This window comes from Notechis scutatus, chromosome 2 (genome assembly GCF_049901735.1).
Source record: "Notechis scutatus isolate UNSWTSFEM ecotype Mainland chromosome 2, rNotScu1.2, whole genome shotgun sequence".
Taxonomy (NCBI): Eukaryota; Metazoa; Chordata; class Lepidosauria; order Squamata; family Elapidae; genus Notechis; species Notechis scutatus.
This window is the reverse complement of record NC_142010.1, coordinates 70,611,546-70,683,634: the sequence shown is the minus strand read 5'-3', so window position 1 is coordinate 70,683,634 and position 72,089 is coordinate 70,611,546. Positions and strand designations below refer to the sequence as shown.

Genomic DNA, 72,089 nt, shown 5'->3' with positions numbered 1-72,089 from the left:
CCAAACGTCCTGCACGGTGTTGGGCTGTAAGCACAACCCCCACCTGTGGACGTTGAGCCCTCATACCACCCTCATGGAGTCTGTTTCTGACAGTTTGAGCAGCCAGATGCACATTTGTGGCCCGCTGGAGGTCATTTTGCAGGGCTCTGACAGTGCTCCTCCTGTCCCTCCTTGCACAAAGGCGGAGGTAGCTGTCCTGATGCTGGGTTGTTCCCCTCCTACGGCCTCCTCCACGTCTCCTGATGTACTGGCCTGTCTCCTGGTAGCGCCTCCATGCTCTGGACACTACGCTGACAGACACAGCAAACCTTCTTGCTGCAGCTCGCATTGATGTGCCATCCTGGATGAGCTGCACTACCTGAGCCACTTGTGTGGGTTGTAGACTCCGTCTCATGCTACCACTAGAGTGAAAGCACCGCCAGCATTCAAAAGTGACCAAACCATCAGCCAGAAAGCATAGGAACTGAGAAGTGGTCTGTGGTCACCACCTGCAGAACCACTCCTTTATTGGGGATGTCTTGCTAACTGCCTATGCTTTCCACCTGTTGTCTATTCCATTTGTACAACAGCATGTGAAATTGATTGTCAATCAGTGTTGCTACCTAAGTGGACAGTTTGATTTCACAGAAGTGTGATTGACTTGGAGTTACATTGTGTTGTTTAAGTGTTCCCTTTATTTTTTTGAGTGTATATATTCCACTTAAGAAGTATATAGACAGTATTAAAATTGTGTATTAAATATAACAGATATTTAGAAACAAGTGAATAATTTATAAGAACTAAGTCTTTAAGAAAAAGGGCTTATTGCTGATTAATTGCTGATTAAGTGCTTATTTGATTTTTCTACTATTATTGCTTATGAATTTCTGATTGCTAGAACAGATCAGAAGATAGAATTTATTTGGTAGAATTGAAAGTTAATTGTAAAGCTAAGCTAGAAAGTCAGGACTTATTCTTGATTATTTCAAATACATGCAATTTAATTCAAGGGATATAGCAGAAAAAGAGTGAAATAAGAGAATAGAACCAGAGTATAGTAGTAAGTGAGAAGTAGTGCTTAAACATATCTGTGAATGGTAGATTGGAAGGATCTTTTGAGAGCATTGAGAATGACAACAACTACGAAAGTTGGAAAAAAGATGACAACAAGTACACCCTCGCCAGCAGGACAAAGATCCTTGGACACAATGTTGGGGACAGAAAAATTAACACCTACTCCAACATTACAAGCAGTACAGTCGTACCTTGCTATGATACAAGAAATGATGATAAGAACACAAGAACTTACAGCCAGAAACCATGAGGAATTGAAAAGCGAAATGAATAACGATATAGCAGAAGTGAAATCAGATATTCATAAATTGGATGATAAATTTGGAACAATCCAAGAGACAGTAGTGAGAAATGAACAGAAATTGACAACTATGGAACTTAGAATGGAGAATGTAGAAAAGAAACTTAAAGAAACCGAACAAAACTGGAAAGTCCTCTATTGTGAACTCCAAGAGACAGTGGTTCATCTAGAGCTAGAAAAAGTGGTGTACTTCCTCAGATTCCAGAACATGGTTGAGGATAGGAAAGTAGATCTACGCCCTCTTATGGCAGAGTTAATTACGGAAGCCCTCCAGAAAAATAAGATGGAGATAATGAATGATTTGATGAGGTCTACCATGTGCAAACAAATTATGCACATAGACATAAGTTACCAAGTGAAGTCCACATACGCTTTGCAAAGAAAACCACTAGAGATCTGCTGTATGGACGAACAAGGGATGAGCCACTGATATACAAAGGCCATGAAGTGGTGATCTTAAAACAGATACCAAGGAGGGTGAGAGAACAGAGGAGGAACTATCAATTCCTTTTAACACAACTGATCAAAAACAATATATCATTCAGATGGCTAACACCAGAGGGATTACTGATATCGTGGCAGGAGAAGAAATTTAAAATTAACTCTCTTGACAAGGCACGCGAGTTCTATGGACAGTACTTGAGAATGGAGAAAGAATAAGAAATCAAGGGAGAAACAGAGAGTAGATGTCAAGAGGAGATAACATCGGAGGGTAAGGAAACAGAAAGGGAAAGAAGAGAACAGAAGAACAGGGAAGAGGAAGAAAACAACCAACCACGGAGAGAATTGAGAACAAGAGTCGTAGAATACCAACAATGGACAGAAGGACAACCCTACTATTTCTTAACATAAATGGATTAAACTTGCTACCTAAAAGGAAGCAAACATTCACGAAACTCATAAAGCAAAATGTAGACATCACATGTTTACAAGAAGTACATATTTTGAAACAACATGGATACTTATTAGAAGTCCCCAAATTGGGTAAATTACATCTGGCTCTGACAAACCAAAAGAAGAGAGTTGTTGCGGTGTACATCAAGAACTGGTTAAACTCAAAATTATTATATAATGATGGTGGTGGTAAGATACTTCTTATAGAGAAAACAATAGAACAAAAAAGATACTATTGGCAGTAATTTATGCTCCAAACACCAACCAAAAGGAATTTTATTGCAAACTCCATAATAAAATCATAGAGACCGAATTAGCCAAAATATGCATTGTTGGGCACTACAATGCGGTGTCAAGTATAGAAAAGGATTACAAAAGTAGTAAAAATAATAAAGAGAACACTCCCAATGACATTTGATAAATTACCTCAAGAAATTAATTTAAAAGTTGCATGGAGGGTGTCATGTCTCCAGGGCATGCTGGAGCTGTGACACCATGCATTGTGCCATGTCAGGCTATGCTATCGAGGGGGGAAGTGCTGTTAACCACCCAACCTGGGGCTTCGACTGTTCGACGGAGATAACGAGCCTTGCTGACATCACACGCTGAGCTGTTACAGCCTGCGGGCGGTTGTAGACAAAGTGGTTAGGATACTGCCTGTTGAACTAACGATCTCGAGAGGGGTGGAGGGTCACTTAATAGGCGTAAATACAATGATGGAATATGATATTTGTACAAGTATAGTAAATAGGGGTAAATAATTAATGGATAAAAGCACAGTGTATAGGGTGTTACATGGTGATTGGATTTGAGGCAGTAGCGCTCACTAGATGGATAAACTCATTAAGTTGTTAACCGGCGTATAAATACAGCTCTGGCTGCGTGGTGTGCCCGAGCTGACTTTAATTCCTTATGGTTACTCGTTGCCTGAATCCAGAGCATTGTATGGACGAATAAAGACTCATTTGATCATTACCTTGAGACCTTTGTTTCCCTTCCTGTCTGGAGTTCAGTGAAGCAGCTGAGAGAGTGAATTAAATATATCCAAAAGTCAATTTACAGTACTTTCTTTTCCAACCCACACAAATCTTGGTCCAGGATTGACATGATATGGACGGACACAGAACTACTTGAAAAAATAGAAACGGCGGAAATATTGCGTAATACTTGGGCCAACTACAATCCAATTAAATTGGTTTGGAGAGGAAAGAAAAAGATAGGTAGAAGGACGTTTAATAAGAGTTTATTGAGAGATAAAGAATATACCCAAATGATACACAAGGAATTGAAGATATTTTTGGAAATTAACATGAATGAACATACCAACAATCCAAAACCTATGGGATACAACAAAGGCCTACTTTAGGGGTGTGACAATAGCATTTGCAGCACACACACAAAAAAAAAAAGACAGAAAAAACCAACAGATTGCGAGACAAGAGAAAGTGGAAAGCTTGGAAGCCAAACTGCAAAAAGATCCTTGCAATGAACTAATTAAAAAATAATTAAACTTGACCAAACACGAAATAAATTTAAGTCTCCAAGAAGGCCAGGAAATTGAAATTAGCTAAACAATATTATTTTGAGAATGCGAATAAGCCGTGGAGATGGCTCTCGCATAAACTAAAGAAAGAGCAGGAGAGAAAAAACTATAGCCCTACAGGATGATAACGGAATATTGTGTTCACAAATAGACCAAAAGAAAATAATAGTCCAAAACTTTTTTGCCAATCTATATAAAAAAAGAAATCTCAGATGAGAACATAGCACAATATTTTGAGGGCAAAGACATACCCATGATAACGGAAACTGCCCAGGAGATGTTGAACCGAATAACCCTAAGAGAAGTAAAAGAGGCAATTGGAAGACAAAAAAACTAATAAAACTCCGGGACCAGATGGAATTCCAGCAGAATTCTATAAGGAATTCCAAGGTATAATAGAGGACTTACTGGTGGAGCTATACGACGAGGTCTTAAATTGAGCCAAAATACCCCAAACATGGACAGAAGCCCTGATAACCCTGATTCCTAAAGAACAAATGGACCCCCATCAAATAAAAAACTACAGACCTATCTCACTCCTGAACGTAGATTACAAAATTTTAGCAGTAATAATGTCTAAAGACTAAAAAAATATTAAATGATATTATTCGTCCAGACCAGAATGTTTTTCTCCCAAATAGATATATAAAAAAATAAATAAGGATAATAATGGATGTCCTAGAGTATTACAAGACCAACTCTAATAAACAGATGGCATTAATGTTCTTGGACACCAAAAGGCGTTCGATAATTAAAATTGGCAATTCTTGATGGAGCAATTAACTAGGGTGAAATTTGGCAAAAAATTTAATGACTAATTAAAACAATATATTCTACACAAAACACAAAAGTAATTAATGGAGAAACCACAAACAACATAAAAATAAGCAAAGGAGTGAGACAGGGATGTCCGCTTGCCCCATTACTATATATTTTATCAGCGGAGGTATTGTTGACCCAGATAAGGAAAAACCAAAATATTCAAGGATTGACTATTAAACAGGAAACACACACATTGCAAGCATTTGCTGATGACATGGTCTTCATAATGGAAGATTCAAAAGAGTCAAGCAAAAATTTAATGCAAGAGAGAAGCATTCAGTAAAGTAGCAGGACTTAAAATCAATAAAGAAAAGACTAAGATAATAACTAAAAATTGTACCAAAAGGCAAAACGAGGAACTGACAAAGGAATTAGTGATTCAGACAACAAAAAGAGTAAAACATCTGGGAATTAGGCTCATAGCGAAATGCTCCACAATAAAGGTTGATAACTATGACAAATTGATACATCAGATACAGAAAGATTTAGACAGATAGGTAAATTTACAATTTTTTTGGATGGGAAAGATAACGACCATCAAAACAAATGTATTACCAAAATTATTGTATCTCTTTCAAACCGTGCCAGTCAAATTAGGGGAAAAATTTTTTTGAATAAAAGAATTGCCAAATTTATGGACTTCCAGTTTCAGCTTCTTTGGTGACAGACTGAAATCTGCAATCGTGCGTGGTTTTGATACGTGCTCGCTGCTGGAATGCCCCGAGCTGGCTGGTTTCGGGGCTAAGCCACCCCATAGAGGTGGTGAAGAGGGGGGAGACCACCAGCAGAGTCGAGGAGAGCTGTATCTCTCCTCCCCAGCTGGCCATTACTCCCTTTCCCGAAGGCGGTTGCAGCGGTGGTCAGAAATGGCCACCTCAAAGAAGAACTTGACCAGAAAAGAATGCGCAGGAGGAAGATAAGAAGAGAAAGTTTTGGTTGACCGGGTCAAACTGAAAAAGCAACAACAAAAGGTACCCTGGAATTTGAACTATAAAGAATAACATTGCTCCCAAAGAAGATTTTGAAGCAGTGAATGAGAGAGGGAAGGGAAAAGATTTGTGTTTTTTTCCTTTCCTTCCCCATATTAACAACTAAGAGATTTAAGTAAGAAACTGACAAAAATCCACTTTGACCTTAATAGGCATTTAACCTGAAAATAAAATGTCAAAGGGATAATAAAGACTTCTGGATTTTCAAAAACTTTTAAAAGAAGGAGAGAAAAGGAAAAAACAAAAGGGTGGGATCTGGAAAAATGGAGACCACCTGGAAGTAAAAGGTATGAACAGTGAAACTCTAACAAGATTCCTAAAAGATACATTCCAACTGAAACTTTGTAATATGATAATAGAACCCCAGAAAGAGAAAGCGGGAAAAAGAAGCAAGAAGAAACAGCTTGGATTGTTTGGATTGCTTGGTGATTTTTGGATTTTAGGTTATTGGATCTAAAGAACTAAAATCAATAGGGTGGTTGTTTAAAAGTTTTTAAAATGGTATCACTCTTGGAAGAATTGAAAATGGAACTTAAAAAACAGAAAGAAAATGCACAAGGAAGAGGGTCTTTTGGCTTCGTATTTCAATTTTTAGAAATGGAGATCCTGCCTTCCAGTTTGAGTTCCTTCGGCGACAGACAGAAATCCGCGATCGTGTGCAGTTTCGGTCTGGGCTTGCCGCTGGAGCGCCCCTAGCCAGCTGGTTTCGGGGCTGAGCCACCCCATAGAGGTGGTAAAGAGGGGGGAGACTGCCAGCAGGGTTGAGGAGAGCCGCATATCTCCTCCTCAGCTGGCCATTACTCCCTTTCCCGAAGGCGGTTGCAGCGGTGGTCAAAAATGGCCACCTCAAAGAAGAACTCGACCGGAAAAGAATGTGCAGGAGGAAGATAAGAAGTGAAAGTTTTGGCTGACCGGGTTAAATTGCAAAAGCAACAACTAAGGTACCCTGGAATTTAAATTTACAAAAAAATAACATCGCTCCCAAAGAAGAGTCAGAAGCAGTGAAGGAAAGTAAAAAGGGAAAGGTTTGGTTTTTTTTTTTTTCTTCTCTCCCTTTCCCTATACTGACAACTAAGAGACTTAAATAAGAAATCGGAAAAATCCGCTTTGACATCAACAGGCAATTAAGCTGAAAATAAAACAAAATGTCAAAGGGATAATAAAGATTTCTGGACACTAAAAAATTTTTTCATAAGCAGGAAGGGAGAGAAAAAGAATAAAAGGGCAGGATCTGGAAAGAGGGAGGAGACTGCCTGGAATTAAAAAGAATCTACAGTAAAACTTCAACAAGACTTCTAAAAGATACATTATAACTGAAACTTTGTAACTAAACAGTAGAACCCCAGGAATAGAAAGTAAAAAAAAGAGCAAAAAGCTTGCGTGTATTTGGATTACTTGGTGATCTTTGGATTCTTGGTTATTGCATTTGAATGACTAAAATTAATCGGGTGGTTGTTTAAAAATTTATACAATGGCACTACTTCTGGATGAATTGAAAATGGAACTTAAAAAGTATGAAGAAGATGCACAAGAAGGGAGAGGTTCTTTTGGCTTCATTTTTCAATTCTTAGAAATGGAGATTTGGAACTATGAGAAACAACAAGAAACGTCTGCAAAACAAGAAGGCTGGGACAAAGAAGAAGCCATCTTTAATGAACAAGTAATTCTATGTGGGGAAGAAAAAGGAAAGGGGGGAAAGAGAATGGAGAATTAGTGAAATGTTTGTTAATAAAATAAGTGAAATAAAATAAATGAGAAAATTGAATTTGGAAGGGACGGGAACATTTTAATTAGTTAATGTTTTATAAAATATAAGTGAAGGGGGGGGATTGATTATGGAAAGCTTATAATTGTTCCCATAGAAGTATGATATTTAATTGAAAAGTAATGTTAAAGAAGTTAAGATTTTAATGAATATTAACATTAATGATAGAATTGAATTAGAATGGAATGTGTTGTTTTAATTACATATATTTATAATTTTTTCTTTTTTTAAGAATATAGTGTGTATTTTAAGAATGTACCAAGCAGAATCCGAATGGAAGTTATGTATTATATTGAATGTTATAACTTTAGGGTATATATTGAAGCCTAAATAAGAGTTAAATGGATAAACTTAAAAGATATAAAGGCGTCATACTCCAATCAGTAACTACAGGAGAAACTTTGTTTAATGAGAAAAGATAATAGATAATTGAAACAGGACAGACAAAAAATATAAATATAATGATTTGAATTGAGACGAGATAATTAAAATAAAATTGAGAAAATTAAAAGAGCAGAGAAGCTATGCAGAAAATGTGAAACAGTAATAAGATATGGAATAGAACATAAAAATGAGCATGAAATTGAATTTGTGTCTGTACGAAGAAATGTAACACGGGATTACGCAACTTTCAAAAAAAGAAGTTTTATTTGTATTTATTTTTTTTGTGAAAACTCAAATAAAATTTACAAAAACAGAGAAAGAAATGGAGATCCTGAACTATGAGAAACAACAAGAAATGCCTGTAGAATAAGAAGGGCGGGACAAAGAAGAAGCCATCTTCAATTACCAAGTAATTCTATGTGGGGGGAAAAAAGGAAAGGGGGGAAAGAGAGTGAAAAATTTAAGATCTGAGAAAACAAAAAAAAATAGTTTGAAAAGTAATTATAATATTAGGAAAAAATAGAAGAGAGAATTACAGAAGAGAGAATTAGAATTAGAGAGACAAGGGGTCAAAGGGGGGAGGGAGAAGAAGAGTGGGAAGAGGGAAAGGAAAAGAAGTTATAAAGGACAGAAACAGGATATAGAGAAACAGGGAAAATGTACAAGGATTAAAGGTATAAGCCTATTTAGAAGACATAGAGATAATGGGTGAAAATTTAATTGAAAGAGGGATTCTGCAAGAGTACATAAGATAGTATTGTTATATTAGAAATAGAAATGAACTTAGAAAATATGAAACAAGTGTGATTAAAATGATAGATAAAATACTCATTGTAATGTAATGGAATGTTTGTTAATAAATAAATGAAATAAAGAATGAGAGAATGAAATTAGGAAAGGATGGGAACATTTTAATTATAATTAATGAGTTATAAAAAATTAAGTGAAGAGAAATAGGAAAGAAATATGAAAAAATTATGGAAATATTATAAGTGTTCCTAAGGAAGTATGATATCCTATTGAAAAGAAATGTTAAAGATGTTAAAGATTATAACTAACATTAATGATAGAGCTGAATTGGAACAGAATAAGTATTTTATTTATTATTGTTATATATATACTTTCTCTTTAAGAACTTAGTGTGTATTTTAAGAATATACCAAGCAGAATTCGACTGGAAGTTATGTGTTATATTGAATGTTACAATTGTAAAGGCATAAATTGAAGTTTAAATAAGAGTTGAATGGACAAAAATTAAAAGATACAAAGGTGTCATACTCCAATCAGTAACTATAGAGGAAAATTTTGTTTAATGAGAAAAGAAAATATGAAATTGAAACAAGACAGACAAAAGTATAAATATAATGATTAGAAAGATATTGAAACTTAGAAAAAGATATATATAATTGAATTTAGAAAGGAATGAGACAATTAAAAGCAAGGTTGAGAAAACTAAGGGAAGGGAAATATTATTAGAAAATGTTAAAATAGTAATAAGATATGGAATAGAACACAAAGGTAAATATGGAATTGAGTTTGTGTCTATATGGAGAAGTGATAACCCGGGACCATTCTATTCTCAAAAAAAGATATTTTATTTGTGTTATGTTTTGTGAAAACCTAAATAAAATGTTTACAAAAAAAAGAATTGCCAAATTTATTTGGCAAAAGAAAAAAGCCATAGTAAAATACAAATTAATGCAGGATAGTAGAAGTAAGGGAGGATTGACTCTCCCAGACTTTGAGTTATACTATCAGGCTGCAGCGAGTACTTGGATTAAAGATTGGATTAACCTGGAGGATAAAAGAATATTGATGATAGAAGGCTTTGATTTACAGCTTGGCTGGCACGCGTTTCTCTGGGATGGAAAAAATAGAAGTCATAACTACAGTATTTCCAAAGACACTGGATAAGAGACGCTCTGCTACATGTATGGGAAAGAATTAAAAGGAACCATTATGTGAAAATACCTCTCTGGCTATCTCCAATGGAGGCGCTAATATATCCCAATGTTATGGATTTAAATAAAACAATAAAATATAAAGAACTTATAACAGACGAAGGTGACCTGAAAACACAGTCACAATTAAAAACACAAGGAATTGAAATAGGGTGGTGGCCGTACGTTCAAATTCAAACAAAACATAAAAAAGACAAGGTACAATTTGGATTTTATAACACACTTCAGGAATTAGATAAAATATTACAAGGAGATGAAAAAAGATGATTACTAAAATGTACAATTGCTTATTGGAATTCAAAAGGGAAGAGGAAATGGTTAAGGAGAATATGATAACATGGGCCAAAAATTGTGGCCACAGTATTGAATTAGAACAATGGGAACGAATATGGTAAACTAATTATAAACTAATGTTATCAGTCTCATATAAAGAAAATATTTACAAAATGTTTTATCACTGGCACTTGCCACCAGCGAGACTAGCTAAAATGTTCCCCAACCTGTCACCCAAATGCTAGAAGTGCAATCATAGCCAGGAAACATATTTTCACATGTGGTGGATGTGTCCCCAAGCACGAAAGTTCTGGCTTAAGATCCAGGCATGGCTAGAAGAATTGACAAAACAAAAGATTAAGTTTAACCCAGAGACCTTATTGGGAATGTCAGACCTGACATGGGACAAGAAGCATCAGCATTTAATATTACACATCATTACAGCAGCAAGGATAGCGTTTGCTCAAAACTGGAAATCGACAACGGTACCCACAGATTTGGCAGTAATCAATAAAATTCACCAATGCGCAGAAATGATTAGATTAACCTGATATTAAAAAACAAGGAAGAAGACTTCTTTACAATATGGAATATATGGTACAAATGGTTGAGTAAAAAGGAAGTAAAGATATTTACTGAAAATGATTAAAGTAATAGAAAAAAGGATGAATGTGTATATAGACATGTATATATATAAAGTAATGTAAATAAATAACTATTGTAACTTAATACACATAAGTAAGGATTTAGCAAATAAGTTATATGTTATTTTAAGTAAATGAACTTAATTGACACTAATAGATATGCATACTGCTACAACACTGCAAAATGTGAGAACATGTTTCTCTTTTTAATTTTTTTTTAAACTGAATAAAAATATATTTTAAAAAAAGAAGCTAAACTAGGAACAGTGAAACTTGAGTTCTACTCTTACCTTAGTCAGGAAAACCAGCTGGGTGATTTTAGTCAAGTCACATCCTTTTTGGGTCAACAACCCAGAATTAAGTCCACCCTGAAGGCATATAACATTTCTACTATTCTCAAATAAACTAATAGGGTCCAGAACTTCAGCATAGAATATGGGAAGCAAATGCAGACAAATATACCAATATTGCAAATCAATTTGGAACTGCTTTTTTTGTCATCTTAAACTCCAGAATGCTATGCTTTCAATTTGCTACAAGTGCCATGCTGTACTGAGCTATCTGACTAATTAAAAGACAGCCTTTAATTTTTTTTTTAGAAATGAAACAACCCTTCAAAAAAGTATCAACCAATTTGTTAGCAAAAAAAAAATACTTAGGAATCCCAGAAATCTCTTTGCTGGTTTACTTATTCATGACATCCTTGATTAACATTTCAAAAACAAATACTTGAAAGCTTCAATATTGCCTCATTCATTGCCAAAGCAAAGAAGAAACCTTTACTCTGAAATTAATATTTCATGCTTTGAAAAAGCCTGTATTTACTTGTATTCACCTTGAAAACTAATTGGAGGTGGGAAGTGACAAAAGCAGCACAGTGCCATCACAATGGATGCACATACAAAAAGAATGGAGGTAGTGTCATGAACCCTGCTATTGCCATTTTGATGAGTCTTTGATCATGCCAATGCCTCCGCACCTTTCACAACCTGCATATTCAGGGACAAGATTGCATTCACATTTTTTTTCCTACACAGAATGTATGTCTTGTCCTATATACAGTTTTTGATTCATAAAATGTTTTAAGATCTCCCTACTCATGCCGAAATTCTTTCAAGGTGACTGCATACAAGGAACCAAGGTGAAATCTTTTGTTTCCTCATACTTTCAGTGCTAGACTTAAGTTTATGCATTGTTGTATAAATTGGTATAGATTGAAGGTTATACTTTTGAATTTAGGCATTCTATGTAACTAGGATTCTCTTTCTTGGGAGCAAAAGTCTAGTACAAACAAAGACAGGCTAAAAAATCTGTTGATCTTGCTGTAGATGAACAAACTGTTCATTGTATTTCCAAGTAGATATGGTATACTAGCTGAATATTCTCTAAGATACTAATCTTTCATTCCTTACTCCTGTCAGGAACCATAAAGTTGCTTTTGAAGATTATTTAGAATCTGTTCCCAATCCAGAACACAGCAATCAATCTCACCAATGCTGGTCAAAAAGCATTTTCAGTTTGATATAATTATTCTCTTTTAGTGTACTGCATCTTGCTGTCAAATATATCCCCAAGTACTTGATCTTATTCGTGACCTGAATTTTCAATAGATCTGCCAGTTCTTCCTTTTGTCTTGATAACATATTCTTTGTCAAGATCTTTGTCTTATCTTTATTTATTTTCAAGCCAGCCACCTTTCCATATGTCTCTATCTTTTCTATCAATTTTGATGCTGTTTCCAGTGGGTCTTTTAAAATGAAAACCAGATCATCTGTGAATGCTTGCAACTTAAATTCTTCCTTTTTAATTTTCATCCCTTTTATATTCTTTTCATCTCTAATATTTCTATTTAGCACTTCCAAGGTTAACACAAACAACAGAGGTGATAGTGGGCACCCTTGTCTTGTTCCTTTTCTTATATCGATAGAGTCTGTCAGTTCTCCCTCTATCATTACCTTTGCCGTTTGCTTATGTTTGCTTATGATATATAGCTTCTATTGCCTGAATAAATTTTTTAGCAAAGCCCATCTGTTCCAGCAGTAATAACATGAATCACCAATTCACATTATCAAATGCCTTCTGTGCATCTAGAAATATCAAAGCCATTTGTTTTTCAGGGTGTGCCTCATAGTATTCCAAAGTGTCCAAGATTACTCTCATATTATCTTTAATTTGTCTCTTTGGCAGAAATCCATTTTGATCAGGATGGATAAAGCAAAATGGGAAATTTACAACTCATTAATAGGGAGAATATCAACAATCAAGATGAATCTATTACCCAGAATTTTATATTTGTTCCAAACAATTCCAATTAGGCTTGGAAAAGATTACTTTGAAGATTTAAATAAAATTGTGTTGAAATATATATGGCAAGGTAAGAAAGTGAGAATAAAGTTAAAACTTTTGCAAGATGCTAGAATAAGAGGAGGATTTGGTTTGCCTAATTGTACTACCAAGCTACAAATTTGATGTGGGTTAAGGAATGGATAACATTAAGAAATACTAGATTGTTGACATTAGAAGGACATCTGTTGTTGGGGTGGCATGCTTTTTTATGGTATAAAGGAACTAAAACACGGGGGGACTTTAGAAGACATTGTATATGGGAGTCTCTGTGGTTAAACTGGGAGAAGATTAAAAGACAATGTTATTTGAAAATTCCAGTCTGGTTATCGACTATGAAGCATTTTCTTATCCTATAATATACAAAAAGGAACAAACAGTTAGATATGGTGAAATATTGAATGAAAAGGGTGAACTTAAATCTATGCAAAAATTAGAGGAACAAGGTATAAAGATGAATTGGTTTTCATATGCGCAAATACATTCAAGGTATGATAAAGATTCTAAAACAGAAGGTTTCTATGATGAACTGACTGACTTAGATAAGATTTTGACAGGTACTGATGAAAAGGTGATTAAAAAATTGTATGGATATTTATTAGAAATTAAATTAGAAGAACAAGTTAAAGAAACTATGATTGCTTGGGGGAAGAATTTTGGATATGGGATTGATCTAGAGAAATGGCAAAAACTGTGGTCTCAAAATTATAAAATGACAATGTTAACAGGATATAAAGAAAATTTGTATAAGATGTTTTACAGGTGGCATTTCCCCCCGACAAGAATAGCAAGAATGTTCAAGAATAAATCCAAAAAATGTTGGAAATGTCATCAGACACCTGGCTCAGGTGGACATGTGCGGATGCTAAAAAATATTGGACTAAAACCCACACGTGGTTGGAAAAAATGACAAAAAAGCATATAGATTTGAAACTAGAGATATTTTTATTGGGAATTTTACCTGAAATATATAGTAAAGACTTGAAATATCTGATTGTAAATGTATTAACAGCAGCTAGGATTGTATTTGCCAAAAACTGGAAAAATGAGAAAACACCATCACAGGAGGAAATCATTAAGAAAATATTGGAATGTGCTGAAATGAGTAGATTGACATTTGAAATCAGAGAACAAGATGATAAACAATTTTATAAAATTTGGGATCTATTCTATCAATGGTTAGACAATAAAATATAGTAATGAAATATGTAGATTCTTAAATAATAAATATATAAAGATGTATTCTTTTCTTATATCTACAAAATGATTTTAGGATAGATTTGGGATGATAATATGAACTGTTATAAAACAAATTAAGTAAAATATGATTATTTTGTAAAATATGAATGAATAAAAGTATAGTCAAATGATTAATAATATTAATGTATTTAATATTTGATTGAAAGTACGAGAGTATATACAATGTAATTGTAATTGAAGACTACGAAATGGAAGCACAAAACAATTTGTAAACCAACCGGCACACTGTATGTATATATATGGAAGATGGCTTGATGTTTTTATGTTTTGTTTGTTCATGTTTGTTTTAAAAACCAATAAAAATAAAAATAAAAAGCATTTTCATATCTGTTCTTATGAAGCAAAATTTTATATGTCTAGATGACTAACAACAAATGTTAATCACCTGAAGAAAAATCTTTTATATCATGATTTTCCTGTCATTGTAGGGAAGCACTATTCTCCAAACCTAAAATAGGCTTAATGTAATCCCAAGTCTCAAAGAAAACCAAACCAAATTTCCTCCCCAAGACACCCAGGAAAATACAAGGCATTCTTGATCTTATTAGGACATGGCCACATTCATCTTTAAAGTTCTAAACAAGATTTTACTTCTGGATCTCATTCATTCAACATGTTGATGCCTTCTTCTGCAAAGTCCTCTCAATTCTTCTATTACCCCTATTCTTTGGAGTGTTGTATGTAAATCATCTCTACCTACTTTCATACCACCTTGGACAATTAAAGTGACAGCAATTCATATGAACGTATCCTTTTGTTCATAATTATATTTACACCTCTCTCTCTTTCTCCCTCTCTGTTGTGTGATAGTTCCATTATAATAAAAAATACATAATACGTGTAAGATAAACATATCCATATAATAAACACAAAATGAAATCTGAGAGCTGCATTCTTTTTGTTCATCTTCACTGAGAGATTTCTTTTCTAACTTCTCTGAGCAGCGCTCGCTTCTTGAAAGGAAAAAGGGAGGTCCTAAACTGAAACTCAGAAGTCTCACGTGCCAGACTCCGATGGCCCCCTCTTCTTGTCTTGGTGTTTTCACAATCCAGCTGTTGCAGCCTAATGCTTCAGAAAGAGCTTCCAGTTCGTGAGGGCCCGGGCTGCCTGGCTCTGGTTGTCGGGACGGTCTCTTAGGAGTGAGGTAGAGTTGCCGACGGTTCTTTTCCTTTCTTTGGGTGTGCGGGTGACCAATGGAGCTGCCACAGCTAATAAGCCATTCCTGAAGGGAAGGGAGCCCTCCGATTCAGGAAAGGGCAGGGAAAGTGCTGGAGCATCTCCATCCTACATGCTGGTGTTCTGCAGGTGAATTTGCTCCCTCCGTGTAGATCCCGAGGGGTGTCCAGATAGCCTTGAGGAGAGAGACTCAATGTGCGCCTGTTTCTGGTTGAGTTTAACGTACCAGCCTGGCTCGGGTGACGGGATCTGCCTTGTAAGCTTCTACGCCACGGAGTGCGCGTTCCGCTTGCAAAGAAAATGGAACAAAAACGTAGTGCGGGTTAGGTTTAAAGAGAATTGCTACTACTTTTCCTTATGCTGTTGTTCCCTGCATACGCAGACTAATAAAGAGAAGTAGATTTCTATAAAACCACCACGTTGTAATAAATAGCTCAGCAGTGATAATTTACCGAAGAGACAATAGGGTTCAATTGAGAAAATTCTCTACTGTGCCATTCATTGTATTGGAGGTTTGAAATCAGATTCCAGTGGTTATTTAGGCAAGAGGTGTTTGGTTATTTGCATATTGCCCCCAACAATCTGAATCCTCATTTTACCAACTTTGGAAGGATGGAAGGCTGAGTCAACCTTGAGCCCCATGAGGATCGAACTCCAGGTTGTGGGCAGAGTATAATGTATAATTTTTAGATGCTCAAAAATGAATCACAATAACAGCTGTGATTTGTACCTAAAGCAAAGAAAGGGAAGAGTTGAAAATAAACTCCAAAATCATATTTTCAAATACATTCATTTAAAAAAAATCTGAGTTCTGAAAGCTATTTTTTTCTGGGACAACCAAAAGACTGTCTTTATAACTCTTATCCTTCTGAAATTGCAACATTTAAATACTTTCTTGGAAGTAAGCTTCAATGAACTCACTTCATTCTGAGTAGGCCTTTATATCAAGGCCTGCAGGTTGGATGCAGCCCACGGGGTGTTTAAATCTGGCCTACGGGGCCGGCCTGGAAATATCAAAGGACTGGCCCACAGTGCTTCTGGTGGCTAAAACGGGCTGTGTACACATACACACACACGCGCGTGCCTTGTTTTCACCTGCCATGGACTCTTGCAGCACTCTGCCGGCTGAAAACGGTTCAAAAACAGGCCAAAAAACAGGCTGGAGAAGAGGCCAAAAAACACTCCGAAAAAGGGCTGAAAAACAGCCCCAAAACAGGCCAAAAAACAGCCCGAAAACCAAAAATGGACAGCAGAGTGCTGCAGGAGGCATTTGTCCAGCCTTCCCACCGCACCCTCCTCCCCTCCACTGGCCCATGGAGGAGAACTAGAATGCTGATCCGGCCTTCGAAGAAATCCAGTTTGACACCCCTAGGACTGCATTACCAAACTAGTTCTCTTTTGAAATTTGTTAAGTATAATGAACAGATCTTCAGGCCGTATTTTGATTCATAGATGGAAGGGACTGAAATCAATAAGCCACTAAATCTCTAATGATAATCCAAATTTTCATCTGTGTCTAGTCAGATGTGCTTCTTGAAATCTGGAAGCATTTTTTGCTATTCACCTTGTAACTTAAATCAGAGCAAACTACGTGGAATGATACATACTTCAGTGTGAAGTTCTCCACACATCTCATCATACAATAGTTACTGTACAAAGAGTGGGTTGCATTAAAACAGAAAGCAGAGATTTGTAATGCAACACTGTAATTTTTATTATACTGAATGTCATGGAAGATAATTATGTCTACTAAAATGTGACATATATGCTTTGCAACTTGCCTTCCCCCCCCCCCATCCGCCAAATCCTCCAGCAAATACACCCATGCCTATGAAAACATCCAATTCCACTCCAGGGTGTCTACCTTGGCCCGATTGTGATTAGACATGGCAGTTTTATGCCAGAGTTTTACTCCCATTTATGTTTATTTCCAACGGTTTAGTTCAATTTCAATGGATTTTTAACTTTGGTGTTGAAGAAGACCCCTGAGGATACCATGGATAGCTAAGAAAGCAAACGAACAGATTAAGGCAACAAATCAACCCAGAGTTCCCACTTAAGCACAAATGACCAGCCTCAATTTTTCATACTTTGGGTATAGGAGGCAAAGACTTAGATCTCTGGAAGTCTCTAAACGCTGGGAAAAGTGGTAGAAAAGATAAGAGGACGAGCGTCGGCAAGGTGGATGGACCTGATAGCAGCAGCGGTGGGTGCACTGTTAGAAGACATGAAGACCAAGTCCGGGATAGATCATCTAGGAGAAAATCTATGTAGTCGTTATCATCTGATGGCACGTACTCCATCCAACCTCATTACATTCAGAATCCCTTAAACGGAGCATGCTCTCCTAAAGCCACCCGGGCTTGGTTCCGAGATCTTGCCATATTCCGAGTTGGCTCCTCCGCCCTTACTGGAGCGACGGCACCATTAAATTGCGCGCCTGCTTTCTTGGTAAAGGAGGCTAGAATGTGAAGCGCTTGGAAACCCCGGCGGGGATCAGAGGGTTCTGCCTGCCCTCGTAAAGAGGCGATTGCCAGATTTGCAGGTCCGAAAGGCTTTGGCGGGAACATGGCTGCCCGGGGCAGCGTTGGGGACTGAACAGGAGAGCCGCAAACGCCGCGCTCCCCAGGAGAGGGCGGCCCTCTTCCACTCGGCGGCTCCCGCCACGGCGCAGCCAGGCACTTTGTCTCGCTGCCCCCGGAGCGCATGCGCTCTTCCCCGCTAGGGTAGGGGGCGGAGGAGGCTGCTTGAGCCTGGCGGTTTGTTGGCAAAGCTGGAAGCGCGCAACGCAGGAGCTCGCGGGGACCCCGGGCGCCCGTTAATGGGGAAGGAGAGCCCGCTTGGGGTCGTCTGTGTGGCCCTCAGCGGGTAGACAGCCGCGGCGGCGATGCTGCCCTGGAGGCGCGATCGGTTGCAGCCACGCCAGCGCAGGCCAGGCATGGTGCCGTAGCGGCTGTTGGAGGAACTGCGCCGAGGCGGAGGAGGAAGGAAGGCGGGCGCGGACGGGCAAAGCAAGCAGGGACCCCCTTCTCCAGCCCCGCTTGGGGTGAAGATTAATCGCACGGGCAGCAGGTGAGACATCCGTACGAACCTGCCGGGTTCGGAGGATCCTTTTTTTTGGAGCCGCGTCCCCCTCGCCTCTCTCGCGGGAGATTCTTTCCTACGGCCCGTTGCCTCTTTTCTCTCTCTCCCTCTCTCTTCTGTATCCTTCCCTGCTTTTGCTCCATCTCGGCGTTATCCTTCTTACACCCTCGTCTCTCCCGTCCCCCCGTAATCCGGCTGCCTGCCAAGTTGGTTGACTTTTCCCGCTCCCCGGCCCGCAGATCGCAAGCCCCCTTCCCCCCCGTGCAGCCAGGGCCTTCTCCGCCCTCTCCCCGCCAAAGTCCCGGCTTGACCATTAAAATCGGGGGTCTGTAACAGGCCCCGGGGAAAAAAAAAACCTTTATTGCTCTTGGACTGTTGCAACGCCCCCAATTCCGCCCCTCCCTCGCTTAATGACGGGAGGAAAGCCTTTGAACGTTTGTCTCCCACCCTCCCCAAGGAGCGCCGATCGGTGTCGGGAACCCCCGTCGGTCCTTTTCCTGCTAGGCCGGCGTCGTCGACTGCCTTCGATTGGCAGCTCGCTGGGCTAGGGTTACTCGAGTTCAAACGCAGCGGAGCTTTTAGACCGGGACCCGAGACGGGGGTGTGGGGGGTGTCGTTCTGCAACCTATTGGTAAATGTTGGGAGTTTGCATTTGGCGTCCCAGGCAGAGAATAGGGAAACCCTCCTCGATTTTGCTGGGAAGTGAGGAGGGGGAGACCCTGGTAGGGGAGGGGCTGGGAAGACTTCGGTTTCTAAGGAACAGATTGGATTCGTCTGATGCCAGCCATCCACTGGGTGAATTTGGGGGGTGGGAGGTGTTTGGGGGTGTTTGGCCCTGGTTGTGATTTTTATTATGCATCACTTATGGCACCTCCGCTTCCCTCCTTAAAAGAGTTTTGGTCTGATCCCTGTCTGGTTTTGCCCAGAGCAAGAGATAAATGATAAAACCCCTAGCTCTGAAATCTGAAAGTTGGTGAAGGAAATAAAAGCCATATCCAAGGCTCCAGATCACGGGACGAGGATAAAACACAGTTGGGGTTTTAAGTAAATTCCCTTCCTTTTAAAACTTTCCCATTATGTGCAGAAAATCTACAAGGAAGTGGAGAAGGAGTACAATTATTTTAGAAAGCGAATGCTTATGGGGAAAAAATGCTTTGCTGCTTTGACCGCCCAAGCGTTGGCCTGGTGTGTCCTGCGGAAATTTTGTTCTGCCTTCTTGTCCTCAGTCTTTTTTTTTTTTTTTAGAAAATTTTATTGATTTTTAAAAACAAACATAAATAAAACATAAAAACATCTTTTTTGAAAGCAGCTTGATTACATCTCTCCGTACAGACACAAATTCAAGTTCATGCTCATTTTTATATACCATTCCATATCTTATTACCATTCTACATTTTCTATATAGCTTCTCCCCTCTTTTAACTTTCTTAATTTTATTTTATTTATTTCATCTCAATTCAGATCATTATACTTATATTCTTTGTCTGTCCTGTTTCAGCATCTATTATCTTTTCTCATTAAACAAAATTTCTCCTGTAATCACCGATTGGAGTATGACGCCTTTATATCTTTCCCCTAAAATTATAACACTTAATATAATACACAACTTCCGTTCGGATTCTGCTTGGTACATTCTAAGACTACACACTGTATTTTAAAAAAAGAAAGAATTATTAATATATAATATAATTAAAACAACAATCCATACCAATTCAATTCTGTCGTTAATATTAATATTCATTTAAATCTTAAACATTTTACACATTACTTTTCAAATAGGTATCATACTTCTAAGGGAACACTTATAAACTTTCCAAAGTTACTTCCCCCCCACTTCACTTATATTTTATAAAACATTGAGTAATTAAAATGTTCCCATTCCTTCCTAATTCAATTCTCTCATTTATTTCATTTCATTTATTTTGTTCACAAAAGTTTCACTGAATTACACTGACTATTTTATCCCACTTTTTAATCTTCTTGTCCTCTGTCTTAAGGGCCTCTGCTATGTTGCCCAATATTGCAGAGGGAAAGATCAAGGATGCCAAAGATTCGTCCAAAGGGGGAAGTTGAAGTGACTCAGTAAGGAGAGGAGCCATATTGAAAAACAAATTATCATTAGCCCCCCGGTGTGGGGAAGGATCCTGGCTGCACCCATTGTCTCTGAACTATGTCCAGAAATATCTTGGGACAAGGAATCTCCTGTTGGAGAACTGTGGGTTCAGAAAAAACCCTGCTGTTGCACCCCTGAGTATCAGGTGAGGCAGTGGGAATAGTGGGCAGAGGATCAATTTGGGCAGTGGTCCTAACCTTGTGGAGGAGAGATTTAAACAGCCCTACACTGAACAGACCTGTTAACGGGGGTGGATCAGGTGATATGTCCTCATCTTCTGAGAACCCCTTCTCTCCCTGAACTTCCTCCTCCATCCCAGATACCCTGCTTCTGATGGAGTGGGCCAGAGAAGTGTCCCTCTGATATCTAGGGAATCCCATGGAGGCCAGGTATTGCACTGGCTGAGATGGCTGAGGATCAGATCTTGGGGAAGATGAAAGGCTCCTCCCCTTCAGGGTGGAGGCTACCTTGTGAGAAATGGCCTGAGCAATAAGGGCCTTAAAGTCCTCTGATAATTCTGGGCCCAATCTATTTGCTGAGTGCATCCCCGCTGCAGTTGGAGTAAAAGTGGCTTCAGGTATTCCAGCCCTGTCCCTGACTTGTAAATCTGCAGGGCTAGGAATCATGCAATCAAAAGGAAATCTTTGGGTTTGGATTTCTCAGCAGATGAGATAAATCCTTTCTCCCTATCTCCCTCTGGTGACCCAGCCCCGGAAGCTGCAGGCAACTCCTGTGTTAATGGCTGCTGTGGGAGGGAAGTGCCCAGCTCTGGCTGGGGGGAGGGGGAATACCTCTCCTGGTCTGCTTGCTTCTGAACCCTGGAGATTTGCTCTTCCAATGCTTTTTGCCTTCTTTCTTCTGCTCTTGTGGGCTTTCTGGACTAAAGAGCCTTTGCCTTTATCTTGTTAGCAGCCTCTTTACTTGCAGATCTGGCCTTCCTGGGACTCTGCTTGGATCGTTTTGCACTTGTGGGCTCCATGCTGCCTTGCTAGGAGGAGAGCTCTCTCGATCCTCCAATCCTCTTGCCCAGGTGGGAATTCAAGTCCTAGAAGCCTTCCCTGGGCTGTGGCAGTGGCAGCCCTACCAGTCTGCTGGATAGCCTGCACAACTTGCCACGTGGGCAAAATGGCCGCTGCTGGCCCCGAAAATCAGCTGTAAGCACAAAAGCGAAAGCGGCTGCTCCGGAGCTACCTGGTCAAGCCTGGATGCGTAACGGTGCTGGTGGCGATCATGGCTTCAGCGCGCCTCCCAGGCAAGGGAGTTCATTTTGGGGCTCCCCTTGACTCCTGGGCTGTTAGCCCTTCAATTGGTAGTTCAGGGAGCCATGAAAAAATGGAGCAGACAGAAGATCCAATTGCTGCCTATTAGTGACGTTTTGTTTCTTTTTAGGGAGTTTGCAAACCTTTGGGAGAATCCACACTTTAAACTGCTGCTTTCTGCTGAAATTGGAGCCAACCTTTGCCACGTGTCTATAGGGCCAAGACTGAGCCATGACTGGGGCTAGTGGGCTTCCTACCCCAACAGGAAGAGGTGTGGCAGAGATTGATGACTCAGTCTCTGGGCAGAAAGGCAGAATCAACCCATACGTGTGGATTATCCCAAAGGCATACTGGAGAATAGATTAGCTCCAACCCTTTTGATATTCCAAAAGGTAACAGATAATCAGAGTTAGAAGGGACCTTGTACGTCATATAGTCCAACCCCCTGCCCAAGCGGGAGACCCTATGCCATTTCTGACAAATGGCAGTCCAATTTTTTTCTTGAAAGTCTCAAGTGATGGCGCTCCCACAACTTCCGAGGGTCAAGCTGTTCCATTGGTTGATTGTTCTCACTGTCAGAAAGTTTCTCCTTTTTTCTAGGTTAAATCTCTTGTTTAGTTTCCATTCATTATTCCTTGTCTGGCCTACAGGTGCTTTAGAAAATAGCTTGACCCCTTCCTCCCTGTGGCAGTCCCTCAGATATTGGAAGACCTCTATCATGTCTCCCCTGGTCCTTCTCTTTACTAGACTAGCCAAGCCCAGTTCCTGCAACGTTCATTGTATGTTTTAGCCTCCAGTCCCCTAATCATCCTGGTTGCTCTTCTCTGTATTTTTTCTAGAGTCTCAACATCTTTTTTATAATGTGGTGAACAAAACTGGATGCAGTACTCTAGGTGTGGTCTTACTAAGGCTTTATAGAGTGGTATTCGTACTTCCCTTGATCTGGATTGTATCCCACTTTAATACAATTTAGGATTGCATTAGCTTTTTTGGCTGCTGCTGCAAACTGCTGGCTCATATTTAGCTGGTTGGTTGTCCACTAAGATTCCAAGATCCCTCTCACAGTTACTGCTATTGAGCCTGGTTTCACGCAGTCTATGTGTGTACTTTTGGTTTTTCTTGCCTAAGTGTAGGACTTTACTTTTCTCTACATTGAATTTCATTTTGTTAGATATGGCCCAGTGTTCTAGTCTGTCAAGATCCATCTGGATCTTGAGCCTATCTTCTTGGGTGTTAGCTATTTCTGCCAGCTTAGTATCATCTGCAAATTTGATAAGTTCCCCTTCTATTCCCTCATCTAAGTTGTTAATGAAGATATTGAAGAGTACTGGGCCTATGATGGAACCTTGTGGCACCCCACTGCTTACTTCCCTCCATGTAGACTTAGACCCATTAAGGACTACTCGTTGAGTACGGTTTGTCAACCAGTTGCGAGTCCATCTAGTGGTGATGCTATCTATTCCATTTTTTCCTAGCTTACTAAGTAATAGGTTGTGGTCTACTTTGTCGAATGCCTTGCTGAAATCTAACTATATTATGTCTACAGTATTTTGCTGGTCTACTAATTTAGTCACTGTGTTGAAGAATGAAATGAGATTGGTTTGGCATGATCTGTTTTTAACAAACCCATGCTGACTGCTAGTTATTACTTTACTTGTTTCTAGGTGTTGGCAGATCTGTTTTTTTATTATCTTTTCCAGTATCTTCCCAGGTATTGATGTTAGGCTGATTGCTCTATAGTTTCCTGGGTCTGTTTTTTTTCCCCCTTTTTGAAGATGGGAACCACATCAGCTCTTTTCCAGTCCTCTGGTAGTTCCCCGGTGCTCCAGCATTTTTGAAAGATATGGTGCAATGGTTCTGAGATGATCTCTGCCAGTTCCTTTAAAACTCTGGGATGCAACTTCCAGGTTGAGCCCTCCTCGCTGACGGACCGTAGATTGTGACTATCCGCAGCTATGGTCCGTGCTCTTTCATTGGAGAGCCCAGATCATTGCGATTAGGGGCTGAAGCTGCCTTGGAGGGGCGGTGGAGTAACGGGAAGCTGCCAGCCAGGTTGAGGGGAGCCGCATCTCCCCTACTGGGCTTGGTCTTTTTCCCCCCCGAAGACGACTGAAGCGGTGGTCAAAAATGGCCACCCCGAAGAGGAGGACTCAGCTGGATTAAGATTTGTGCAGGGGTGAGGAAAGAGGTGGATAACATCTGAGCCAGGACAATTGGGCGAAACAACTAAACAAAAAGGATTAAGGTAACATTGAACTCTTAAGAAAATAAAATAAAAAAAATCCCATATTTCATAATATTGTTTATCTTCTTGCTCTCTGATTTCTAGTGTCACTTTACTCATTTCAGCACATTCCATTATTTTCTTAATCACGTCCTCTTCTATCGGAATTATTTCACTTTTCCAATTTTTAGCAAATACAATTCTAGCCGCTGTTAAAACATTTATAATCAAATACGTCAATTCTCTACTGTATCTTTCAGGTAAGATACCCAATAAAAATATTTCTGGTTTCAAGTCTATATGTTGTTTTGTCATTTTTCCAGCCACATATGAATTTTAGTCCAGTATCTTTTGGCCTTCGCACACTTCCACCACATATGATAATATGATCCAGGTAACTGATGACACTTTCAACATTTCTCCAATTTGTTCTTAAACATTCTTGCTATTCTTACCGGGGGGTAGATGCTACCTGTAAAACATCTTATACAAATTCTCTTTATATGCTGTTGACATTGTCATTTTATAATTTTGAGACCATAATATTTGCCATTTTTCTAAGTCTATCCCATATCTAAAATTTTCCCCCAAGCAATCATTTAACTTGTTCTTCTAATTTAACCTCTAGTAAATATCCATATAAATTTTTAATCACCTTTTCATCAGTAACTGTCAAAATTTCATCTAATTCAGTTAATTTATCATAAAAACCTTCTGTTTTAAAATCTTTATCATATCTAGAATGTATTTGCATATATGAATACCAATTCATTTTTATTTCGTGGTCCTGTAGTTCTTGCATAGATTTGAGTTCACCCTCTTTATTCAATATTTCACCATATCTGACTGTTCCATTTTATAAACAACTGGATATGCAAATGCTTCAATAGTTGACCACCAGATTGGTATTTTCATGTAATGTTGTTTTCTTATTTTCTCCCATGTTGATAATAAAGCATCTCGAATATAGTATCTCCTAAAATACCCATGTGTTTTACTCTCCTTATACCATAAAAAGCATGCCATCCCAATAGTAAATCATGACCTTCTAGTGTTAATAATCTAGTATTCCTTAAAGCTATCCATTCTTTCACCCACATCAATGTTGTTGCTTGGTAATATAGTTCCCAATTGGGTAAACCAAAACCTCCTCTTGATCTAGCATCTTGTAACAATTTTAATTTAATTCTTGCCTTCTTTCCCTGCCATATTTACTTCAGTATTACTTTATTTAAATCTTCAAAGTATTCTTTCCCAAGTTTAATTGGAATTGTCTAAAACAAATATAAAATCCTTGGCAATATATTCATCTTGATTGTAGATATTCTCCCTAATAAAGATAGTTGCAAATTTTCCCATTTTGCCAAATCTGTCACAATCTGTTTGAGTTTATAATAATTATCCTCTTTAAGTGTTCCACATCTAACTTATTTGTATTCCTAAATATTTAACTTTGTTTGTGATCTGAATGTTCAATCTCTCCGCCAATTCTTTCTTACACTTTTCAACCATATTCTTAGTCAAAATCTTGATTTTATCTTTTATTTTCAAACCTTCCACCTGACCTAATTCCTCAATCTTTTCTATTAATTTAGGCGCTGTTTTTAATGGTTCCTCATATAAAGACCAGATCATCTGCAAATGCTTGCAACTTGTATTCTTCCTTTTTTATTTTCGTTCCCTTTATTTCATTATCTTCTCTAATATTTCTATTTAATACTTCCAAAGTCAAAACAAACAACAGAGGAGACAGTGAGCATCCTTGCCTAGTTCCTTTTTTAATATTGATACTCTTTGCTAAATCTCCATTTATTATTACTCTCGCTGATTGCTTATGGTATATTGCTTCAATAGTTTTGATGAATTTTCCAACAAACCCCATCTGCTCCATTTGTAATGTCATGAACTGCCAATTTACATTATCAAAGGCTTTTTGCGTGTCTAAAAATATCAAAGCCATTTGTTTATCTGAATGTGCTTCATAATATTCCAAAGTATCCAAGATTACTCTCCTATTGTCTTTAATTTATCTCTTTGGCAGAAATCCATTTTGATCAGCACGTATAAAATTATTCAAATATCTCATAAGTCTAATAAGATAAGGAGATTTCTATAAAACCGCCATGTTGTGATAAATAGCTCACCAGTGATAATTTATCGAAATGACAATAGGGTTCAATTGAGAAAATTCTCTACTGTGCCGTTCATTGTATTGGAGGTTTGAAATAGATAAAAGTAGATGCTTTGCTTAGAATAGGGTTCTCTCTTATAAATTGTTGAATCTTCATTTGCTTGAATCAGATTCCAGTGGTTATTTAGGCAAGGGGTGTTTGGTTTGTCGGTGAGATACATTATTGATTGTTAAAGAATTCTTAAACAGAGTAAATTTTGTGTATGGTGTGTGTGTGTGTGTGTGTGTGTATACACAGTGCATATATATAAAATGCAATGTATTCAGATATCTAAAAAAGATAGCTTTTTTAGAGATGTGAATGCATTGTATGTTTATATATATGCACTGTGTATATCCATTATGTACATATAAAAAACAGCACCATACATAAAATTTATTCTCAGTTTAAAATACATTAAGGATAGTTTCCTCAGCTGTTATTTTCTCTGACCCTTTCCCACCTCTGATTTCTAAATACCTCTCTATAATGCATACTAGGAGTCTGTTTTTTTGAAGTCATTAGAACAATATTGTGTAAAAGAGAATATAGAAGTTTGGAAGATGTTACAAAAATAATGTCCTGGATTTGTTACAGTGCAAATCAGATACGTGTGTATCGAGAGGTAAATCCCTTTAAGTGTGTTGAGAATGACACTCAAGATTAAGTATTTGGGTTGTTTTTCCTATTATCTCTAAAATAGGTTAGATATCTGGGATTGTCTAACCATTTTTTTTTATTTCTTTTGATTTTTCATAGGATTGTTTTAACATATGTTACAAATATGGCTGTCTCTCTCATTATAAAATGGGGTGGGCAAGAATTTTTAATAACCACCTTGTCAGAAGAGGACACAGTGTTGGATCTCAAGCAATCACTCAAAGGACTTACAGGAGTGCTACCAGAACGCCAAAAACTTCTGGGACTTAAAATAAAAGGTAATCTTCGCCTTGTCTTTCTTCATTAAGTAAGGTAGCTGTGATAGTTCCTGGCTGTTTAAATGTTAAAGCACTTCTTAAAAAATAATATAGCATAGACCCTAATCTAAGGTTTATCTCTCACACCTTGTACAAGAAGCAGACTGATGCTTGTGCACTAAACATGAATATGCACATATTTGTCCATCCTCTTTAACAGAACATTCCAGTGATGTATTAATGCATAGAGAGCTGTTCAACTAATTTTTTGTATGTGCTGTGTGTGTGTGTTTGTGTATATGATATACATGTATATATGATACATATATGTCTCCATTTGTTTTCAAGGGAACTTTCTAATGCAGACATATTCATTTATGAAAAAAATTGGAATACATTTATGAAAAAAAATGGAATACATGTAACATGTTAAAAGACTAGAAACAACAATGTATCCAATAAATTAAAGAGAAAACCTTATCTCTAGGACTATAGCTTTAGGCATATTTGTTTATGAAGATCTTTGTTCATATCCACTTGGTATTTTCCAGTAGTATATTGGCTGTATGGATTAAAATGATTTATTTATATATTTGTTTGTTAGAGAGTCATCCCTTTTTTACTTCATGAACAGTGTACATTACATACTTTTCTTAATGTATTTTCCACAATCCTCTGAAGCAGATTGGACTGCCAGACATTGACTAGCTCATCATTACTCAATGAGTTTTCATGGTTAAATTTGAACCTGGATTTCTGTGATTCTTGTCAAGCACTTAATAGAACAACTCAAATACTTATTCAGAGTTTTATTTATACTTGGAATCCTAATAAACTTTCTGGATTATTAAATTGACAAATTATATAAAGAGCTGTGGTCTTCCTGCCTCTTGTGTAACAGAGAACCAAAAAAAAAGTTGTCCAAAGAATCATAGATATAGAAGCTTAAAATGAAATAGCCATATTTAATAAGACTGGTACCCTGAAATGGCTGAGCAAATATAAGCGCACATTCCAAATGGACAACTACCATATATAAAATCACAATTGCCAAAATATCTCAGGGAAACATTTACCTGAGCAAGATTTGAACAGCTTGATACAATGGTTAGTTCTGGGAGATTCCATTCTATCCCATACAATGAACAAACATGTATCTGTGGAGCTGAAAAGGTAGAAGATCTGACTAATATATTATTCAATTGCTGTTTGTATAAGGGGGCAAGAGATAAGTACCTTGATCATATATTAAATGTGTGGCCCAGTAGGAGGCCTGTATTAAAACAACATACTTCATGTGTGGCCGGAATCTGAAAACTACATTTAATACAGCACATTTTTTAAGTAAAATGGTCCGACTGAGATTGGCATATATGGGCCTGATTGGGATAGATTGCAGGGGTGATACAGAAATATAATTTTATGTCATTTTATTCTATTTTATATATTTATGTATTGAATTATTGTATTTTATTCTATAATTTTACCCTACTCTCATTTTAAATTGTTTGCTTGGAATTTTACTGGTAATATGTGTTTGAACCTGTACATTGATGTTGCCTATAGGCTAATCAATATATATATTGATTACACACACACACACACACACATATATATACATACATATACATACACACACACACGAAATGATTGTACTAGTTGTGATTGTATTAGTTTTAATATCATTACATAAAGGACTAAAGTACAAGTTAACACAGATTTCAGCTACCTAGGAAAAACAAGTCGAAACTACTCAGGATGTAAGCCCCAGCAATTTTTCAGATTGGCTTATTTTCTTATAAGTTCTTATTTGAAAAGAAAGATAAATATTTGTCTGAATGAAACAAAGTAAATATCAAGCTGTGCTAGAGAAGCAGCCAAGAGAATTCTTACTGATTTATTGAAGACTTTCCAGCATGCATAGCAGAAAAATAAATAAATAATAAATAAACAAATAAACATCTTACCTCAGGGTAACTGAGGTCTTTCAATCATAAAAAGTTATATAGAAAGAATTTTGTCTTTTATTGATTTGTTTGACCTTAATGGGTCAGTGATTCAAAAATGTCATTCAGAATAAGCAGGAAGAGGAAATTGTACAGTTACTTAGGAAATCTAATCTGTTTATATTGCAGGCAAGCCAGCAGAAAATGATGTGAAGCTTGGATCATTAAAATTGAAACCAAATACTAAAATCATGATGATGGGGACTCGTGAGGAAAGTTTGGTAAAATATCTTCTTGCTCTGTTAAAGCATAGATACCGATTTCTAATGGCTATAAAATTCACTAAAGTGTAACCACCAAAATCATGTTAGAATGATGTAAAGAGCCTGCTTTTGTGAAAACTTTTAGTGGTCCTTTGTGTAAATAGTTGCCTTTGCACAATACATATTAATGGACCAAATTTATTATTCCAAATGCAGGATTCCTATATACCATGTGAACTTATGAAATACAGTACCATTTGCTTTCCATTTTATTTTATTTCCATGCCCTTTTTGTTGTTGCAGTAGCCTTTAATTAAATGGCAGCTGCTGATTTCCTGTGAGCATAGTGTCTATCAATTCATTCAACCATATTTACTCTGTTAATTCCTATAGTATGAATAGCTATCAAGAAAACATTGGTCTGGGCTGCAGTCCTTTGATTCTTGAGATAATGTCGTGAAGGCCATTGGACAAATCAGATTCTCTTTTTCAAGGCCTGTGAGAATGTTCCAACTTGAAAAAAAGAGATTCAGGATCTGTTTCTTCTTTTGGTTTCTGAACAAATCATTCCTACGCCTCCTGTCCCAGTAGCACTCTTAAAATAGGAGAGCAAAAAAGAGGATTGAGGTATGTAACATGTCACATAATAGGAACAGGGAAGATATTGCCATCAAACACTTCTACAGCTTTATGTTACTTCCAGAGAGAAATTTAGTGCAACACTTGACTTGGACCAAACTTTTTCTCCCATTGCTTGAAGTGGAAAAGATGAAAAAAATTTTGAAGCCTTTAATATTAAAAGTATAGACTGGATTTCCCCTTTTCTTCCCATATGGACCAAAATCCAAGTTCAGTGTGGATTCCAGAAGCTTGAATGGTAATCTGAGTTTATTCTTTACTTACAAATCCCAGGACTTTTAAATGTTAACAAGACTGCAGCTGATTTATTTGCAGGAACAATCAAGTAAGAGTGAAGGGATGCTATGCTGCAGCAGACAATTCATTTTATAGTCAGCCTCCGTGGCTGTGTGGCTGCTGCTTTTTTGGATAATCCACCAAATTAGGCAAACACATGACTATTTCTGTGCTAATTTATTTAAAAAATTACCTTCATTATAGGAAGATGTCCTCGGGCCACCTCCTGATAATGAAGATGTAGTCAATGATTTTGATATTGAAGAGGAAGTTGTTGAAGTAGAAAATCGGTGAGTCATTGTGTAGAGTAATAAGTGAATGACTAGCTAAAGAAACTACAACTATATGATGCTTATATTGTTTGTGTTTAGGGAGGAGAATCTGCTGAAAATCTCCCGCAGAGTTAAGGAGTACAAAATAGAAATACTGAATCCTCCAAGAGAAGGGAAGAAATTGTTAGTCCTTGATGTTGACTATACATTGTTTGGTAAGTCATTAACCTTAGGTTGAAACTGTTGCTTTCTGTTTAATGTTGGATATCTTGATTGTTTATTACTTTTGCTGTATACTTCATAGCTCTTACAGTACAGTTTACAACAATAACTACATCACAAATAGTAATTGTTTGAATAGTAGCAGGCATATCGTGGTGACAACTTAAAACCATAAGACAGCATAAAACAAAACATTTTAAGCATCTTTTGAAAAACCACCAGTGGGGGGAATATAAACATATTTAAATGAAATAATTTCAATAAAGTTGATTATGAAAATATTTCATTTCCTGTTACCTGCTTATCCAATGGCCCTTAATCACCAGCTGTAAAATATGTTCTCTAAGGCTAATTGTATGGTATACGTATCGTTAGTTCTTTGGTAAACATGACTTTAAAGATAAAATGTTGAACATGAAAGCAAGCAGGCAGACAGTCAGTTGCAGTCATGTTTTTAAAATGTATGCTTACTCTTTATAATGCAGGGGAGAAATACTGATAATAGTAATTTAATATAAAACATTTCATATCGCAGTAAGAATTATAATTTTCTGTGAGATAGCTTTGATTAAGTAATATTGAAATTCAGGCGTCAACAAAAATCTGAAATTAGTAGGTCAGTTGAAACAATGTGTTAGGGTTTTGAGGATTAACCCCTAGCAGAGTATTGCAGCAGTAGTCAAGCCAGGCAGCCAAACGAGAGCGGAAGGGCCCCAGAGTATACACACACTGAACACAAACACTGTTTGTAGTTTAAATAGTTTTTAATCCAGTTAGAGTTTAAGCATTGTCATTCAGTCCATTAAGTCATTCACAGTATTTCCATCCAGTAAGACTCACTAGTATAGTCCAAATTAAGAGTCCTTGCAATATCTTTATCAGCCGATAAAGATATCTTCTCCTCCTCCGGTTTCACTCTCCAGAGAAACAAATGCTGGATATTCAGTAGAATTACGCAGTAAATCAGCAAACAGTAGCAAACAATAACAGTTCAGTCACAGGCACTCACAGTCAGTAATCACAGTTAGTCGCAGCAGCACACAGTTACAGTAACACACAGTTACAGCCAGAGACAGACAGCAAGCTTTCCAGCTTCTAATGCTTCCTTATATTGTAACTTCTAACCGCACCCTTAATCGGCTAATTGCCTGCTGCATTGTGCTTAAAGTGATAAGCACTTAAACCATGATATCTAAGTTTTATATATTTATTCACCCAAACCATATTTGGTATCAATGTTATACCTAACATACTCCCCTTTTGGGTGAAATAAATATATAATACCTTACAATCTTAGCCCATATTTTCACAACTCTCCTGGTGCTTACTGGCACCTTGGGCTTTAGTAAAATTATCAGCTAAATTGTCCTCCGACATACAGTACTCTAGCTGAATCATCTTACTTCTTACAGATTGTCTCACGTTTAGGTATCTTAGATCTGTATGTTTGCTCCTTGTTTTTACTCCAATATTTGTGGCCATTTGAATTGCTGCCTGATTATCTTCATGTATAATTATAGGATAATCTACAGTTATACCTATATCAATTAACATTTGTTTATACATTATTAATTCTGTACATAACAATGATAAACAGGAGAATTCTGCTTCCATAGTAGACAAACTTATATGCTGTTGTCTTATTGACTTCCAGCCTATTAATGTCTTACCCAGCATTATGGCTGTTCCTGAAGTCGACTTTCTAGTGTCTCTTTCTGATGCAAAGCTAGCATCTGCATAAGCACACAGAATTAAATCACCCTTTGGTTCTAAATACAATGAATAATTCATTGTCTTTTTAAGATATCTTAATATCCTCTTAGCTGCATTCCAGTGTCTTTCACATGGTGCAGAATTGAATCTAGCCAACTGATTCACGCAGTACGATATATCTGGTCTAGACCAATTACTAATATAACTCAAACTACCAATTAAAGATTGATAAATCACCTTATCAAACTCAGGGCTTTGTACATCAGTGTTGCTAAACTCCTGACTCATTGGAGTCTTAGCTGGCTTACAAAGCTCCATCTTGTAATCTTTTAGCAATTTGCTTATCTTATCTTCCTGAGATATCTTAAAACCTTTCCGTGTTTTCTTTATATTCAAACCGAGATACTTCTTTATCTCCCCTAATTGCTTGATCTTTATTCTCTTTCCTAATGATGCTATTATTTTATTTGCTTCATCATTAGTTTCAGTTATCAATGCAATGTCATCTGTGAATAGTAATAATAATGATACTTTCCCATTTGTCTCCCTCTTAAACAGACATGGATCGGCTAAACCAGCTTTAAATCCTATATTGTCTAGTTCCTTTACAATATACTGGTTCCATTCATAGCCTGATTGTTTAAGACCATATAGGCTTTTCTTTAACAACCAACAATCATTATTATCCTTATTTTCACTTTTAATACCAACAGGCTTTTTCATATAAATAATATGTTTTAATGGGGCGTGCAAGTAAGCAGTTTCCACATCTAAATGGTTAACTATATAGTTTTTACTAGCTGCCCACACTAAAGCTGCTCTCAAGGTTGCTGCCTTAAGACTAGGTGCAAACACCTCATCATAGTCATTAGCATTCTGCCTAAAACCTTGGGCTACTAACCTTGCCTTATGGATTAAATTACCATCTTTATCTATTTTTACCTTAAATATCCATTTGCAGCCAATGGATTTCTTTCCTGCAGGTAATTTGGCATTTTCATACACCTTCATATCACTTAATGAATTCAGTTCCTTATTCATTGCTGCATACCATTTTTCTTTTTCCTTATTAGGATACTTTTTAATTTCTTCAACAGAATTAGGAACTTGATTAATCTGGCACACTGTGTTAGCCTGGTACCTATCAGGCGGTCTAGATACGATGTAGTTCTTCTGGGAATTACAGGGCTTACAGGAGGACTTTGTTGAACTACTACCTGTTCATCTTCCTCATCCTGTTCAGCTATTGAATCTGTTTCTTCCTTTATGGGCACTATTTCATCCTGTATTTGTCTCTTTAATTTATTTTTAAAGTTACAGGGATAACTAATGGGATTTCGATAGGATTCAATAATTACATCTTTATTGGCATCCTTTTCTATTTTCTCCCATCCTTCATGTTCTAGAAATTGGGCACTAGCACTACATAACACTTTAGATGTGCCTTTCTCCCAAAATCTATATGCCCTATGGTTTGCCTGATAACCAACGAAGAAAAATCTTTTAGCTCTATGTAGCCCTTTTTCCTGAGTTGTGCAGGAATATGCACCCATGCTGGTGCACCAAATGTGTGCAGGTAACTTAGATCAGGTTTCCTGCCATGCCATCTGGTAAATGGTATTTCACCTGTTGTTGTATTAACAACGTTGTTCAATATGTTATTAGCACACATTGTAGCCTCCCCCCACAAAGAATCAGGTAACCCAGAATCATTTAACATTGTTCTAACCATTGCCTGTAGTGTTTGGCCTCTTCTTTCAATAAAAGCGTTATGTTCTGGCCTGTATGGAGCAGACTTCTTATGCTCTATTCCAGCTACCTTAAGTCTGTTCTGGAATTTGTTATTAATAAATTCCGTACCATTATCTGTCACCAGGGTTATCAGTTGCCTTTTAGACTTTCTTTCAGCAAACCTAAGCCAATTGAAAAAATGTTGATATGTTTCAGTTTTGCTTTTCATTAAATAGCAAAACCCATATCTAGAATAATGGTCCATAATGCTCAGTATATATCTAGCACCCCCATACTGGGTTTCTTTGGACCTATGATGTCTGCAAATACTACTTCTAAAGGTTCTTTTGTTTTGAAACCATTTAGCCTATTTGCAGGCAATACCTTGCTCTTATTTTCACAGCAAACATTACAACGCAAATATTTATCACAAGGTTTTAACCTTATTCCTTCAGATAACTCAACTGTACGTTTTAGCATTTTAAAATTTACATGCCCCAAACGCCTATGCAATAAATGGATACATTCATCATGAGGCTTTATATTATTAAATACAGTTTGAGCCTCCCCTTTCTTACTATTATCTAATACATATAATGTTCCATTTAAAGCTGCAGTTACCCTTTTGTTATCTTTTTCAATTATGCAATTATTATCCTTAAAAGTAATTACATAACCTAATTTATCTAATACCCTTACTGAAAGCAAATTAAACTTTAGTTGCGGTACATACAACATTTTTATATCCTGGTTTATGTACGGACAACGTGCAAAACCTTGACCTTTCGCTTTCAGGTTCCAGCCGTTAGCAAGAGATATATGTTGAGAACTTGTAGACATTTTTATAAATTTTGTCTTATCTCTTGTGATGCAGTGGGATGCGCCACTGTCAACCACCCATAAATTATTCTTCACATCAGAGTTGCCAAACGTGGCTAGTTCAAATGCTTTCTTTGGCTTTTTTACATTCTGGCTTTTCTCTTTTTGCAGAACCTTGCCAAATGTCCTCTGCCTCCACAATTAAAACACTTTTTAATTGTGTATGCTGTCGAAGATAAATTCTCTTCTTCCAGGTGCTTTACTTTGCTTTGCTGGTTTCTTTCAAGCTTTGAAGATAATTTCTCTTCTTTCTTATCTTCTCTCAGCTCAAATCACGCTCACGCCTTCTTCTGGCTTCTTCTAGTAGCCTGCCTGTAATCTCGGTTAATGAGAGGCTTTCTTTTGGCAATACTTCTAACGAAGTCACATAGTCATCATAGCTTTGATCTAATGAAGATAATATTATGTAGACTTGTTGCAGTTCATTAAATATAAGCTCTTTTTCTTGCAAATCTTGAAAAATGCTCTTCATACAGTTTAAATGAACTAACATATCTCCATTCCTCTGAAGATGCGTTCGAAAAAGCTTCCGTGTAAGATTTATATGTGCTCCTACACTGTCCCGAACATAAATCTTCCTGAGGTTCTCCCAGCAGTTTGCAGCATTTTCTTCTCCACGAATATGGACAAGCTGCTGATCACAGAGAGTCAGTCCTATGATGCATAAAGCCTGCTCATTCTTCAGTTTAAATTCTTGTAACTTTTCGTTATCATCATCATTAGCAGGATCCCAGCTACTCACATCTGGTGGGTTTGCTATAATGTCCCACAATCCTTCTCTGCGTAGAAGTAAGCTACATTTCATTGACCATGAAACATAGTTTGTTCCATCCAGCCTGGATATCATGGACAGTTGTGACAAATTTACTTGTGCCATTGCTCTTCAGATATTTTGACTATTTTAAACTAATTAAAACAGTTTGTTTTTACAGTAATGTGCAACTCACACCAACTCTCTCTGCTATATCCTGGTTAGTTAGACTATGCTGCTGGGCCCATAACCAATGTTAGGGTTTTGAGGATTAACCCCTAGCAGAGTATTGCAGCAGTAGTCAAGCCAGGCAGCCAAACGAGAGCGGAAGGGCCCCAGAGTATACACACACTGAACACAAACACTGTTTGTAGTTTAAATAGTTTTAATCCAGTTAGAGTTTAAGCATTGTCATTCAGTCCATTAAGTCATTCACAGTATTTCCATCCAGTAAGACTCACTAGTATAGTCCAAATTAAGAGTCCTTGCAATATCTTTATCAGCCGATAAAGATATCTTCTCCTCCTCCGGTTTCACTCTCCAGAGAAACAAACGCTGGATATTCAGTAGAATTACGCGGTAAATCAGCAAACAGTAGCAAACAATAACAGTTCAGTCACAGGCACTCACAGTCAGTAATCACAGTTAGTCGCAGCAGCACACAGTTACAGTAACACACAGTTACAGCCAGAGACAGACAGCAAGCTTTCCAGCTTCTAATGCTTCCTTATATTGTAACTTCTAACCGCACCCTTAATCGGCTAATTGCCTGCTGCATTGTGCTTAAAGTGATAAGCACTTAAACCATGATATCTAAGTTTTATATATTTATTCACCCAAACCATATTTGGTATCAATGTTATACCTAACACAATGTTTACAGATTGTGGTTCCAGGTAATCAAAGTTTAGCTCCCTGTTTTAGATGTAACAGAGGTAGAACCTAAACTAACAAGAATCTGCTGACAGTAGTATATGTAAAAATTATATGAAAAACTGGTGATCATTTAAGCCTTTAGCAACTTGGGGGGGTCATGTCAACAGGGTAGTAGTTGTGATCTTGAATTGTATATTGTGGAATCATCTTATTTTTTAATTAAAAGTTTTACAAGGAGCATTAAAACGAAAGGTAAGAGAAAGAAAAAATGTAGGAAGAATGAAAACAAAATAGAAAGAAAAAGCTTCCAAGTTCCTTTGCAGCAAATATAAGTAAAATTACAAAATAATCTCTTACTTTATAATTAGAAAAAATGCTTACTCTTTTCTATTATCCAGGGTTTTTTTTCTAATCATCCAAACTACAAGTACACTTTTTCATTTTATGCAATACATTTCTAGGGGGTTTCCAGTTAGCCATAAATATAATGTTTTCTCTTAAGGGAAAGAAGTTAATTTAGCCATCTCTGTAAGGATGTTTTTAATATTTTTTTTATTCCACCTTTATTATTTTTATAAATAACTCAAAGTGGTGAAGATACCTAATATTCCTTCCTTCTTCTTTTATCTCTACAACAACTCTGATAGGTGAGTTAGGCTGAGAGAGAGTGACTGACCCAAAGTCACCCCTGGCTTTCATGCCTAAATTAGAGCTGGAACTCACAGTCTCCTGGTTTCTAGTCTGATGCATTAACTGTCAGACCAGTTCCAATATGTTCACAAACCATTACTCCATTGTAGTACTTTTCTACTTTTAGGCTTATAGTAGTCTCACTGCAGTTATATATTTAAAAACATCATTATTAGGCTGGTATAAAGTAATTTAGTTTCACTCTGTGGGGATAGTCATTCTTTGTGTTGAAGTTGGAGGCAGTGTTTTGCTTTAAACTACTTCAGGTCTAGTATTGCAGGAGAAGACTCTATTTGTTGCTCTCCCCCAAACTACCGTGTTTCTCCAACAATACGGCCTCCACCAATAGGAAGCCCCACCATGTTTTATTGGCAGGAGGTGAATTTAAGCCCCGCCCCTAAATTAAGGCCTATTAAAAGCATGCGTTTCCCGCCATTTCTCACATCGTTCGTTAGAACTACACGAGTAAAGAGAAATGGCGGGAAAAGGGGGGTGGGGAAGGGCGGGGGTGGGGGGAAGAAAACTTGCCTTTAGGAGTGCCCTGCAGGTAGCCTGAGCTAGAATACCCTGATAGCCGATAGAAGCTCTCTTGAAGGCAGAATCACCAGCCACTTCGATCGGCCGGTAGAAGAGGCCTGGGGCGAGCGCACACACACATTCCCCTCGCTGCCAGGCCGCTTCTATCTGCCCATCGAAAGCTCCCTAAAGGACACAGTCCCCAGCTGCTTCGGGCGAGGTGTGGCTGCCCCTTTCTCCTCGCCTTTAGGGCAGACTCTTTCCGCGAGGGAAGCTCCCAAGCGTGCTCAATAGCCACTTCGATCGGCCGGTAGAGCGGCCTGGGCGAGCGCACACACACACTCCCTCGCTGCCAGGCCGCTTCTATCTGCCCATCAAAGCTCCCTAAAGGACACAGTCCCCAGCTGCTTGGGCGAGGTGTGGCTTCCCTTGTCCCCTCGCCTTTTTAGGGCAGACTCTTTTCCGCGAGGGAAGCTCCCCAAGCACGCTCAATAGGCACTTCGATCGGCCGGTAGAAGCGGCCTAGGGCGGCACACACACACTCCCCTAAGCTGCCAGGCCGCTTCTATCTGCCCATCAGCTCCCTAAAGGACACAGTCCCCAGCTGCTTCGGGCGAGGTGTGGCTTCCCTTGTCCCCTCGCCTTTAGGGCAGACTCTTTTCCGCGAGGAAGCTCCCCAAGCACGCTCAATAGCCACTTGATCGGCCGGTAGAAGCGGCCTGGGCGGCACACACACACTCCCCTCGCTGCCAGGCCGCTTCTATCTGCCCATCCAGCTCCCTAAAGGACACAGTCCCCAGCTGCTTCGAGGCGGTGTGGCTGCCCCTGTCCCCTCGCCTTTAGGGCAGACTCTTTTCCGAGGAAGCTCCCCAAGCGCGCTCAATAGCCACTTGATCGGCGGTAGAGCGGCCTGGGCGGCAGCACACACCTCTCCCTCGCTGCCAGGCCACTTCTATCTGCCCATCGAAAGCTCCCTAAAGGACACAGTCCCTAGCTGCTTCGGGCGAGTGTGGCTGCCCCTGTCCCTCGCCTTTAGGGCAGACTCTTTTCCGTGAGGAAGCTCCCCAAGCGCGCTCAATGGCCACTTCAATCGGCGGTGAGTGGCTGTTGGCGCTTGAGCTTCCCTCACGGAAAGAATCTGCCCTAAAGCGAGGGACAGGGCAGCCACACCTGCCAGCTAAGGGACTGTGATCCCTTTAGGAGCTTTCGATGGCAGATAGAAGTGGCCTGGCAGCGAGGGAGGTGTGTGCGGCCCAGGCACTCTGCCACCGGCCGATCATGCCTATTGAGCGCGCTTTGGGGAGCTTCTCGGCGTGAAAGAGTCTGCCCTAAAGCGGGGAAAGGGGCAGCCACACCGCCCGAAGCAGCTGGGACTGTGTCCTTTGGGAAGCTTTCGATGGGCAGATAAGCGGCCTCGTGGCGAGGGGTGTGTGTGTGCTGCCGCCCAGGCCGCTCTACCGGGCCGATCAGATGGCTGTTGAGCGGCTTGGGAGCTTCCTCATGGAAAAGAGTCTGCCCTAGAGGCGAGGGAAAGGGCAGCCATGCCTCGCCTGAAGCAGCTGGGGACTGTGTCCTTTAGGGAGCTTTCGATGGGCAGATAAGCGACCTCGCGGAGAGATACGTGCACATGGGCGCTGTAGGTGGGGGAGGAAATTAAGTCACCCCCGAAAAGACGGCCTATCCGTTTTTTCAGCAAAAAGAAAAAGGCCCGGCCTTATTATGTGAGAAACACGGTAGCTGAAATGGAACCAAGGCTGTTCTGCATTGGCAAGTGTTATAGGGATTGTCTACACTGTGTTCTAGAAAACCTTCAAGGCACACTGTAAAATTATTTTCACTAAAACTGCCTAGCTTGGTCAACTGAAATGGTCAACATGGGAAACCTTGGTCACAGTGAGAGCACTCCAGGTTTGATTGCATCAGCATGTCCTGCAGGATCCATGGAACTGATGGTTTCTATGCATATCGTTCCACATATTGATGCAATATTTGGAGCAATACACCTTTCAGATAAATTAAATGGAGATAAGAGATTGGAACTCTTCCTCCTTTCCCTTCTCTGCAAAGCTCTGATTTGTAGTATTTTAGGCTTTTTAAATAAAAAAAAAACTGCAATTAGTTTAGGTCAATCTTTGGGGATGATGTTCAAAGACAATTTGAACCTGGTCAAATCAGACAACTTTCTTCTCAGATCACAGGTCATGTGCAGAAACGGGAATTGAGTTGATGAGGCCCTACCTTCATGAGTTTCTGACATCTGCTTATGAAGATTATGATATTGTAATTTGGTGTAAGTCATTTACTTTACAAACAAATGATTCTATTACTTTCCATTTTTATTTGCAATGCATGAGTCTGACAATACATATTGAAGCTTTTGTTTCCATCTTTTTGGTGTTCAGTCTTTCTGTTACATTTAATCCTGTTTAATTTTGGGCAGTTGGGCAAACTTAGGTTGACGAAAAGTATATTTTTTCCTGGGGGAAAAGATTAGAAACCCAATACTGCACTTTGCCCAAGGAATTGGGAATGATACATTATTCTTAATCGGCAGAATCCCTATGCCTTATCATTACAAACTGCTTTGAAACCTTTCCTTGATCTACAAGAAGCATAGTTGGTCCGGTGGAAGAGCGAGAAAGAGGTGAAGGTGTGAATCCATTTTTTTCTAAAGATGTATAGTATTTAGATGGTTCTATAAATCTAGACCATGAGGCATCCCTCTCAACACTATTGTGTCATTTGTCTATTATTCTCTTGATGTTCATAATTTATAAAATTTTGCCTCAATGCTTCCTCCTGATTTTATATTAAAATGAATGTTATTAAAGTGAATGAGCAATAGAATAAGTCTTCACATATACGAAGGGTATAAGTGAAGTATACATACACTGCTCAAAAAAATAAAGGGAACACAAAAATAAGACATCCTAGATCGGAATGAATGAAATATTCTCATTAAATACTTTGTTCAATGCATAGTTGAATGTGCTGACAACAAAATCACACAAAAATTATCAATGGAAATCAAATTTAGCAACCCATGGAGGTCTGGATTTGGAGTTACACTCCAAATTAAAGTGGAAAAAAACACTACAGGCTGATCCAACTTTGATGTAATATCCTTAAAACAAGTCAAAATGAGGCTCAGTAGTGTGTGTGGCCTCCACGTGCCTGTATGACCTCCCTACAATGCCTGGGCATGCTCCTGATGAGGTGGCGGATGGTCTCCTGAGGGATCTCCTCCCACACCTGGACTAAAAGCATCCCCCAACTCCTGGACAGTGTGGTGCAACGTGGCGTTGGTGGATGGAGCGAGACATGATGTCCCAGATGTGCTCAATTGGATTCAGGTCTGGGGAACGGGCGGGCCAGTCCATAGCATCAATGCCTTCGTCTTGCAGGAACTGCTGACACACTACAGCCACATGAGGTCTAGCATTGCCTTGCATTAGGAGGAACCCAGGGCCAACCGCACCAGCATATGGTCTCACAAGGGTCTGAGGATCTCATCTCAGTACCTAATGGCAGTCAGGCTACCTCTGGCGAGCACATGGAGGGCTGTACGCCCCCTAAAGAAATGCCACCCCACACCATTACTGACCCACTGCCAAACTGGTCATGCTGGAGGATGTTGCAGGCAGCAGAACGTTCTCCACAGCATCTCCAGACCCTGTCACGTCTGTCACATGTGCTCAGTGTGAACCTGCTTTCATCTGTGAAGAGCACGGCGCCAGTGGCGAATTTGCCAATCTTGGTGTTCTCTGGCAAATGCCAAACGTCCTGCACGGTGTTGGGCTGTAAGCCCAACCCCCACCTGTGGACGTCGGGCCCTCATACCACCCACATGGAGTCTGTTTCTGACTGAGCAGCCACATGCACATTTGTGGCCCGCTGGAGGTCATTTTGCAGGGCTCTGGCAGTGCTCCTCCTGTCCCTCCTTGCACAAAAGCGGAGGTAGCGGTCCTAATGCTGGATTGTTGCCCTCCTACAGTCTCCTCCAAGTCTCCTGATGTACTGGCCTGTCTCCTGGTAGCGCCTCCATGCTCTGGACACTACGCTGACAGACACAGCAAACCTTCTTGCCACAGCTCGCATTGATGTGCCATCCTGGATGAGCTGCACTACCTGAGCCACTTGTGTGGGTTTTAGACCCCGTCTCATGCTACCACTAGAGTGAAAGCACTGCCAGCATTCAAAAGTGACCAAACCATCAGCCAGAAAGCATAGGAACTGAGAAGTGGTCTGTGGTCACCACCTGCAGAACCACTCCTTTATTGGGGATGTCTGCTAACTGCCTCTGCTTTCCACCTGTTGTCTATTCCATTTGCACAACAGCATGTGAAATGATCGTCAATCAGTGTTGCTACCTAAGTGGACAGTTTGATTTCACAGAAGTGTGATTGACTTGGAGTTACATTGTGTTGTTTAAGTATTCCCTTTATTTTTTGTAGCATATAAGAGGCAGCACTTACTTAGATCAGTGTGGTCATTTTGAAGTAAATTCTTCTAAAAGTGAAGGGCAGCTCTTTCCATTATTCTTCGAAGCTGGCTTCCAGAAACTGCCTGTAAGAAAACGGATTGTAGTTTTCTTCTTCCCTTCTAAGGTGGTTTTCCACAGGAGAGTATTTTTAGTTTCAAAAAAAAACCAAAAAAACCAGATGTTCACATCTCCACACAGATGAAAACCAATTTTCAGTTCAGGGATAAGGGGTGCAAATAAAAATCCAGTCCATAGGTCCAGAGAGGCGCCCCCAATCTTAGACTTAAGGGCAAAGATAAATTCAGGGGCTTCTCTACTCGAGTTCATAAGAAACGTTTTGAGCCAAAATGCATCTGACACGGAGGAAGATGATGATGATACCAAGTGTGGGGCTTTATGTTTGAGCATAGTCCAGTACGGAGAGGATGAAGATAAATATAACGTTGACATATCCAGCTCGCTTTCCGTTTCAAAATCCTTGTGGATCATAATGTCGCAACCGATGTCGGAACCCACATCGGACACTACATTGACAGACACAGCAAACCACCTTGCCACAGATCGCATTGATGTGCCATCCTGGATGAGCTGCACTACCTGAGCTACTTGTGTGGGTTGTAGACTTCGTCTCATGCTACCACTAGAGTGAAAGCACCGCCAGCATTCAAAAGTGACCAAACCATCAGCCAGAAAGCATAGGAACTGAGAAGTGGTCTGTGGTCACCACCTGCAGAACCACTCCTTTATTGGGGATGTCTTGCTAACTGCCTATGCTTTCCACCTATTGTCTATTCCATTTACACAACAGCATGTGAAATTGATCGTCAATCAGTGTTGCTGCCTAAGTGGACAGTGTGATTTCACAGAAGTGTGATTGACTTGGAGTTACATTGTGTTGTTTAAGTGTTCCCTTTATTTTTTTTTGAGCAGTGTATAAACTTCACATATACCCTTAGGATTGTTTCTATCTTTATTCATACCTTCATTTATTCATATTTATTCATACATGATGGTATTATATGTTTTCTATCTCTATCTAATCAAATGTCTTCTAGCTAGGAGTTTTGATAGTTCTTCCAATACATCTGAGTAGTATCAGGTTGGGGAAAGCTTTCTTAGAAATATCCAGAATCATCAAATAAGTAGAACTTTAGCTGCAAGGATGCACACCTCCTTCTTAATAACTGATCGGCAGACCCATTGGGCTAGTTAGGATGATTTCTTAATTATAAATAAGAATGAAAACTAAAATTTAAAAATAGCCAAATAATTACTTTACCCTTGTTTTAAAAACAACTTTTCATTTTATAATCTCTTTTTCTACTTCAGCTGCAACTAATATGAAATGGATTGAAGCCAAAATGAAAGTAAGTATTCCATATGCCTTTCTCTTTCTAATGTTCTATTTAGATTGTTTAGAATTTGCGTGGTTTTTAAAATGATCTTGTCACAAAATTCTAAATATACTTTAAATTAGAATGCAGAATTCTGGTGTTGATAAACTGGCATAAGTAAATCCATTGGCTTGGATTTCCATGAAAAAGTATTTTAATTCTGCAGATGGGAAGTTCCTGCAAATAAATGGACAAGGAGTTCATTTTTCACCAATTCTCCTTTTATGCCTTAGAAATATCCTTGTTGTTAGGACTATTTGGAAGGTGGCCTTGTGAGCTGTAGAGGAGCAAAGAAACTGACAAAAATGAACCCTCTTTTTAACTGCAGGAGCCTCAATTCAGTCAGATTATTTTCCTGAATAAAAAGGAACTTCTTTCTGAGGAGTTAAATTCTGAATCTAGGTCTTTGGGGAACTTTTCTCAGAGCTCATGGGATTGTGACTTCTCATATACCGTATTTGCCGGCGTATAAGACGACTTTTTGCCCTGAAAAACATGCCTCCAAGTGGGGGTGTCTTATACGCCGGGAGGACTCCGACTCCCACTTCGAGCTTGAGTTGCAGCCGGGAGGGAGGCTGGGGAGCGGTGTGTGTGTGTGTGTGTGTGTGCGTGCGTATGTGTGTGTGGCGGGTGTCACTCGCCACGCGCTGCGCAACCTTTCCCCCTCTTCCTTCCTTAGCGGTGTGGGGAGGAGAGGATTCGAAGATCCTCACGTGCGGCGTGCTTTTTCTTTTTTTTTTTCTTTTTGCACGCAGGTTTTGCATGCGGGCGGCTGTAGGTTAAGGATGGGGAGCCCCGGGTGGGTTATCAGGTTTACGGTGCTTCCAACATGTGCGAACGGTGGGAGAGCGGAGAAGAGAGCGACGAGCGCCCGCTGTGTGAAATCCTGCCGTCAAAGCAACACTGGGGAGGCAGGGTATAAATTTACCAGGTTAATGTAGCAATGGTGATTAATGCCCAGAACATTGTTTGCGGGTATTGCGGTGTGTGTGTGTGTGTGTGGTGGTGGTGAGGAGAGGTTGTCCTTTGAATGCGAAAAGTAGGTGTGACCTTGTGTAGGAAAATAAAGAGATCCTTTTTAGCGTGTTTGGCTTCTTTGCCTCCCCTTGTTCGTTTGGCGTGGAGATAATGGCCTTGGGCGGGAGGAAAGAAACGGTAGCTGGATCATTTCAAATTTCACTTACTCTCCTGCCTCACTTCAATATGTCTGAGCGACTCCAGATACTGGAAGACTTTTTGAATGAAAGTGTTACCTCCATTTTTTTTTTTTAAAGAGGGCCACTTGGGAAAAAAAAAAAAGATTCTAAGGAATTCCTTGTTTCTTGATTAAAGAGAAGGCATTGAATATACTGTTCCTTGGCAGCCTTTTCAGTGTCCGGGTTTTGGTGTGTGTGTGTGTGTGTGTGTGTGTGTGTGTGTGTGTGAGAGAGAGAGAGAGAGAGAGAGAGAGAGAGAGAGAGAGAGAGATCAGCTGTATTGAGAAGAGAACGTTTCCTGTGTTCTCATTTTATTTACAACATATTTTACGCTTAATGGTAAGCAATGAAAAATATTTTAAAACTCATTTCTAAACTCCATAGCTATTTGCATATTCTTGGTTCAAAATTGGATTAGCTCATTTCAAAATTGTCCAAAGCAGAAAAGTGCGTCCAAAAAAAAAAAAAAAGTGCAAAAGTGGAAGGTGTGTGGAAGAGGGGTAGTCTTATATGGCGAGTATATAACAAACTCTATATTTTGAGTGGAAATGTTGGGGGGTCGTCTTATACGCCCAGTCGTCTTATACGCCGGCAAATACGGTATTTCCTAGTAGAGATTAGCAGCCGATAGACTCTCATCTGTTGGCCTATGGTTAAACGCCAAAATAGCAGCAGAGTCTGAGTTAAATCTATTGGAATCTAATAACTGCTCACTACCAGTTCCTGAAATCATCCCATATTTTCCCCCTCTGGACCAGATATTTCCCAGTTGATCCCTCAAACCTAACCTATAAACATAATTCCCAGAGGAACATTCCCATATATACATCTTAAGAATGGGGAAAATAAGAACTTGTCCTTTTTTTTTTGCTGTGCCCTTTTTTTTTCAGTGCAGCTGCCTTCTCACTCACCATATTAGATAATGTATTTGGCAGGACTTCATGTAATCCACCACATAATTTTCCAGAGGTCCTAATTCAGAGAAATCCATGTTAAATCACTCCAGCTTGTCATTTACCCAGTTCCTCACAGACTCTATGTATAAAGCACAACCTCATATGTAAAAAGCATAAATAGCCTGTTTAAAATTACAACAATAATAATACAGCCTATTTGAAATTACAAGAATAATACAGCTGTGTTTGCAGACCACAATCTATGCTCTGGGTTGATGGATTGGAAGTTCTGGAGATAGGATGTATAGCCAGCTTTACACACTACCAATAAAAATAGGATAATGTTGTATTATTTGAAATATCTTAGTCACTTTCACAAATTGTGCTGGAATACCTGCATATAGCCATGATGAGAAAAGTGTCCTATTTTTAATATTAACAATTTTAGTTTGTGAATATAGTAAGGTATTTTACTTAAATTAGATCAGTCCACAATAGAATCTCTGTGTGAAAGAGATGGGCAATTCTTAAATATGATAATTAATTTAGGTGATAATAGTAGTTGCAGAACACTCAAAAGCTACCATTAAGCAGTTTATCTTGCTTATCATAACTTAATCATAACTTTTTGTAATACTTGGTTAACAAACTTGTTCATAAGATTTGTTCTTTTACATGACATTGTTGACCATTCTTAGCTTTTGAATGCACTGAGCTCTTCTGTGTAAATATGGGTAGCACTTTTATATACAATATACAGTATATAACAAAGCCCAAAGGACTGTTAGGTATTTTGACATCCCATTCCTGAAGCCAAGCACATTTTCAAGCATTTCCCATCAAAACATAGTCTCTGTCTTGACAATAGTAGTCATTCCAACTAGGTGCAAAAATGAAGCTGCTCTGCTTGTATGGAGAGAGTTGCATTGTCTCTTTCTTGTTTGTTACACAAAAAATATGCCAAGCTGCTCAAACGTGTTGATTTTTTTTTTTAAAAAAAGAAATTAGGTAGCTGGCCTGTTAAAGTACCTGCTTCTTTGAACATCAGATTACTTTTGTAAAGTAATATTTTTACATTTCTTATCCTTTCAAAATGTGCCTGTAAATAACCTGAGAAATAAAAATAAAATGAGCGTCTTCTATTGACTAGGATAACTTAGTAAAGCAGCCAATTCTGTTCCTTTCATTGACTGCAATGCCACAATTTGTAGGTACAAATTAGGCAGCCTATAAATTTTATAAATAAATAAGTAAACAAACAAACAAATAAGGCACACCTTCCAACCCTAACCTTCACAGTCCCCTTTGAGAGAGGGAGTAGGCATTTATTTTAACATGTTTTAGCTAGTGTTTTTTTAAAAAATCTCTTATTTGTTAGGCAAATAAGAGATTTTTTATTTATTTCTGGTTTGTAAAGTACAGCAGAGAGGTAGCTAGTGCACAAAATTTCAATCATTGTTCTTTTTGCATTGCAGGAGCTGGGAGTGAGCACCAATGCAAACTACAAGATAACCTTCATGTTGGATAGTGCTGCCATGATAACTGTGCACACTCCAAGGCGGGGCTTAATTGATGTATGAGCAATTACTTTTCTATAGAGGGGATATTTTCTCAATTTTTAGAAGTCTATATATGTAGTCTATTTATTTTATAAAATGCAGATTAAGCACCCAATGACTTCCAATCAAGCCTTTTCCATCAGCAGTATGTCTGAAAGATTATTGTATGCAATCTTAAGGGATTAGACAGTATAGTTCAGCTACTAGTATCTCCAGAGTGGGAACTCCACAGTAAAATAATCTAAGGAGTAATAGTTTTAGATGATTGAAGTATTCAATACAAATGTACACTTTAAGAACATTGCAATTTGTCTTGTGTGCTCGAGGCATCTGAATTGCAGTGTGTATCTTATAGAAAGGGAGGGAGATGCTTGAACAACTTAAAAAAGTGAGACAAGCTGCAGTTAATTCTCGAATTTCTGTAATGCTGTGATGAATTACTGAGTTGGAGATCTTATCACATATTTTGTTTTAAAGATTAGTTTGGGATAAATTCTGTTAAATTCAGTGATATGTATTCCGAGATCATGAGTAGATGATTACAGGCTTAAGATTCCTAAAATTGTTTAAATCAGCAATTTTATTTGATTTTCTTCCAACTTTGCTTCTACAGGTGAAACCTCTAGGAGTTATATGGGGCAAATTTTCAGAGTTTTACAGCAAGAAAAATACTATTATGTTTGATGACATTGGTCGAAATTTTCTGATGAACCCACAGAATGGACTAAAGGTAATTTTTTTATTTAGAAAAAAATATCAGCTGGCTAAAAAAGGGGCTAAACTCGGGTAGATTTACATTTGAACAATTTTGATGCTTTCATTGGAACCAGCCTTTGATCCTGTCAGCATTGTTGCTACTAGTAAGGCTCCTTCCTTTTTTTCATGCCACTATGTACATAAATCCCTCTATTATGTTAAAACAACAGCATGGGGACGTGGGTTCTGTTCCAAGCCTTAGTGGCTAAGTATATCCAATCTAATATTGGAAAGAAAGGCTTGAATGAACTAGGATCTCCATCATCCTATTCTAGCACCTGACCCTCTGACATCACACTTCCTTTCTACTTACAATAATTTCACCAGCTCTTTTAGAACTGGTGCAACTACTTCTGAGTAAGGCCACGTTGTACTTTTGGGTACAGAATGTGGTAAAAACCATTTTGGTGTTAGCACTGATGCAATGTTTTAAAGCAGGGGTCCCCAACCACCGGGCCGCGGACCGGTACCGGGCCGTGGAGCACTCTTTACCGGCCGCAAAGAAAATTTTTTTAAAAAAATGGCGGCTTTCTTCGCCGTGAATGCTGCTGGGATCGGGATCAAGGACACAAATGAAAGAAGGGGAGGAGGAAGCAACCGAAGCCTGTCCTTCTCTCTGGCTCAGCTCTCTCAGTCGCTTTCTCGCTCCTCCTTCCTCCAGGAAGAAACTGCTTCAAAGAAGCCAGGTGGTGGCTTTCCTGTCGCCGCAGCTTCCCAGCGCCCGTTTCACCCCACCGCCCGCCGCTCGCTGCGGTTCAATCCACAGTGCTCGTTCTGCCTGCCTGCCTGTCTGGTTGTTTGGGAGCAGCTTCGCTGAGAATAATAACTATTCGCCTCTTTTTATCAGCCGAAGCTGCTCCGAAACGAAGAAGGCAGGCAGGCAGGCAGGTAGAATGGAGCACTGTGGATTGAACCACGAGCGGGCGGGCGGGCGGGGTGGGGTGAAACGGGCGCCGGGAAGCTGTGGCGACAGGAAAAGCCACCCCACCCCAGCTTCTTTGAAGTAGTTTCTTCCTGGGCTGCTGTAGGAGCGATAGAGTGACTGAGAGAGGAACGAGGCAGACACCTGAGGGAGGGAGGAGGGAGACACCTGAGGGATGGGGCTGAGGAGGCAGGGCCGAGGCGCTCCCTGAACTTGGGAGTTTGCTGGCAGACGTTTTATTACCCGACTAGGTAACAACATCAGATGTTACCTAGTCAGGTAATGAAACGCCTGCAAGCAAACTACCAAACTCGGATTCTTCCCCTCCCCGGTCCTTGAAAAAATGTTTCTGCTTGAAACCGGTCCCTGGTACAAAAAGGTTGGGGACCACTGTTTTAAAGTGCTCCTTTTTTTCCAGCTATGGAAAATATGGCAGGTACCCCTGGAGGGCAGTAGCTAGTTTGGAGGAAGGCTTGGGGGATTTTAACAAAACACTTATGTTAGGTATGCTAAACCTATTTAGTACAAATAAGAAAAATCACACAATTTTTTCCATGTTTTGCCGCTACTTTTTGGTGGCTGTGGATTAAAAAAATGAGAAGCTAAAAGGCTTACATAACACTTTTTGTTAGTTGATAGGAAATAAGGATTTGAAACATGTAAATAAATAATATAGTTTATAGGACTGCAGTTTTAGCTGCTGTACAACATCTATTCTCTGATTTATGTAAAATATATATGTAATGGCAATTGTTTGATATTGAATAATTCAACAGCAGTATATTGGTACTTTTGCTAATAATTTATAGAAGTTTCTACCTGATGGTGTTAAAATTTTTCTATCAGAAGGGTTATTTAATTGGGGATAAATTTGTTTTGAACAGAATAAAGGTGTGTGACATACCTGTTCTGAAATGACTGGTAAAATTACAGATCTGTTTCTTCCCATCCTCAAATTTGACAGGATTTTAGGAAGATGTTTTACTTGGCTGTCATGATGCAAGCTAGTATTGCCTTCCTAATCTTTCTACTTTTGGGAAATTGTAGCCAATGAATGCAGATAGCTTTAAAATCAGTGATCACATGGAGGTAAACATGATAGAGCATAACACTGATAGAATAATATCAGTGTTTCCTTCTGGAGGAAAAAAAAAAACAAGCAGTGTTCAGATTTTATTGATAGCAAGACAAATTGTGGGTAACTGTTTATGGGAATGTTACTGTAGGAGGAATCGAGACAAGATGTTTACTAGATGCAGCAAATTTTAATTAGCTGTTCCATAGAGCATTAATTTATTGTCATCAAGGCTTAATAAGCACAACACGTAGTGCCTGGGATAAGTTTTATAATCCTCTTAGAAGGACATGGAATCTGGTGGAAACTATTGCAACAAAGGTAATAATAGTTACCATTCCAGTTAATTTTTGTTCTTTGCAATTAAACATACATGGTGTACTTTTTTCTCCCTCCTAAGTCACAGGTTCATGGAGAAGCCAAGCCTGCATTTATATAATTTGGTAGAGCAAGTACTTTGAATACACAATTTTGCACTATCTCAAGCTGCCTCTGAGAATTATCCAGAAGCTACAGCTAGTCCAGAATGTGGCAGCACAGGTGTTGGGATTCTCACATTATGCTCATGTGACCCAATTGCTTTACCAGTTACCAGTCAGCTTCCAGATGAATTCAAGGTAGTTCAGGGCTCTCATAACATAGGGCCAGGCTAGCTAAGGGATTTCCAATCTCCAATTGTTAGTGTCCATCCAATATGGTCAAATAGAACAGGTGTGCTCTTGATCTCATCAGTTAAATGGCATCATCTTGTGTCATCTTCCCTGTTGCAATGCCTGTCTTCTGAAACAACATACTCCCTCCCAAAGTTCATAGGACTCCCATCATAATAACATTTAAATTGAGACAAGTTGACATGAAGTTATTTCCCTCATTATAATAGAAGAGAATATACATAGCTCAGAGTTGAGCTGTGGAGTCTTTGGTGCCCTCTGAGCTTCATTCAGAAGGGAAAACCTCACGCTTCCTAGCACTGGTGAAGTTACCTAATCATGCATCCAAGCATCTACAACAAACAACCAAGCTCAGAGATCACCTAAGACTTCATTCTCTCATGGGGGCTTGCATATATTTGATTGGAAGAAAAATAGTGTATTGTAGCTCTGCTACAATCTGATGACTGCACACTGGAGGGCAGTCTTACTCTCTAGTAACAAGTCCATGTTCTCTGTGAGAATGATGCAAAATGGAAAGCTGGTATAATTAAAAAGTAAGTTTATTTCTGGAATGAGCTTGCAGCAAGTGATTACATTTGAACAATAGTACATGCAGTACTGTTCTTGTGTTCCTTTCTCTGACATTCAATTGTATTTTCTGTCCAATATATAGAGGCAATTATTTACACTAGTTTAGCTGGTTTGAATATTATGGGAGGAGTTCAACGTATCTAGCTGGTGTAAGTTCTCAAATGTAGAATGCCAGGCTTCTGTACTCACGTGCAAAACCTAGTGGCCTTTTAAAGGCAAATACAGTTTTTGTTAGAAAGATTCAATCAAAGTCCCATGTGAAAGGAAATTATTCTTGCTCTCAAGTTCAGTTGCAATATGCTGCCTCATGTCTAATTTAAGTTTGTGTATTAAGTTAAAAAAATTGTGCATCTGCCTGGATCTTTGAGTTGTTGCATGGATATGATTAGTACACAGAAGCATATCCAAGGTCCTTTGCACAGGATTTCTTGACCGTAGTGAAAGAGTAAGAGATCATAATCCTCAAAGGTGGGAGGTTGGAGATTGGCTGAATTTAAACTGTGCCACTGATCAGTTAAAGCTGATCTATGAGATTAGGCTGTGAATAAACCATCAACCATGTTAGTATGCTCCTTATGTAATTAACCCCCATTTTATTTTTTGGTCAACAGATAAAACCCTTCATGAAGGCACATTTAAACAGAGATAAAGATAAAGAGCTTTTAAAACTTACTCAGTATCTCAAGGAAATAGCAAAATTAGATGACTTTTTGGAGTTGAACCACAAACACTGGGAAAGGTAAAGATTATATAATTTGATATATAAGTGAATTAGGATTGGTCATGAGATGTGTGTTGCTTTAAAATTGTTAAAAGAGTTGCATCCTTGGCCATGAAGTACAGTGCACTTGTGTTCGTTTTTTAGAATTTACATTCAAACGTTTAGGGAAATGGAAAAAAAAGCAGTTACATGTTCTGCAATCAGATCCACATCTTTTTTCCCCTCTAATTGAATGGAACAGTTTGAAGGGAAGTTGTGGGTGTGCTGAGTTGAACTTAGTTTCAGTCCTACTTAGGATCTGGTACCTCAGTGAAATAGTCCATACTTACAGTACCTCTTCAGATCCTCCTCCTCGGTGCCAAGAGGCTGGGAAAAATGCGTTCACCCCACACTACTTTGCAAGCTCTCTACAGTGTATACTTTTGAGTGTCTAAATAGGGCCAATATTGGAGGATTGAAATGAAGCTGCCATTGCCAATCTGCCGATCACCAGGATGTCTTCAGTGACCTTGGTGGAATCTGTTATCTGCTCTGTGTTGGCTTTGGTTGAGCAAATGGAACCTCTCAAAATTCTGTTCATGACTTGGCAATATATGAGATTAAAGTGTAGTTAACTCAAGTGAAAAGCCATACCAAGCCTTTTACTGAAACTGCAAAGAAACATTTCCCACAAGTGATGTGGTTTCCCCACCCATTATGGTTCTGAAGGCTATATGGTATCCAGTCTGAAATGAATACATACGGTAATCCAATATGTATGTTTCCAGAAAATCAATCAGCTTAGTAGCAGTTGTATCGTTTTGAAATGCCCAGTGTTTCTGATCATCTGTATCATGTTAATGGGGAATTATATTTCATGTTATAAATACACAATGTCTTGATTTCTTTCAGGTACCTCTCAAAGAAACAAGGACAATAATTTTAATTTTGTGATGCTGAAACCAAACAGAAGATAGAGATCCTTTGATCTTGTATAAGCTAGAATAAAGTAGTGCTGGACACTGACTTAATCCACCTGAGTGACTCTTATACCTGGCCTTTTGGTTTGTTCTGGTCTCTCATGAAGATCAGTGCTGACAAATAAAGGAAAAGAAACCTCGGAGATAACCTTATCTCTGAAGCTATGTAGAACAATCTCCTTGTTACTGCTATTGTAGTATTGCCAAAAGTTTGAAGATTGTATTGTTTTTCAGGGGGTGGGGGATGGAAAATAATTATTCAGTCTATCAGTACTGTAAATCTATTTCCAAATTCTGATCTTGACCATGGAGCCAGTTTTTTTTTTGTATTCTCAGTTTGAGAAACAAGTACATTTCATGTTATGGTATTGAAGTTTATGAATTGTCTGATTATGTAATGATTTGTTAAGTGTTCCTTTTGTTCAGGAAAGCACTATCAAGAGGGAAATATATTGTCATGCACAAATCTGAATGACAAGATCCTTTATATAAAATGTTTCAAATAAGAGGATTTAACCCTGAAGAAAACCAGGATTAACTTCTTAAAAGATGAACATTTGTTGTTCTGTTCTAAACCAATCTTCAGGATACAAGTGCTGTCAGTGAAAACATTTAGCAACAGTTGTTCTAAAGCATTGCATAATTTGTGCTGCTTTGGCCCACAATGTGGAAGTATGATAAATATCGACCGATAGTCCCTCACTGTGCTATTCTTATGCTCAAAAGCAGGTTGCCTGTTTCAAATTAAGATAACAGAATAGTTCTGAAGAAAGTAGAACAGGCATGCTAATATGAAAAATGATAATAAATACATTTCTTAAAATTGGTGTCCTGTCATTTTTAATTTTACTACAGACACTCAGCTTTAAGGATGTAGGTAATATTTGGTTTTAATGGCCAATAGTAGTTCAGTCTTTGAGAGATGTTCTTGCTTGTATCTAAGAAACTGTTGATAAAGATATAAAACCAATATACAGCAATCGTTCAGAGACTCAAATGCTAAGATGTGTTTTCTGGTGGATTGCTTTGCCACCGAGCTGTGGTTTTGCTAGAAAATCAGAATTGGAGTTTAGCTAACAATTCCATTGAAACATGGATTGTTTCTTAAGATCAGCAGAAGTAAGGACAGGAATGCAACCCATGTATATAGTGTTATGTAAATTAGAATATATTTGATTGATCATGAGAGGGCGGATTCTATGTAGTAAGGTAGTTGGAACTACGAAAACAATGATACATTGAGAAAACAAAGACAATATTTATAAGCTTGGTTACTTTTATGAGCTTAAACTCATAAACATATTGCCTTTGCTTGCTTCTAGTATTATCAGTATTCTTTAGCCTTCCAACTGATTTATGGTGAGCGGAACAGGTTTTATGGTTTATCAAGTCCTTGAAAAGATACTTTAGGGGAGTGGCTTGGTTTGCTTTTCCTGACAAATGCCACTTTTCCCATGCACATTAAAGAAGATTAATTTTTCTTCTCTTCAAAATTATACATTGCAAAAATTTTAAAAGCACTAGTTTCTAATAAGTTATCTGCTTTTCCAAAATTTATTCAATTTGTTTTTCATGAATTCTCACCAACCAGTAAATTGTGGGGCCATAAGTTGTTGTAGGTGGGGCCATAAGTTGTTGTCTTAGATATATGGATGAATCATGCAGCATTGGAGTGGCTAAACAATCATTCAGTTGTAAAAAGAAGCTGTTCCAACATTGAGTGACTCAGACTGCTGTGATGCAGTGTTGGATGACTGGTTTCATAGGATTATAACTTGTAGTATTCTCAGCCACTGTGAATTAGAGTCCAGTTCAACTAGAAGACACAGATTTGGAGAAGTTTGTAGAGACTTGTAAGTGTTCTTTTCTCCTCTAAAGCCAGTGTTGGTTTGCTCTCAGTTTTATATAAAACATTGGAGAATTTGTGCAGTAATTTCCAATATAGTTTGCACCTGCTTACATTCCCAGCCAAGTTGATAGCAAGCACATGCATCATTTAATACAGCCAACAAAAATTATGGCTTGATATTTATGAAACATCAGCAAATCTTTAAAAAAAAAAAAACCCAGTTAATTGTGAAAACAACATAGGAATTCAAAGAATTTTCAGTATCTATACCCCATATCAAAATGCATAGGACTTTCCAAAGCCATGGTGAACAATACTGTGGGTAATTAGCATGGTAAAGCTCAAAGGGGCTTAATTCTTTTAAACATATAACCATAGAAAATAGACACCTCGTGACCCTTTCTATATTCTGTACTATGAATGAAATTATTTAATGGATGGACATGACATATTCAAATACATTTCTTTTGTTAATACAATACTATAAATGTACTTTTTCTGTGTATTTGCAGAATATCCTAGAATGGTAGCAGTTGCTTTGGATATATTGGTTTGATCTGTTGCCCAGATGTCTCTTGCAGTTCTGCTATTTAAAAGCAGATTCTTCTGTCACATACAGAAAATTAGATTGTTCATTGTTTGTTTATTCAATGGTTGAATGTATTTGCTGCCCATCTCGTAGCAAATGAGTTTGGATAGCTTCCAGCATTAAAACATTAAAATCCTAACAAATATCTTTAAAAGAATAAAAATAAAAATCCCAATCAAGATAAAATATAATTAAAAGATGTGGAGGAAAGGAACAGGATACATGGGGGTGAGGTGAGGGGTTGCCTCTTAATTCAACAACCACCTCCATTGTGATGTTATCCACAGGGGACTTCGTATATGCCTTGGTTTTCCAGGTCAATTTTATCTTTGGGGTTTCTGAGTCCCCTGTGCATCATGCCCGGCCACATACATTGGACAGACCAATATAAGAATAAGTACCCGCCTGGATGAACACAAAAATGCAGTAAAAAAGCTGGAACACACTTCCTCACTAGTCCAACACATGGAAGCCACAGGTCATAGCATCAACTTCAATGGCACCAAAACCCTAGCCACTATAGAAAACCCCAGCCACAGAATCATCAGAGAAGCCATAGAGATTGAAAAAAGACCAGAAAGCATGAACAGAAGAGATGATTCCACCAGACTGTCAATCATTTGGAAGCCTGCACTCACAAACAAAAAAATCTCCACACCACAAGCCAGGCTAACACCTGGGCACAAACAGATCCCCCCTGATACCTCCAGCTCAAACACACCCCAACCAGGCACCCAGATGAAACCTAGCTTCCTAACTAATGATAGCCGTCCATTTACCCGGAGCCAAGCTGCACTAAAGGCCTCCAATAAAGTAACACAATGTTGCCAGCCAATCAAGATACAAAAAGAGCCAAAAAAAAAACACAGAAGATATTAGAAACACCAATCAAGCAGAACACAGCAAACTCCAAGACCAATAAACACAGACCAAGACTCCCAACCAATCAGGATGAAGAAAAAAAACCATTCTGGCACAGCAATAGGCTGCCCCAAATTCAAATCTAAAACCACTGTAAAAGCCTGACTCACAGATGAACACTATACAGAAGCCTGATGATGGCAGATGAGATTCTGCCGAAACGTCGCTACAACTTTAAAAGCACAACTACTATGACGTGGGAAAATACCCGAACAAAGCTGAATGCCATACATGTAAGTACCCGCGAAAACTTAAGAAAACATTATATATAAAGTACTGACAGCCAACGGCTTCCACAAAAGCAAAATCACCAGCTTGATCCACAAAAACACACTGAAACATAATAGAGACCCAGAAGATGAACAGACCTGTGGAACAGCTGTCCTGCCCTACATAAGAGGTACTACAGACAAAATTAGTAAGGTACTACACAGACATCACATCAGGACTGCCTTCAAAACAGACAGAAAAATAGCAGCCATCCTTAGCAACCCCAAAGATAAAATTGACCTGGAAAACCAAGGCATATACGAAGTCCCCTGTGCATCATGCCCGGCCACATACATTGGACAGACCAATAGAAGAATAAGCACCCGCCTGGATGAACACAAAAATGCAGTCAAAAATCTGGAACACACTTCCTCACTAGTCCAACACATGGAAGCCACAGGTCATAGCATCAACTTCAATGGCACCAAAACCCTGGCCACTATAGAAAACCCTAATCACAGAATCATCAGAGAAGCCATAGAGATTGAAAAAAAGACCAGAAAGCATGAACAGAAGAGATGATTCCACCAGGCTGTCAATCATTTGGAAGCCTGCACTCACAAACAAAAAAATCTCCACACCACAAGCCAGGCAAACACCTGGGCACAAACAGATCCCCCTGATACCTCCAGCTCAAACACACCCCAACCAGGCACCCAGATGAAACCCAGCTTCCTAACTAATGATAGCCGTCCATTTACCCGAAGCCAAGCTGCACTAAAGGCCTCCATTAAAGCAACACAATGCTGCCAGCCAATCAAGATACAAAAAGAGCCAAAAACAGACAGAAGATATTAGAGACACCAATCAAGCAGAACACAGCAAACTCCGAGACCAATAAACACAGACCAAGACTCCCAACCAATCAGGATGAAGAAAAACCATTCTGGCACAGCAATAGGCTGCCCCAAATTCAAATCTGAAACTACTGTAAAAGTCTGACTCACAGACGGACACAATACAGAAGCCTGATGATGGCAGATGAGATTCTGCTGAAACGTTGCTACAACTTTAAAAGAACTACAATGACGTGGAAAATACCCGAACCAAGCCGAACACCATACATGTAAGTACCCGCGAAAACTTAAGAAAACAAATATATATATATATATATATATATATATATATATATATATATATATATATATATATATATATATATACACACACACACACACACACACACACACACACACACACACACACACACACACACACATACATACATACACTGAATGCAGAAGTTAAAAAAAAAAAGACAGATCATGTTGCTTACTTGTTTACTAAACTATTAATATGTTACAGATTATTAGAAATATTCAGAAAAAGTAGATAATAAGCAAAGAAAGATGGCATTCTTTATGATGGCAGGTGAGCAAGAAACCAAGAGATTTGGAATGGTAGTTGATTTTTTAGTTTAATGGTTATGCATCCTTGATTTCCTTACATGGTCCACGGTGGTTTAGCATAAGTGCTCCACGGCTCCTTCTGATAAGACAAAAGCAAAGTGAGATGTGAATATTCAGAAGATGTAAAATTACTCATTATTAAATGAATGCAAAGAGAAAAAGCACGAGAAGCATTGACTCCCAGTGTAAGGTCGATTGAAATTGATGATGAATTCTGTTGGCCACTTCATTTGACAAAACAGCCCCTTTCCCCAGTTTCTAATGTTCATTTTTGTTAGAAAATCCTTAGTCAGGAAGCAAGATGAGAGCCAATAAGAATCTTAAATTCTCTACATGCTGAGAGCAAACTAGCCAATAGCTCTGGGATCACTTGTTTTTCATTCTCCAAAACTTGAAAGTTATACTTACACAACTGCATTGCAGAACAAGCACTGGTTGGCATAGGTTTCACCATCAGAACCACAGTGTGGTTTCAACTCCAAAGTACAGGCAGTTTGCTCCTTATCACCACATTGAATCTGCAGAAAGCAACAATATATTTTTTCAAATCTTAGGATTGAAATAATAAATGTTGAACTGTTATAAAATTAATCACACAGAAACATGGTGGTTGGATTTACTTGTTCCATCAGCAAAATGTTCCTTTTTTGAAGGGTCTGTATCATTCTTCCAGGATGGATTAAGAGGTGTCTGTAACGTCTTGGGTAGACTGTCTATAGAGATCCTCCATCATTCAGGCCATGATTATCCCAAAGCTTCTTTTTTCTTGTCATCCCCCCCCCCCTCCACATCCACCTCCACCCTTTGGAAACATTTTGCTTCTCATCCAAGAACTGAAGAAGCTTCTTGGATGAGAAGCAAAATGTTTTCAAAGAAAGTCCAGTTGCCTTTTGGGAAAAGCACCTTTGACACATCTTAGGTAGAGCTGTATCTTATTAAGCTGAATTTCATTAATAGTAAGTTAAGTGGTTACAAATGTGCTTTCATTCTTCCAAACAAAATAAATTGTCATCACAATTGGCTAAATTGAAACTAATTAGAAGATAGCTCATTTTTACTCTAGATCAGAGAGAAAATCAGAAACCTACAACTCCCATCTTATTCCAGTAAAGTTAGTACAAAGCTGGAGTATCTGAACTATCCGCTCCAATGAAGCTATAATAGATTAATGGTAATCTTACACTGATCCACAGTCTACATTAGATTTATAAACCTTGTTATCATTGGAACTATCACCTTTCAGTTCCTAATGAGACTCTCTTCAGATTGGAAGGGTGTGTGTGTGTGTGTGTGATAGAAAGAAGAGATACTGCAGCCACTTCATTGCAGCTTTGAGCCTTTGTTATGTTTTGATCCTCAGTTGTGACTGTGGATGCTTTCTTAAAGGCATCTAACAGTCCTTCATCTGAGCTACACATGCCATAACCAGAGCAAGAATTTGTTCAGTTCCCTTTCAAATAATCAATATTGGCCATCACTATTTCTGATGGTAGTGAATTCCATAGGACAGGTATATGAAGTGAATGAAAATGAAATGTACTTCCTTTTATTAGGCCTGATTCTGCCGGGATTTAGCTGTAGTGGAAGTTCTAATATATGAGAAAACGGGGGGTGGGGCTAACCCTCTCTACCCACACATACCATGATATTTATGATTTTATAGACTTGCCTTCTATTACCTAGTCTTATTTCAAGGTGAAAAAAACAAAACAAACCCTTGTATGATATGCTTTGCTCCTGGAGAACAATGCCAATCTCTTTATAATCTGATGGTTACATTTGTTTTTGTTTTATAATTTCCTTTTTCAGGTTGAATGATTCAGTGGACTCATAGGTTCATATAAACATGTTACTATTTGGCTGATATATTTCCATTCCCCTTTCTACTGTTTCCAAGCATGGAAATTATAAATTGGGCTGACTCTTTTCTTTATGAATCACCTACCAGCTCAGATTACAAAAATACATCCACGAAGATCAGGGTTTGTCCTAATGTGTATCTGTCTGTATGTGTGCATGTATGTATCTCTACACTTACTCACACTGAACTGTGTTTGCCATTTTGACCTCCACTCACTCTCTATGAAAGATCTTGAGTTTTTTGCAGTCCCTTTTCAATTCAATTACTCTGATAAGTTTGTTACCTTGGGGAAATTTTGATCCTTAGGAATCAAATTAATTATAAGCAAATGGAAGAATATAGGTGACTGTTCTCAGCAGAAGTTAAAATCTTTCCTATACCTCTCTGACAAAATTATAATAATTTAGATATTGAACTGTGTTTTTTTTCCTGACAGTGCATCATTTTAATAGCCAAGCCATTTCTCAGCTAAAAACTGAACACAATTACAATTAGAGTTTACATCTGCACCATGTAAATCTGTCAAAAATAACATTGCAATTGATTTTCATATCTGATTTGCTTTTTATTTTTCTCTGCTCTGTCAAAAGCACTGATCTTAATTTTCAACTATAACAATATGGATTTAATAATATATTTAAAAGACACAATTGCACTTACCTCTTCTTCCATTGCTTCAGTAACAGAACCTAGAACCAAACAGCAGTAACATAAAAGTATAAAATTTAAAGTTGATGTTGAAAAATGGTTGACTGGATAACATTTCTTCAATTATGTAAACATGAATGTGTTTTATTTCACATTCTCCTTTATGTTGTCACAATAAACCTATATTCGGATACCAATATGTGGAAATTATTTTCAATACCACTGAATTACATTTGCAACAAAAACAATCCATTAAGTTGACAACATAAAGTTAAAAAATATTTCCTTCTAAATGTCTTCAGAACCAATTATCTTACGATCTTCAAGCTTCCTTCCATAGGTATCTGAAACTAGATGGAAATTTTGAAACTTCATGAAATTTCTGAATCTTAACATCAGCCATGAGTAAAGTGGTACATCATAAGCACTTACTGTGATATGAAAGCCTTTTGTCTATTGATTGATTTACCTCATTACACAGGAATTTTCTTGTCTTATCAACTAGCAATGTGTGATTTCTTCATGCAATAGGATAAATACCACATGGTACACTTTGGTATTCATTATGATCCTTCCAGTCAATCCTTAATTTAAAGATTGTTTCTGGTTGCAGAAGCTTTTAGAATGGCTGAATGTCTCTCTTTCTGAGGAATACGTGACAGAATATGCCCATTTCTAAGAGGGACGCTTCTTTGAAAGGAATTTTTACAGTTACTATGTGGAGTTCACCCATATAAAAGAATAGCATCAAGGTGACAAGCTGAACCCCTGCTGTTTTCATGATATCCTTGTTTGCTCTTTTTGAAGTCCCTGCTAACCACTTTCTGATCCACAAATTCCACTATCAGAGGAGGGATCCAATAACTCTTCTATGTAAGTGCTTTATGTATGGAACATACTGTATATGCAAATACTGTTATGATAAAACTTTTTCAGATTAATATTTAACTATGGAAATATGATACTTCTGCATTAAATTCCAATAACAACTTCCTTATCTACATAGTGAACAGTTGGCCTTCAGCTTGATATAAGTTATAAATTCACTTGTTTTCTTGCTCATAAATGATTAAAAGAGATGAAATGAAATGATTAAAAGAGATATGGCAGCCAATTCCATATGATAATCTTTCAAACAAATATTTTTAAATTAAGAAAGCACATAGAATAATATTCTGTATTCCTCAAGGCTGATTTTACACAGGCTTCTTGGTAAAATATATTTCAACCATAAAATAAGGAAGAGAATCTTTCCTTCTCTACTTATTCTACTACTGTTGGTAAACTCAGTTTAGTTTTTGAGAATTAACAATCTTATTTGGTCACCAGATCTTGAGATTCCTACTACCAGTGCCTGCAGTGTTCTAGATTGGGGAAGTATGATGGTCTTGGAATCATAGTCTATGCACATTATAGAAGATGTGTTTCCATACACAATATATCATTATGACTGATGCAGTCACATTGGTGCAGTTCATTTTACGAGCTGTCCATCACAGAGAGATAGTGATACACAAACATAGAAAGAGAATGACTATTATAAAGATCAACTAAAAATAAATGATCCAATTTATAAACAGTATAAAGTAAAACAATAGTTCGAATATGGGCCAACTAAATAATTTTTTTCACTGCAAAAAAAGAAGATTTGATCTTACACATTTCTTTCTGTCCCAAATGCAAGTATATTCAAATACAGTTATCACTGAGTAATAGTTTATCTAAACATGATCATATTAAATATCAATTTCTTTAATTAGCTGACAACATAAAAACAAACATAAGCAATCAAAAACAACTTAATGGATCTAAACTTTTGTTGGAATACAATGTTGGGTTAAATATAATGGGTAGTTAGAGTTCAGTTGATTAAAGTTGGGCTTCCCGGTTTTGATTCAGCATCAGAAATGCTTTCTGGGGCTTTAACACTGCTTGGTCTTTAAATGTTGGCATCTATTGGTGTCAGGATTATGGAGTGCTGCAATTTTATTTCTAAAGATTCATATTATTTCTACATCATTCCAGCTGTAATTTGGGGTTGGAAATCCCTCATAAATACAACATTCCTGTAAAGGAGCCTTTAAAATGCCCACTTTTGTGAGGCTGAATGGATAATGTGGATCTAAGTCTCAAAATGCCATCTAAATGAAAAGGATCTTTTGCAAGATTCTTAATCAAGGAGAGAAGCAACCTAATCAAGCAACCTAGAAGGAAGAAGAAATTTCCTGACAGAACAATTAAACAGTCGAACAACTTGCTTCCAGAAGTTGTGAATGCTCCAACACTGGAAGTTTTTAAGACAAGATTGGGCAACCAGTTGTCTCAAATGGTCCCTTCCAACTCTCCTATTCTATTCTATTCTATTCTATTCTATTCTATTCTATTCTATTCTATTCTTTCTATAAAGCTCAGCTTACCTGAGTACAAGAAGAAGAGGGCTAGGGTGAAAAACAGGCAAAAAGCCACCTTCATGTTGGTAGGAGAGGATAAACCACACCAGAGCTCTTCCACTGAAATAGCTTTTGGCTATCACAGACACAAGTGTTGTTAAAGCTCTAGCTGGGCATGTATGTGTATATATAAGCATATCGCCACATCCTTATCAAAAGAAGATAAGAGAATGTTGACACTGCAAGTACCTATAGGCACTTTTCAGTTCCCCCATTCTACAAATTTAGTCAGTATGTTCAAGAATAAAATAAGAATATGATCTGTTTTTAACAAACCCATGTTGACTGCTAGTTATATTTTTACTTGTTTCTAGATGTTGGCAGATCTGTTTTTTTCATTTGACCCAAGAAGTTTCCTTCATAGAAATTGAAGACAGTTTTGATGGTGCATGTGAGGATTGCAACCTTTCTTCTGCCTTGCATGTAATTAGGTTCAGGAACAGAAATCCCACCTTATTCTTCTGACATCAGTGGCTGAAAATGTTCCTTTCTTCTTTGGAGAACCTAGAAAAAATGGTTAGTTTAGGAAAACAAGCTGGTATTTGAAGGTTGGTCAAATTTAGTGTTTCCCCTTTCGCACACTTGTGGCTTTCCTTCCTCCTTAAAAGTGCAAAGTTGTAATAATGGCAAACAATACAATATGTTATATACATATATACATAATGCACAAAGGTGGTCTTTCTCATTTTTAAATTGTAGGGTAGAGGTATGTATTCTTTTATGGGCCAAAAGCTACCTTCTAGGCATAACTGTGAGGAGTCCACCTTCGTCTTTATCTTTACCTCCAGTTTCCCACCTCTTTTGTAAGCAAAATTCACTCCTTCTTTGCAGATATAATATTTTAAAAACAAAGAACGGTCATCCATATTTGACAAATTTTAAAGAAAAAATAAATATGCCACTTGTGTTTGACTAGATAAAATTTGAAAAAGCACCTGGTTAATTTATGAGCTGATCTTGGCAAGATAGTGGTTTAGAAGAACTAATCAGTCTTTGTTCTCCTCCTTACTGTGTTTTCATAAGCCCGATCAGTTTTTTTAAGTGCTGTATCATGTTTAATATGCTTGAGATCATCCCAGGACCTGTGACCCACAGATGGAGAAGTCCAAGTATAATCTCTATGATATAATCAAATTTGTATCAGTGGCCATTTTTATTTAATTGCGATATGGAGCCCTTTGAGACACGCATGTCAATTTCTAAGAAAAAGATCTTGGCAAAATGGTGAAGTCAGAAAAACTAAACAGTCTTGGTTCTCCTCCTTACTATGTTTTCATAAACCTGATCAGGTTTTTAAAAAAATGTATCTATGTTTAAACTGCTTGAGATCACCTCTGGACCTGTGACCTACAGTTTGAGAAGTCTTAATATAAAGATTTTCTGTGTAATATAATCAAACTTGCATAAATAGCCACTTGCTTTTGATTCTGGGATGGAACCCTTTGAGAGATGAAGGTTTTAAGAAAAAATGCCACACGCGTTTTGCTGGATAAAATTTGAAAAGGCACTCAGTTTGAGTATCTAATGGAAATATGATATGATATGTTGAGTTGTACCAATTTGAGATGTTCTTTTTTAGAAGAGATGACCTGTGAAGCAAGGAGCAAGAGGCAACAAGGCTTCAAAGAGATAAGAAGACTGGTAGCTTTTATTTATTTGGAGAGCAAGAAGTGGCCTTTCCTTTTTGAATGGGGCTTAGAATTACTTTGTGACATCCAGACTAACTTTCACTTTTTAGCCAAGACTATCAACCACATTTCAAGTAAAATTAACTCATGCTGTGTGAGAACAACCATTATAAAGAGCAACAACATGCAGATTGCCAGCTGTCTGCAAGGAATATAAATCCTTCCATTCCCCATTATCCTATCAGAGCTGAAGAAGCTTCTTGGATGAGAAGCAAAATGTCTTCAAAGAAAAAAAAAGGAAGTCCAGTTGCCTCCTAAAAAAGGACCTTTGGAACAACCATGACCTGGATGACTGAGAATCTCTACAGACTTTCTGCTTATTACTTTAAGTCATATTTAAGTGGTGCACGCTAAAACATTATTGTCATAAAGAATTGCCTTGGTTTTTTTTTTGCACTTTTGTGAAAAGGTTTATGTTGAGACTTTGGAAAAAGTGCAAAGAAGAGCAACTAAGATGATTAAAGGTCTGGAGATGAAAAGGTATGAAGAACGGTTGCAGGATTTGAGTTTGGCTAGTCTAGAGAAAAGAAGAACTTGGGGGAGATAATGGCAATATTCCAGTGTTTGAGAGGTTGCCACAAAGAGGAGGGAATCCATTTATTTTCTGAAGCACCAGAGGGCAAGACAAGAAAGAATGGATGGAAACTAATCAAGGAGAGAAGCAGCCTGGAATCAAGGAGAAACTTTCTAACAGTGAGGACAATTAACCAGAGGAACAACTTGCTGTCAGATGTTGTGGGTGCTTCATCACTGGAAGAAGAGATTGGACAGTCACTCAGTATCAGCATCCCTCAGTATTCCATCTGCACATGATCATCATTCACCATTCACTGCCAGCTTCCAACAAGCAAAATGGCAATGAAGAAGTTGGCAGGAAGTTGCAAGTTGTGATTATCTGACATTTTGCTTAATGACCTTTGGCTGAAGGATTGCAGCTGGAACTGCTAGGTTTGCTATCATAAGTTGGCCTGTTTATGTGAGTTTACACTTTATGACAATGTTGCCTAGTGATGGAGTTTCCAGTCCCAATTACGCATTAACTGAAGATTATATATATTCAAAAATTCTCCCAAATTCGTTGCATAAAGGAGGGAGGGGAGTAAAGCACAATCAACATTGCACGATTCTGTTACTATTGCCTATGTCAGTATAGTCCTAGTGTTCTTATAGAGTCTGTTTCTGGATCTAGTCTATGTTGAAGAGCTGACAACAAAATATCTGTCCATTCATCCACTGTGACAAGGAATCTAGACCTGGTCTAGATCCTTTCACTAGGAGCCAGGATATCTTCTTCTCAGCAGCAACCTATTTATGGAACAACCTTCTTCCCAACATACAGTTGGCCCCAACCCAAAGGGCCTTTAGAAAGGTGTGGCTATCCTGCTTTAGCTATTTTGCCATAGAACAAATCTTGCCTAGCACGTACACCTCTCAGGGCAAATTCCACTGACAGGACTGAAACTGACAGGATTAACTCCAAAAGTCTGTGTCAGCTAAAAACTGTGTATTTGGTATTAAGACATGTTTACCTGAAAAGTATCAGTCATGAAGTTTGCTCCTTGTGTCACGTAGCTTGGTTTCAATGATTAACTCTGTAACTTCATTGTTTCCTGCAATCACCCCGCACCCCCGTCTTTGAATCAGCACAATAAAAGAGGACAGCGCAAAGCAATCGGGGCCGCCGGGACAATTCCATCTGCCCCAGGCGCGATGTGTTTCCTCACCTAAAGAAACTGTTTGTTTTGTGTCTTTTTCTTTGTGCTTTGGCACTCACCCTTGCGAGGGCTCCGCTAAATTATTTCTTGAAGGGAATTCAGCAACAGACTGGAAAATCGAATCAACGGACCGGTTGCTCAACGCGACAGCAAGGCTGTAAAGAACTGGTATTTTTTTCCCTTCAGCCTTTGAGTCATGATGTATGCTGCCCCAATTGAATGAAGGTGTTATTTCTGCCTCAATCACTGTTTTATTGTTTTATTGCTGTTTGAAGGTTCATGTTCCACAGTTTTGTTTTGTTTTATATTTTTTGTTAGGTTTGTAAGCCACCCAGATTGAGTACCTTTATTGAGTAGGCTGGCTGTATGTAAATGTTACCAATCAATTAATATTGTATCTAGAGATATGGAAAATGTTTCTCTCCTGATTTATTGCAAGCCTAAATTGACTATTTTGACTGTTTTGAGAATGGAACAAAATACATGTGTTTTTGAATCTGAAACAAAATGTGGCTGCTTTATGATGGATGGCTTTCACTAGGGACCTACAAAACATTTCTTCCTTGAAATGTTCCAACTTCAAAATGTTGTTTTGAGGGTCCCAAGCAGGAAACAAAACATAGATTTCAAGAGTTTTGCATGAAGTATGAAACAAAATATATTAAATCAAACCAAAGGGTGAACTGAATCCCCTTTTACAGGAGCAGCTTTAGATTTAAAACGGCCAAAGAAACTGCTTAACAATTCCAAAACTCAGAGAATAACAATAGAAAGTTATGATCTTGCCCATGTGTGTGCTTGAATCTTGTGCATTTTGAGCCATTCCCTCATCTATAAGGAACCTCAACCCCATCTCCATGTCCCAGAGAGGATCTGGGACTCTGCTATGAATCACAAATCTCATCTTCATTTTGCTTTGTAGATAGAATAGAATAACAGAGTTGGAAGGGACCTTGGAGGTCATCTAGTCCAACACCCTGCTCAAGCAGGAGAGTCTATTCCAAATATTAGCCTCTACCTAGTTTAAACCTTCCTTTTAGGGGGAAAACACTACACTTTTTTAAGAATCACCCCCAAAATGATTTCCTCCTCGTGCTATGGATTAGAGGTTGTCCATAAAATCCATAAAGTCCATAAAGATTTTTACAAAATCTTTCATTGTAAAAGAGTTGCCTTATTACTGGAATTATTATTATTTGTAACCCCGTAGTCTAATAGATATTAGGAAATAGAGATTGTGGAGCAAAAGAAACTCAAAAGCAGGTGAGGATGCATAGTTCATTTTATTGACAAGTGAACTTCATTTAGAAGATATTCCCAGGCTAAGCAAACAAAAGCAGAGGAAAAAAGGATGGAGGAAGATCCATGTTGCTTGGAGAAAAATCTCAGTCCTCTGGATCTGTATTGCATTACTGTTTACATTTTCCATAGTATTTGAATGTCATTATTCCACGACTCTCACTGTGAAGAGAAAGATATAGCACAGATCTTGAAAAGCCAGACGATTTAAGCTTTTTCACAAGTACAAAGCCAACATATTTTATAGCATTACAATTGAAATGTAGGATCTTCTGTAATGAGCAGAATTAACCCTTGCTTCATCTTGGCTGGCTGTGAGATAACAATAGAGAAAAAGCTCTCCACTGAAGACATTCATTGACTTCAGAACAATCTTTGTCAGCCTGACTGGCACCAATGCAAACAGCAAGAAGTTCAGGTCTCCTACAAAGAAATCTACTCAAGTGGTTCATTTTGGCATCATGAGTGAAACCGATACTTACATGAATGCATTGCAGAAAAGGCATCTGTTGGAATAGGTGATGCCATCAGAGGCACAATGGGGTTGGTATTCCTTGGTGCATGCTGATCTGGAATAGCCAGTGCAATCAACCTTCAGAGAGAACAACATTGATTTTAACTTCTCTCAGCTAATGTAAGACTCCTAAAGATCTTGTGATCTTCCAAATTCAGTGATGTAAAAACAGTGTTTTCCAATTTATAGACCTCCATATGTGTAGACTTCAACTCCCAGAAATCTCTGCAATGTTCGGTTGAGGAATTCTGGACAATGAAGTCTACATATCAGAAGGAAATGGCCATGTAGAGAATTCATGAGGATCCCTGGTGGTGCAGTGGTTAGAAAACAGTATTGCAGATTAATTCTGCCCACAGCCTGGAGTTTGATACTGATGGGCTCAAGGTTGACTCAGTCTTCCATCCTTCCAAGTTCGGTAAAATGAAAACCCAGATTATTGGGTGCAATGTGCTGATATTAGTAAACTGCCCAGAGAGTGCAGTTGCCTTTTGGAAAAAAGTCCTTTTGGGACAACCATGACTTGGATGATTGAGAATCTCCATGGAGAACCTTGGAAAGCCTTCTTCTGGAAGTCAGGCTGCCCTGAGGTTATGTGCCTTTTGATATCAGATAAAAACCTCATGTGCTTATTACTGACTTAACTTTCTGTTATTAGGACATCTTGCTCTTTTATGGATTGTAACCACTTGTAAGCGGTTAGTAAATGGACTACAAATATTTTGTAAAAATACAAATCACTAGGGCCAAATTTGATTTGGCTTTACGTATTTGCATTTAAAGTATGCTCTTAATATGATTGATCTCTAAAACAAGTGGAGGGCAGTCCAGTCTAGCACTCCTGCATTTCAAAGGAGAAACCTAATTTTTCTCCCAGACTCTAATAATATTTACTCCTTACATTTAGGGACAGGGCTTAAAAGATCCTAAATTCCAAGTAAATAGTTTTGGCATAAAGGCATATCATTCTAGGGGCCATCCATTTGGATTCACTATCATGGAGAGAAACAATTGGGCAGCAAAAGTACGATACATCAGCATCTTTCTTTCAACATTTTAATCCTGTTTTGAATTTTCAGCATCTATATTTAGAGGTGGATGATAGTTGGGTGTCTTGTCAGACAAAACAATGGAATTCTTATAGTAGAGACTCCCTTTCACATCAAGCTTGACACTGCAAAAGGTAGCATCTTTTTGTTAATTTTAAAAATCCAAATTAATGCACAAATAAAGGAGAATATCTGTAGCTCAGGGTTGAAATGAAGGGTCCTTAGTGCTCTCTGAGCTTATTTGTTTTCTTGCAGACATTTCATTACCCAAACTAGGTATCATTGTCAGTGCTAGTGTGGATTAGCAATTATCTAGTTTGGGTAATGAAACGTCTGCAAGAAAACAACCCAGCTCAGAGAGCACCAAGGAACACCCCTTCCCCCAAATTAATGTATTATGCTCTTCTTGAAGTCAAAGACAATACATTTTCCATCATGTACTTTCCTAATATTAAGAGGAGGAAGAAGACATCTAAATTATTATTTTTTGGTTCTCTAATTATGTCTATTATTTCCTTGAATGTATTCTGTTTTTTTCCATGTAACATAAATCACAATTTTACCATTTCATACTAAAACTGGTTACATGACATAATCCATAAAGTCCATATAAATGACATCCCAGACATGGCTTTAATTGCTATCCCCATCCCCTCCATTGCAAAATCATTGCATATCTAAATCCTCAGCTGTGATCATTTGAGTTTATTACATAGTTGACACTTACTGGTTTTCCTTCATCTTCAATAGCATCTAAAAAGAAAGATCAAATCCATAAACTATATAAAGTAAAACCATAGCTTGAATTAAGGACCAACTAAATAATTTCTTTCACTGCAAAAAATAATAATAATTACATTTGACCGTACACATTTCTTTCTATCTTAAATGCAAAAATATTCAAATTAATGCAACTATCACTGAATAATAATTGGGGTAAATATGATCAAAGTAAAAATAAATTTCTTTAATCAGCTGACAACATAAAAACAAAAATAAGCAATCAAAAACAACTATAAATTTACAATCCTTTTGTTGGAATACAGTGTTGGACTAAGTGTAATGGGTAGTTGATTAAAGATTCAGTTAATTAAAGCCAGGCTTCCAGGGTCTGATTCACGATCAGAAATGCTTTCTGGGGCTTTAACAGCTGAAAACTGCTTAGCCCTTAAACTTTGGTATCTGTTGGTATAAGGATTGTGGAGGGCTGAAGTTTTATTTTCTAAAGATTCACATTATTTCTACATAATACCAGTTGTAATTTGGGGTTGGAAATCCCTCATAAATACAACATTCCTGCAAATGTTGTATTTAAAATGCCCATTTTTGTGAGGATGTGTGGATAATGTAGATCTAAATCTCAAAATGCCATGTACCTGAGAAGAATCTTTTACAAAATGGTGCTTGGCTTACCTGAGTACAAACAGAAGAGTGCCAGGATGAAAAACAGGCAAAAAGCCACCTTCATGTTGGTAGGAGAGGATAAATCACACCAGAGCTCTTCCACTGAAATAGTTTCTAGCTATCACAGACACAGGTGTTGTTTAAGCTCTAGCTGGGTATGTATGTGTATTTATAAGCATATTGCAGCACCCTTATCAAAAGAAGATAAAAGAATGTTGACATTGCAAGTACCTATAGGTACTTTTCAGTTTCCACATTCTATTAATATAGCGGAATGTGAAAGGCTTGTGTTAGTCAGTTAGAAAATATTGAGTGAATCTTTGGGAGCAGTAAACATGTGTTAAATCATAAATCATAAGCAAGTAAATCATTTATATGTTCAAAGGGGAAATGTGAAAAATATCATTACTTACCAAACAACAGTTATATACTAAAGAACACACAAAATATAGTTCTTAGGTAGCCTCACGATAATCTTCATGTGTTTCTAGATATGATCCTGATTATGAAATTCTACCACAAAGCAATGAAATTGTGTTATTATTACAATTGATTGAATAGCTATGGCTGAGAAGAATGACCATTTTGCCATTCCTTAAAGAGCTACTCTGTGTGTGTTCTTGCAATCTAGTAGCCAAAAGGCTGTTTCCCAATCTTGGCAACTTATGCAACAAAATTTCATTTTAATATATGCCCATTAGTACATTAATACATTCAAAGTGACAATAAAGTTATTCTAAGTTTAAGTCTAAGTCTAATTTTAAGGTATACGAAGTTCAACTAACAGAACACCTATTTCCTCCAAGTCCCATAATTCTATAAGCTACTTTCTGGATATGTGAGCACATGAATATTTAAATAGAAAAATAAACCCATCAAACAGTATAGTGTTTATGATGTCATATTACAAATAAAGCAATGTGCAAACTTCTGCTAAGTGCTACATCAACATTTCTTATAATCAACTGTTAAATGTGTAAGGAAATTGTCACCTTGCTTGCAGAAATTGTGGTATAGCTTCAGCCTTATATGACTGAAAGGGCAATTACTCAGCCCTAGCTATTGAATCAGTTGTAATAATAAAACAATTTCATTTCTTTGTGATGGAATTTCATAATCTGGATCATATCTAGAAACACATGCTCAAGGTTACCGCAAGGCTATCTAAGAACTGTATTCTGTGTGTTCTTTAATAAGAATATACATAAACCCTCACAAATGCATTGCTGAAAGCTAAAAAGCATGTCTTTAGAATACAAAAGGAGATA

At 38.2% G+C, this 72,089-nt stretch overlaps 3 protein-coding genes across 3 annotated transcripts; 1 reads left to right on the top strand and 2 right to left on the bottom strand.

The window, feature by feature from the left end:
* Window positions 1–18,098: 18,098 nt before the first annotated feature.
* Window positions 18,099–53,978, top strand: UBLCP1 (ubiquitin like domain containing CTD phosphatase 1). The gene is made up of 11 exons (XM_087955084.1): window positions 18,099–18,480; window positions 27,019–27,197; window positions 29,312–29,403; window positions 30,505–30,590; window positions 30,672–30,787; window positions 40,142–40,240; window positions 43,763–43,800; window positions 47,395–47,493; window positions 48,092–48,208; window positions 52,087–52,214; window positions 53,088–53,978. Exons 2-11 carry the CDS (start codon window positions 27,044–27,046, stop codon window positions 53,113–53,115), a joined length of 957 nt encoding a protein of 318 aa, XP_087811210.1. The 5' UTR covers window positions 18,099–18,480; window positions 27,019–27,043; the 3' UTR covers window positions 53,116–53,978.
* Window positions 53,979–58,050: 4,072 nt separating this feature from the next.
* Window positions 58,051–63,228, bottom strand: LOC148132077 (ovomucoid-like). Its single transcript, XM_087954079.1, has 4 exons — window positions 63,120–63,228; window positions 60,715–60,743; window positions 58,602–58,711; window positions 58,051–58,272 (listed from the first exon to the last, which is right to left on the bottom strand). Exons 1-4 carry the CDS (start codon window positions 63,172–63,174, stop codon window positions 58,209–58,211), a joined length of 258 nt encoding a protein of 85 aa, XP_087810205.1. The 5' UTR covers window positions 63,175–63,228; the 3' UTR covers window positions 58,051–58,208.
* A 4,591-nt stretch (window positions 63,229–67,819) lies between these two features.
* LOC148132076 (kazal-type inhibitor-like protein) lies at window positions 67,820–71,302 on the bottom strand. Its single transcript, XM_087954174.1, has 5 exons — window positions 71,291–71,302; window positions 70,831–70,939; window positions 70,145–70,170; window positions 68,337–68,446; window positions 67,820–68,016 (listed from the first exon to the last, which is right to left on the bottom strand). The coding sequence occupies exons 1-5, from the start codon at window positions 71,300–71,302 to the stop codon at window positions 67,965–67,967; spliced, it is 309 nt and encodes a 102-aa protein (XP_087810300.1). The 3' UTR covers window positions 67,820–67,964.
* Window positions 71,303–72,089: the final 787 nt, after the last annotated feature.

Coding starts and splice junctions, on each gene's coding strand:
- UBLCP1 (XM_087955084.1), top strand. CDS start 27,044: ATGGCTGTCTCTCTCATTATAAAATGGGGTGGGCAAGAATTTTTAATA. Junction 43,801..47,394: donor GGATTGAAGCCAAAATGAAA/GTAAGTATTCCA, acceptor TTTGCATTGCAG/GAGCTGGGAGTGAGCACCAA. Junction 48,209..52,086: donor ACCCACAGAATGGACTAAAG/GTAATTTTTTTA, acceptor TTTGGTCAACAG/ATAAAACCCTTCATGAAGGC.
- LOC148132077 (XM_087954079.1), bottom strand. CDS start 63,174: ATGAAGGTGGCTTTTTGCCTGTTTTTCACCCTAGCCCTCTTCTTCTTG. Junction 58,712..60,714: donor CTGAAGCAATGGAAGAAGAG/GTAAGTGCAATT, acceptor TGCTTTCTGCAG/ATTCAATGTGGTGATAAGGA. Junction 58,273..58,601: donor TTGTTCTGCAATGCAGTTGT/GTAAGTATAACT, acceptor TTGTCTTATCAG/AAGGAGCCGTGGAGCACTTA.
- LOC148132076 (XM_087954174.1), bottom strand. Junction 68,447..70,144: donor TTGAAGATGAAGGAAAACCA/GTAAGTGTCAAC, acceptor TTCTCTCTGAAG/GTTGATTGCACTGGCTATTC. Junction 68,017..68,336: donor CTTTTCTGCAATGCATTCAT/GTAAGTATCGGT, acceptor TTCTCTTCACAG/TGAGAGTCGTGGAATAATGA.